General features: G+C 39.4%; 5 protein-coding genes and 1 pseudogene across 8 annotated transcripts; 2 read left to right on the top strand and 4 right to left on the bottom strand.

The window, feature by feature from the left end:
- Positions 1 to 3,287: 3,287 nt before the first annotated feature.
- LOC149118794 (uncharacterized) lies at positions 3,288 to 4,222 on the top strand. Its single transcript, XM_089280898.1, has one exon. The coding sequence runs from the start codon at positions 3,394 to 3,396 to the stop codon at positions 3,976 to 3,978; it is 585 nt and encodes a 194-aa protein (XP_089137024.1). The 5' UTR covers positions 3,288 to 3,393; the 3' UTR covers positions 3,979 to 4,222.
- A 297-nt stretch (positions 4,223 to 4,519) lies between these two features.
- Positions 4,520 to 10,811, bottom strand: LOC110054216 (major facilitator superfamily domain-containing protein 6-like). Its single transcript, XM_020760571.2, has 2 exons — positions 8,931 to 10,811; positions 4,520 to 7,075 (listed from the first exon to the last, which is right to left on the bottom strand). Exons 1-2 carry the CDS (start codon positions 10,501 to 10,503, stop codon positions 6,789 to 6,791), a joined length of 1,860 nt encoding a protein of 619 aa, XP_020616230.1. The 5' UTR covers positions 10,504 to 10,811; the 3' UTR covers positions 4,520 to 6,788.
- Positions 10,812 to 15,484: 4,673 nt separating this feature from the next.
- On the bottom strand, positions 15,485 to 25,348 carry LOC110054091 (RNA-binding protein with multiple splicing 2-like). Of its 3 annotated transcripts, none has more exons than XM_089280078.1 (13): positions 25,116 to 25,348; positions 24,940 to 25,017; positions 22,997 to 23,035; positions 22,043 to 22,054; positions 20,397 to 20,459; positions 19,880 to 20,018; positions 19,236 to 19,278; positions 18,728 to 18,815; positions 17,850 to 18,007; positions 17,383 to 17,452; positions 17,195 to 17,235; positions 16,775 to 16,844; positions 15,485 to 16,235 (listed from the first exon to the last, which is right to left on the bottom strand). In XM_089280078.1, exons 1-13 carry the CDS (start codon positions 25,143 to 25,145, stop codon positions 16,182 to 16,184), a joined length of 885 nt encoding a protein of 294 aa, XP_089136204.1. In that variant the 5' UTR covers positions 25,146 to 25,348; the 3' UTR covers positions 15,485 to 16,181. The 3 variants fall into 3 exon arrangements, with proteins under 3 accessions (XP_089136204.1, XP_020616085.1, XP_020616084.2); XM_020760426.2 differs by having other exon boundaries at positions 16,740 to 16,844; positions 19,236 to 19,299; positions 25,116 to 25,347; XM_020760425.2 differs by having other exon boundaries at positions 19,236 to 19,299; positions 25,116 to 25,347.
- A 205-nt stretch (positions 25,349 to 25,553) lies between these two features.
- LOC110054087 (meiosis-specific nuclear structural protein 1-like) lies at positions 25,554 to 36,411 on the top strand. The gene is made up of 14 exons (XM_020760420.2): positions 25,554 to 25,747; positions 25,895 to 26,116; positions 27,855 to 27,914; positions 28,915 to 28,982; positions 29,803 to 29,905; positions 30,382 to 30,611; positions 31,086 to 31,161; positions 32,516 to 32,656; positions 33,343 to 33,392; positions 33,795 to 33,852; positions 34,700 to 34,822; positions 35,233 to 35,367; positions 35,462 to 35,587; positions 36,051 to 36,411. The coding sequence occupies exons 1-14, from the start codon at positions 25,745 to 25,747 to the stop codon at positions 36,159 to 36,161; spliced, it is 1,506 nt and encodes a 501-aa protein (XP_020616079.2). The 5' UTR covers positions 25,554 to 25,744; the 3' UTR covers positions 36,162 to 36,411.
- A 518-nt stretch (positions 36,412 to 36,929) lies between these two features.
- Positions 36,930 to 59,965, bottom strand: LOC110054089 (uncharacterized; annotated as a pseudogene). Its single transcript, XR_016207574.1, has 11 exons — positions 59,632 to 59,965; positions 58,583 to 58,915; positions 57,667 to 57,999; positions 55,388 to 55,711; positions 54,747 to 54,858; positions 44,998 to 45,069; positions 43,850 to 43,912; positions 43,694 to 43,766; positions 38,976 to 40,430; positions 38,204 to 38,309; positions 36,930 to 37,702 (listed from the first exon to the last, which is right to left on the bottom strand). The product of XR_016207574.1 is annotated as an uncharacterized LOC110054089 (transcript).
- On the bottom strand, positions 48,511 to 51,707 carry LOC149118793 (ectonucleotide pyrophosphatase/phosphodiesterase family member 5-like). The gene has a single exon (XM_089279562.1). It carries the CDS (start codon positions 50,947 to 50,949, stop codon positions 49,540 to 49,542), a length of 1,410 nt encoding a protein of 469 aa, XP_089135688.1. The 5' UTR covers positions 50,950 to 51,707; the 3' UTR covers positions 48,511 to 49,539.
- Positions 59,966 to 61,181: the final 1,216 nt, after the last annotated feature.

The following is a 61,181-nucleotide window of genomic DNA, read 5'->3' as shown; positions in this document are numbered from 1 at the left end:
ATGCAACCTTATGAGCTTCGTCGGCGACAAAGGCCGAGAAATTTACCTCACTTTCCAATGGGAAACTGTGCAAGTTGGATCTGGAGAAAGTGCACAAAATGTAAATGAAAAAGACATACTCCAAAGAGTAGTCGGAAAGTTCAAAGCACACCTCGAAGCAAAGAAGAACCCAATTATGGCGGCAGTTAAATTTGATCGAAGACGCCAGTTACAAGGGGAAACGTTTGACTCCTTTGTCACCGATCTTAAGCGCCTGGCCGGTGGTCTGGACATGACAGAGTCGAATAAGTTGATCCGGAACGCCATCGCATGCAAAACTCTGGACGAACGAGTAAGGCAACGCTGCTTGGAGAAAAGTAAAAACCTAACCCTGGAAATGGTAATTGACATCGGTCGGATGTTCGAAGCGACCAAGGATGGAATGTAAGTGATGTCTGGTGAAGACCCGAAAGTGGAGGTCAATAAACTTGCATGGAAGAATGGCTCGTCTAAGAAGAATGGCTCGTCTAAGAAGAATGGCTCGTCTAAGAAGAATGGCTCGTCTAAGAAGAATGGCTCGTCCAAGAAGAAACATGACCAAGTTCAAAAATGTGATAGGTGTGGATACAATGCCCACAAGCCACAGGAAAAATGCCCAGCCAGAAATGAATCATGCAACAAGTGCAAAAAAATTGGACATTTTGCCTAAGTTTGCAGAAGCAAGAAAAGCAATGTAAACTTACTGCATGAAATGGTCCATCCTGGAGAAGACTTTTCTAGTGATGAGGAAGGTCTTGACAGTGATGTACAACTACTACATGTAGCAAGCCTAGAAATGAATGGCATGAGTGACAGGCAGAAAACATGTGAAAATGACGAATGGTGGGAGGTTGAAGAAGTGGGCAACAGTACCCTGCATTGTCAACTTGACACTGGTGCCTATGCAAGTGTAATTAACACTACTCAGCTCAAGCAAGTAGCACCCAGTGCCCAGATCAAACAAACCAAGAAGACCCTGGTGTCATACAGCCAACACCGAATCACACCCAAAGGTTATGTCACTCTTTCCATAAGATTCAAGGACAGGGAGTTAAATGTGAACTTCTATGTCATAGATAGTAAGCAGAAGCCAATATTGTCAGGCAAAGTTTGTCAAGCACTCAACTTGGTTCAGCGGGTACATAAGTTACAGGCACATGTAGATCCAAACCTAAAGGAACTACTTGACCAGTACCCAGACCTACAAAGTGCATCCGGAGCCATGCCTGAAACTTACTCTATCAAGATTGACCCCAAAGCAACACCAGTGGTTTATGGGCCTCGCAGACAGCCTGCAGCACTCCTTCCCAAGATCATTGCCAAGCTTAAGGAAATGGAAAAGGAAGGACACCTAGCCAAAGTTTCACAGCCCACTGACTGGGTTAACTCTATGGTAGTTTCAAGTCGAGGTGAGAAGATCAGGATCTGCCTTGACCCAGGTGATCTGAATAAAGCAGTGAAACGGGGGCATTACTCAATCCCCACTGTAGAAGAAATTGCAGCCAAGATACCTGAGGCAAAAGTGTTCACAGTCCTTGATGATAAAAGTGGGTATCTCCAGATGAAACTAGACTACGAGTCCAGTCTACTGACAACGATGAACACCCCAATTGACAGATACAGATGGTTAAAGCTACCATTTGGAATCAAATCAGCTCCAGAGCTGTACCAAAGGGCCATGGATGAAATGTTGGCGGATATTGATCACGCATACGCCATAATGGATGACATACTCATCGCTGGACGTGACATCGCCCACCATGATTCAGTCCTTGAGGCAGTTCTCAACCGCGCCAGAACCTACAGCCTTAAGCTGAACTTTGAGAAGGTCAGAGTACGAAAACAGCAAGTTCAATATGTGGGCCACATTATCTCAGCAGAAGGTCTCAAACCAGATCCAGAAAAAGTAAGAGCTATGAAGGATATGCCACCTCCTGAAACGAAAGAAGATGTCCGTCGGTTTCTGGGATCTATTCAGTATCTGGCCAAATTCCTCCCAATGCTAGCAGAAGTCGAAACACCACTGCGGGAACTAACCAGAAAGGATGTACTTTTCCACTGAGACAAGCCACAAGCAGCTGCGTTTCAGAAGCTTAGGGATATGTGCTGTGAAGCTCCAGTGTTAGCCTACTATGATGTCCGAAAAGATGTGACCATACAATGTGACGCCAGCAAGAGCGCAGTGAGTGCTGTCCTACTGCAAGAGGGAAGGCCGATAGCCTATGCATCCCGTAAACTTCGAGCATCAGAGCTCAATTGGGCGCCAATAGAGAAGGAAATGCTGGCAATCGTGTTCAGTACTCAGAAATTCAGGGAATACATTCTAGGAAAAACAACTTTGGTCCAGACTGACCACAAACCCCTAGAAATGATACTGCGCAAGTCCATGGCAACAGCACCATTAAGATTGCAGGCAATGATGCTGAAAGTGAGTGGCTATGATCTAAAAGTCGAATATCTTCCAGGCAAGAAGCAAGTCGTCGCAGACACCCTCAGCCGAGCAAGTCTAAATTAGGCACCACCGGAAGAAGAAGAGATACAGGTAAACATGTTGGAAAGAATCTCGATTTCCGAACCAAAGTGTGCAGAACTCCAACAAAACACAGCGAATGAGCTCCATGAGCTGTATGCTATGATTCAAGCCGGTTGGCCAGAAACAAAGCAACAAGTCCCACACAGCATCCGCCAATACTGGTACACACGTGATGAGCTTGCGGTACTAGATGGAGTAATCTACCGAGGAATGAGAATCGTAGTACCCCCGTCGATGAGGCCAGCCATGCTGGAGATAATACATGGAACACACCTGGGAATCGTAAAGTGTAAGCAAAGAGCCAGGGAAGCCCTTCACTGGCCCGGCATGAGTGCACAGATAGAAGAAAAAGTCAAGGACTGTACCACGTGCCATGACTATGCCCCAGCACAGCAGAAAGAGCCTTTGATACCAAGCCCTGTCCCAGACCTGCCTTGGGAAATGGCCGCTTCAGACATATTTGCCTTTGAAGGTGAACATTACCTGTTGCTAGTTGATTATTACTCTAAGTTTATTGAGGTGACCAAACTGAAGGATCTCACATCCCAGGAGACCATTGAAGTCCTAAAAGAACATTTCAGTCGACATGGCATCCTACCAAAACTAGTCACTGACTGTGGCAGCCAGTACACAAGCAAAGAATTTGAGACCTTTGCCAAAAGTTACAGCTTTGAACATGTTCTAGTAAGCCCAAAACACCCCAAGGCGAATGGAGAGGCGGAAGCAGTGAAGTTAAAACAGTGAAGTCTCTATGGAGAAAGAACAGAGACAAGAGAAAAGCACTCCTAGAGTACAGGGCGTCCCCACTTCCAGGAATTGACCTGTCCCCATCACAGCTCTCTATGGGACGCAGGCTACGAACAACACTACCAATGGCACGTGGTCTATTGGAGCCTGAAACACACAGCATCCAGAAGATAAAGGCAAGAATGAAACATGGCAAGGATAAGCAAAAGTACTACCATGACCGCCAGGGCACCAAAGAGCTACCACCACTCAGATCGGGTGATCACGTCAGAGTAAAACCGGAGCCAGGGTCAAAGGAATGGAGAGCGGCAACAGTAGTGCAGAAACATGTCTTGCCTAGATCATATGTAGTAGAGGTAGGCGGCCAAAGAATCAGACGTAATCTAGTGGCTCTAAGGAATGACCCAACAAAGTCTCATATGGGATATCGGAAACGTCATGGAAACATCAATCAGCAGACAGAACCTGAGCCAGACAAAACACATGCGGCACCCACATTCCCAGCAAGCCCACAAACGGAGCGCTCACCACAGGAATATCACTTAAATCCCTCAGCTGATGAGGAAATCCCAGCCGGTGATGTGCCACCTTCATCAGACATAGTGGAAGCTAAAGACCCGCCCTTGTGTACAATTCGAAGTGGAAGACTAGTCAAAAAACCAATCAGACTAGACCTGTAACAAGTTGTTCTGGAACAAAAGACAGTTCTTGGAACGTGAACAATGACAGACACTGTTTGATTAATGTTGAGTTGATTGTTCTTTTATTTTATTTTATTCTCCTCATTTGTTTCTTTGATTGTAATGTAAAGGAGGGGGATGTTATCTATGAGAATACCGCTGACCATTATGCATAGTTGTGCATGTGTTGAGTTATTGTTTAACCAATGACATTAAACAACGTGGTTGGAATGTAGACCCAAAATGGCGTCTGTGTCATGAATATGTAACAATATGTTACAAACTAACCTACGCTCTCCTTTCCTCTCTGCCACCCAAGTTTTGCCTTTATAATCTGCATCCCTGTTTCTTCGTGTATACCCAGTACCGGGGATTGGACGTACTTAGTTATGGTGGCAATGATTTGAACTTTGTCTCCCCCTCCTCAAATAGCTTGGTGGAGTCCAAGCTCCAAATCCCTTAAAATGCAGGAAAAAAACAGAGCTTCATTAATTGTTAACTTATTGTGAGGGGCAATGTGGTGTATGGCACAAATCAGACATTGTTCACCGAGAAAGAAGACTTTATTGTTCACTAGCATTAATCGAAGTGTATATCTATTTGTTTTAAAACAACGTACATAAAAATTCTGATAACTTGACAAATCTCCAACAGTACCGCTGTCGTCTTCAATAGATTTAATTTGGCTCGGTTAATTATCTGGGCACACCGGGCGCTGCAAGATTGCAGACAGCATTGCTCGCAACAGTTCAGAAAGAAAAAGTTCAAATGTTGTTGTTTATAGTGGTCAATGCGCTTAGCTAAACCAAGCTAGTTCACAGGCATGCCACTTAAACTGATAGAAGTGAAGTAGGGAAGTAGCCCAGAGGAATAAATCGTAGAGTTTTAGTATCTTTTAAGGTACTGAATTTCTAATGAATTAGAATACCCTAACTGATCGTCGTGTTTTGTCAAGGGATTGGCCATGCAATCGACTGGATGTCTTTTATGAAGATATTGGAGGTTGGGAGTAACTAGTAGTTCAGTTAAGCTATTGAGAACATGTTTAGATGGCGTCTACACATTTAAAAAACATTGCGCGCAAAAATCCGCAATGTTGCAACTGCTGAGAGACCTTCATTTGTAAACAGAATTAGGTAAGCTGATATACCGATTCAATAATTCCTCAAGTCGATAGCGAAGTTTTGGACCTGCTGACGGTGAAGTTACGTCCCAAATTACAAGGCAAAATCCTTCACTTGCGCGCTAAAAGTTAGTTTACTCACCATTCTACTGAAACACATCGTGTTAAAACAACGCACCTGTCCAGCAGGGTATGGCTGTATAAAGGCGACTTAAAAATAATCTCCTTTTCAACGTTATTACCTACAAACCCAGGATTTAATTTTCACCATTTACTAACTTCAGTGGCCCACTACATGTTGGTTCAATTTGGTCGATAGCATCTGTCGTTTTGCAGCTCACAGTGTTGTAATTTTTACATCGAAATTTATGCTAACTCCATTTTCCATTCTCGAACCTTAGTAGAATCAAATGCAGCCAACACGGCTATTTTTACTTTTTAAACATCTTCACATAAATAATTAACATTTAAATTGCCCAACTGATGCCCTGGCACCCTATTAAAAACAAACTATCTCATCTAGTGGTTTAGTCTCATCTAGTGGCAGTGGTTTATCAGTTTGCATCCGGAAAGGACTGCCGAGAGAGGCTGTTACAATTGCACAAGCCCCCTTCGCCAAAAAAAGAATAAAAAACGATTTCAAGCACCAAAGGCAATCTCTTGTTGATTACGAGCCACCCAAGGTTCACCACACTCTATAGTCATCTTATAGACAAGTTTCACTATGATTGGAACATCAATTCTACATTACATTCATTTAGCTTGAACAAACTCGCCCCTGATCAACAGTGGCATACAAAAATAAACGTGATTCAAAATAATGCTTGATTCTTTACAGTGCTTCATATATGCGAAGCGTGATACCCGCAAATACCGTAAACTGCGCTTACAACTCGTGCCTTTTATAAGCCCCTGCAGTTATAGGCCCAATCTACCTGTAAACAAAATATTACATCCGATCATGAGCTTCCCCGGATATCTCCCTCTAGTTTAAATTAAAGTGAAATGAATCGATTTGTTATGATGTTTTAAAGCCTAAACTGAAACCACTCCAATAAAATCGTATTTCGATCAACTCCTCTTTAGCTTATATATCAAAACGGTTTTCTTTATTCCACTTATAAGCCTCCCCGGATATACACCCCTCCATTTATAAGCCCATCCAAAAGCCCTTACGAAGTTATTAAAGCCTAGGGCTTACAAGCGGCAGTTTACGGTATTCACATTATTCACAAGTGTGAATAGTAGACAGGTCTTCTTTGGTTTAAAAAAAAGTGTAGCTAAATAATGGTTTGTGTCTAAGGTTTGGTGATCATAGTCTAAGGAGTGACCATAGTCATAGTCATATTATAGTCTAAGCAATGACCGACCAAGTGTATCTAAAAAGGAAGGTCAAACTACACTCAGCTAAATGTCTTACTTTATCGATCTGTACAATTTCAATTTTTTTTTAAACTTTAGTCGGGTTGGGAAACGAAAATTAATTATTATTACCCATTTATATTGAATAATTGTAAGTCACTTTGTGACAAAGATGGCTTTGAAACCAATACATTTCCCAAATCCGGAATAAATAAAATCTGCTTCGGGGCAACTGTACATATAATAAAAGCAATAAAAAATAAACTTTTCCCCGCTTGAGAATTATTGAGACCGTTAAGAAATAAAATTAGGTCTAAACATTACTTCATTTAGTACCCATTGTACTTTCTAATTCTTGGCCCGCGGCTCCGTCATGGTCATCCAAAGTTTCCTGAGGTTCTGACGGAATCTGAGAATAACGAGTGCTTTTTTCATGGACGTTGTTGACGGCGAAGAATAGAACAAGGATTGCGAAAGAGAAAGCCGCTTCAAGGCGAAATGTCAGACGCGCACCAATTTCATGAACCATCATTCCACCGATGACTCCACCCACTGCCATACCTAGACCCCAGTACACCCCGTGGATTATACCTTGAATTGTTGCTCCGGAACCTGGAAACGAATAGAGTAGAGAATTGTGTTTGGCATAAAAACATTTTAGTAAAGTTTAACGCCCAGTGAAATGAGGATTTCGAAGACTTTCCCGTCAGTTTAAAAAGGGGTGATTATCCCATGAAATAGAAGAGTTTGTATGAGAATCTAATGTCAAAAACGCCCTGTATGATTGCAATCATTTCTGAAAGATAACGTTCAGTCCGCACACTTGAGGCATCTGGGAAAATATCTACTGATCGAATGTTGTAGTTGCGCTCGGTGGCTGGAAGTTACGCATATATGCAATGGCAGGTCTGTACTTTGGACTGAGTCTCACTGAAAAGGTGCATAAACTCCGCAGGCCTTCTGTCATTGAATAAAATTTAATCATTTGGTCCTTCAAATTTTGATCGGTTAAGTATTCCAACGATAAAATTTGATGAAAATATTTGACGTTCGATTTACTAAGCATTTTCAAAATGGCAAAAAAACCCTGTGCGTTGTTTGGTTGTGATATTTAACGAACAAAACAAAACAACAGCGTTTAGTCGGCAAAAGATATATTACCAGTTTTGGTTATTCTTTTTAAGGGGGTAAAATTTTCAACTGCATAACTTAGTCATTGAGCTAAAAGAGGATTTATCTTAACCGCAAAAATTGTAAAATATCTTATTGTTACACTTAATTTAGGTGGACGAAACAAACCGCCGGATCCAGAGACGACAAACAAGCTTTTATTGACAAAAAATCTCAAAGGAAAACTTCCAGATGCTCCGGAAAGAAGGAAAGTTGATTAGCGTCTTATAAAGAAAATCAGGATTAAGCTTATAAAGAGGATATCAATAATTCAGTGAGTCAGTTTACTTTAAAATTAAAAATAAAGTCACTGCAATGGTGTCTTGGCAACGTGTTCACCACAAAAATACGCCAAGAACTAAAAAACCTAAGTTTTTACATCTGCCCGACATTAGAGAGTTTTATTTCGATGTATGAGTCTTTCACCCGCCATTCTTTTCTTGAAAATAAGTTCCATTAGTTTAGAACATTATTAACGGTATTTTTTACTTTGGCCGCGAGCATCATCATTGCACGATGAATTTGTGGCTTCAGCGACGCAATTATCGATTTTTTTTGTCGCTAGACGAAATTGATTAACCAGTAGAAGTGAATTTAAAGCAGCTTAAGTGTGAGGTGTGGTGTCAAAAATTGACTTGAGTGTCCTCAGGTTTTTTAATCAATTAGAACTGATTTGAATAAAAAAGAATCATTTTTTTGCATAGCCTATTGTGAGGGCTCTTTAGACAGGACAATATTTTTCAACTAATTTGCTTTCATCTTGAAGCTTTGAGTGAGTGATCGTTCAGTTTAGAGAGAGACTATGGACTATTATTATTGCTTAAAAAACACTTCTATATTTGTGCGCTTTTATCTAGTTCCAGAAATACATAAACTTAATGTTTTGTTAAGTAGAAGTGCCTTTTACGATATTTTAAGGTATCGATCCCCAAAACAAATGCTCTCCAACGTTGCCCGGTACCTTCCTCGCCTGGGGTCCTTCTGATCACGCAAGCACGAACAAACAATCGAGAAAAACTAGTCTATTTTATTCTGTTTGTTCCGAAAAGCACAATTTCAAATATTGGAGCGACACGACCATTGGAAAATTAGGATTAGCGATTACTCAGATTGCACTTAATTTTTACCTAGAATATATTTGAAAGAAGACGCATTGAAATGGTGGTTAGGATTGAAATTATTACGGAATAAACTGAAATTCGATCTGATTCACCAAAATCTGAGTCATGTGGAAAATAAATTTTATAGTTAAATAAACAATTCATTAATGAGCCAAAGAAACGTGAAGGAGTCTCACCTGGCTGGGGCCCAACGTATGCCACACTCGCCGTCCAAACTCCTCCATAGGTAAAGCCTTGTAGAGCTTCCAAGGGCAAAACCCACCAGGGCTCCTGAAGATACGAGTACAGCAAAAATCTCAACCCATAGCAGCCTAGACCTGTGTAAAGGACGGCATCGTGGCCAATCTTCTGCACAAAGTAGGTCGCCATGAAAAACATCACCACCTCGGAAAGGCAATTCACAGCAACAATGAGAGTGAAGAGAATGGGTGTCCCGCCAATGTCTTGAAGAAACCAAAACAGGAATGAAAGCTGAAGGCTGTGAGAGAAGCCTAGAAACAGCAGGGTGAAGATAAAAGCTCCGTTCTTCAGGTTACAAAATATCTTCAGTCCTTTCCAGAACTCGTTCTCCGCGTTCGCAGTTTCGTGTTTCGGTGGCGCTGAGGGGAACTTGAAGAAGAACGCCACGAAGAAGTCGAAGATCATGGAGGCGGCAAACACGTAGAAACACGGCACATAGTTGATGCTGTCTTCAAATGGGCACGAGTTGAAAGCTGTGACTACTGCCCCTGACAATAGTGAGCCGATTCCCCAGCCTATAGACCCAAAAAGTCTTTGCCGGCCATATTGGTGCTCTCGTCCACTCAAGATACCAAGAGTACCACTGTCCGTCAACATGGGAGCTGGCGCAGCGATAAATTCCCCCAGAAACACAATCACGAGCAAAGTCACGAAAATCGTTTGGTTGTCCTTCACGCGGAAATCATTCTTCATGTTTGGATTTTTGCGCTTTTTGTTTTTTGTCAATATTTTAGTTTTTGCTTCACTGGTTTCTCGTGGTTTATCTTCATGTCTTGGCTCGGTCCCTAGATCTTCGATGCTTCTATCTTGAGCGGCAACAACCCCGTCCGGGTTATAACTTTGCCCTGCGTCCTTCCTGAAATCTTCTTCGTACTTATAATTTGTATTTCCTTGTAATTTTCCTGCCGCGCTCGAGTTTCGAGAAACTGTGTTGTCGTCATTCTCAAAATGTAAAATATTTGCTTTTCCTTGTCCTTGTTCACTCCTGAGGGAAGATCCGTTTTGCAAATGCGTTTTAACGGCTGGAAAACCGCTTTGTCGCGAAGAGCGGTCGGAAGCGTACCCTGCAAGAAATTTTGCCCTGGCATAGCTGAAGTTCGTCCTGTTCATCTCTGGATAGCACGGCAGATGAAACGGTGAAACTACGCTCTGGGAGAAATGGGCCACAGTTGTTCCTAAAATAGAGACGAGGAGAATAAGCTTGGGTTTATTGCAGACATCCGTGACCATTCCCCAGAGAGGAGAGCATAACATCTTGACAAATGGACGAATCCCGAGCAGAATCCCAGACTGACGAGCGGTGAGCCAAAGCTGCTTGTAGAACACACCAAGATACGGTAAGAAAGCGCCGGTTGCCATGAAGAAGAAGAAGAAAGACAACTTCGGAACGACTAGGTCCTTGTCAACCGTGTCTAAAATCTTTTTAGCCGTAGTAATTGTTTCTTGCCCGAATTTCTGACATTGCTTCGACGAATCGTCCTCCTTAGAATCTGTCGATTCGTTCTCCATCTCCAGTCACTCTGCTCTCAACAGTAACCAGAAACGCCGACGCAACTTCGAAACTAACGCCGGCTTTCGTACCTGAAGATTACGTCCGAAAAAATCAACATAATTTGGTCCTTGATGCAGGGAAATCACAGTGAGGGCCCTTCGGCTATGAATACTGTCATGATCTCGAAACCTTCAGCAGGAGACGCCGATTCCAAGCGACTTAACCACGTCCTTAACACAAAGCAACAATCGCACTGACTAAAGTAATGAAAGCTTCGGCCAGAGTGGCGTGGTGTGAGAATAGTATAATTTGGAGCACTTTAAACCACCTTGGTCGCAATGTAAACAGCTGAGACAAACTGTTTATAAGCTGCGAAACGCAATTTACATTTACAAATTTAAGGTTAGTCTGAAAACAATGGAAAGTGGGAGTTGTCAATACGGGAGAGTGACAATGATCTTTTTCATAAAAGCTTCATCAAATAATCGCTCAAGGTTTTTCGCGGTTTTCATTGGCACTGCGTTTCAGGGCAAAACACGTTCAAAAGATACTGGATCAACAATTTATCTTTGGCGATGAATAAACATTGCCATTGTTTTGTTTTGCTTGAGCTGTAAGGCAAAATCGAATTAAATCAACAGAGTATTTTTTTAATTCTTTCATACTAACCGACGATGTGATCTTGACACAAAATTGAATCCAGCCGAAAAATGGCCATGTACATGCATTATGCAAATGTGACTTTTTTATCGCAAGAATTTATTTACACTGCCATTGCGAAACGTTATTATTATTTCTCAAACGTTATTGCGTGGCCTTCTTCATCTGATTTTATTAGGAACTAACTTCCTTTTCATTGTTTTAATAGTACTGGTCTTTGGTCGGCTTCGCTGAAGAGGAAAAAACCGAGGCAACAGAAGAAAAGGAATCGTGCGTAGTCATCTTATAAGCTTAAGACAGGCCCCCACGCCGTTGTTTTTGCAGCTGGAAAACAGAATTTAAATGATAAACGGTGCCGCACCTATTTTTAAATATTTAAAGCTTTTTTCACTTTAAAAAACCTCAATTTTAAGTGAGTTCCGATCCAGGAATAGCTATGATTAAAATATCTTTGATGGCATTTTAAAACTCATCTTAGCAATTTCTGACAATCTGGTATTGATAGTAGTGAATGCAGTAACCAAGCAACTTTTACCTATCTAAAAGCACGCGACAAGCGAATGGAAACATAATTTTTTTGCAATAATGCAAGCCGGCATCGACTTGTCTTGGTTATTTTTTTCAGTTGCTTGAAATGCTTTGTGTATGCATTCATCTACAATAAGTTTATTACAATAGCCTTTGATTCAGTAACGGTGACAGATAACTGTGTTTAAACGCCCACATAGAAGTTTGCCGATCTTTTCATCGGAAAACATAAATGCGCTGAATTTTTTGGGGCAGAAAAGAAATTAGATAAAATATGGCTGATATTTGATTAAAAGAATCCCTTAAAAATTCACAAAGAAAGCGGAAGAATAAATGCATTTTTAGACCTTCTTATTGTTTTCAGAAACCTCAAGTAACCTTATTTGGAATCTGTTACATTAAATACGATATTGGATCCATTTTCGGTCTTTGAAAGTGAAAGATTTCGCTCTGATTATATCCTTGAACCACTTCAGAAAGGAACATGACCTAGAAAAACCAAGCCTCTAGAGGAAAACGTTTTCTTTGCCGTGGTTACACTGAATTTCAGAAAAGAAATCCCGACTTTTGCATATGAATATCGACATTGTAACTGATAAAAGGAAATAACGCAAGCAATCATAAATAGTAAAAACACCCCTTTGGTAACAAAAACAGGACTTGGAATTGGTTTTTGGTAAACAAAGGCTCCCCGTTGTGTTTCGTGGCTAGAATCTTCTACATGTTTTACATCCTTTTACTAAATTTGTGATAACCAAGAATGGCGCCACAAACTCTATTTTAAAACAACACAAATAATTAAGTTCCTGTTTGATACAGAGAATATCATTATTTTTTCTAAATCTAAATTGAAATGCCTTGCAGACGAATTGATTTACGATCGTTAAATTTTAAAATAAGTCATATAATTGAGGTCGCTAATTGTGCCGATATATCTGAAAGCCGAAAAGCCGACTAATTATTCTGTTTATAGGTTTTCCACCCCTTATTTTTTTGTAATGTCAGCTCTGTTCTGCTTAATTGCGATTTCAAATGAAGTTCACAAAAATTTATCTGCTTCAATAACGTCTGTATAGAAAACGTTTGAGCTAGTTTCGAATTAACGAGAAAAAGAAAGAGAAAATCATTTGTATTTAGTAGGGAAACTTTGGCTTTTTCTGGCAAGTTCCACACCTTCTGAAGTCCAGAAGTCTACTGTTCAAACAAATACAGGTGAAAGCTTGTAAAATACAACAAAAGCGTTTTCTTTGCATTAGTTTATGCGCCAAGTTATTGTAGCAATTTCATAACAAATAAACTGACAAGCTTTCAAATGAAGGTGCTACGTACCATAAACGGAATCAAGGTGACCCAAACAGAATTGGAGCTACGCAAAATAAATCACACTGATATGCCCAAATGTGATGATGGGTCAACGTCGGCAATAAGTGTTCCATTAAAAAGATGTATCAAATTAAGGAAAAAAAAACCTTACAAGATACAAACGCAGTAAACTATATATGTATATGTGCGCTTTTTAGATAAATAAGAAGTTGCTTGAATCGGCGTATGTATTAATATTGAACAGTTCAGATGAGATGTTTTTGTCCATCAACTACTGACAGCACATGATCAAGACAAACGTACTGTAAGAATTTTTGTCTAGTTCAAAACGCCTAAAAAGCTGCGATTGTTTAACAAATTTTACAATTTTGTGCTGAAGGAAAAAGGGGAATTACCGATTGTTTTTATATTCTCCGATTAGAAATTAAATATAAATGGATCAATCAATTTTATTGGAATTGTGGACAAGCCAATTGCTAGTGGACATTATTTCATATCGTCCAAAAAAACTTCTTCCCAAGTAAGCTCTCCTAAAAGCGCTAATGTTATCGACAATTCATTGAAATACACTTAGCGTATTTTTAAAACTCTCAGTTCTTACTAAAAGCACCTATTATTCAAAGGACTTATTTTATTTAAGGGTAACGCACACCATTCACAAAATGGCGACGCTCTCAAAGCTATGTGGTTGACCGAGATATTTCTTTTTAAAAGATTAGAAACCACTAAATTGCAATTAAGCCTTTGCCATCTTCAAAACAATAACACCCTCTCAGGCGCTTTAAATGTTACCGGCCAATAGTTTTGACGTGCCGTATACGCGCCGACTTATTTATCTGATAGAAATTTTGAAATTGTGTTTTAAGGATTCCAACTATCAGTGAGGTAGGATTGGGTGCGTTCGATTGACCTAACTCCGGAATAAAAAGAAATTGTGTCGTGTCCAAGCATTCCGTTTTAGCGGGCGGAAAACTCGGAATAATAAGCCCAGTTTTCGTTCCGTCGTCGACGCTGAAATAGGTTTTAATAGGCATATCCATACCTCAGGAATCAGTAAGAGTTCGAAAGAAATTTTCCTTCTCCTTTCTTCTATCCCCTTGCATGAGCACTCGAGGAAGTTGTTTCCAAAATTTAACTCAAACAACGCCCAAGAATCCACGGTTTGGGTTATTTGCCAAGTGAATTGTTCATATTGACGTGCGGTCGGAATTGCTGTTCTAAGAAAATTCCAGAATATATTCTTATTTCAGAATGGTCAACGCGCCTGTACAATCGTACTTGGTTGTACTGTACTTGGTACAATCAACAGACGCATACAAAATTTTACGCTACCTCCTTCCTCGATGCGCACGTGATGAGTGATGAAAACTCTAAATGAGCTAACTACATCGAGTCAACGGGATTTGGACTTTTTCCTTTTCAGCTCGACGACCGATAATCTAAAAAAACACTTTAATTCAGAAAATAAAATTTGTATTCATTCTGGGTCACTTATCACACTTATTGCTGAGGACGTATCCATGTCTTTGACAGGAAAGGGTTCAGTAACCCTTTTCAAACGGGCTTTTAGTAGTCTTCTGGGACCGGGGAGGCTTTTAAGGCCCTCTTCTTGTAACTATTAGAGTATTACGCTATTACAAAGAAAATTGGATGATGTTTACGCGTCCAAACTATTTGCCGAGGTCCTTTACATGGTACGATGACGTCATATGACGGGAAATGTGGCCGTTATCTACAAGCAGGTGCCATCTTGGATTTTATGACTTTTGAACAACGTCAGACAACTACCGAAAATAGCTGACCGAGAGCCAAAACAGCTAAAGAATTGAAAGCTAAAATTGTCTAAAAGTTAATGCAAGAAAGTTAAAAAAATTATTTAAAGCCAGAAATTTCGAAATTTGAAAAGCATGCCTGTCAAAATACGGTTGCCATGGAAATGTCAAGATCTTGGAACAAAAATTGTTTCCAACTAAATGTGAGGAAATTTACAACAATTGGAGTTTATAGCTTTGATGTCTCAGCTAAACGTATAACCGATCAAGTTGGCGAGGACTTGAAAAGCCTTTCTCGAACTCAATAATAATTCATCAAGTTCAAACAAAGAAAATCACATCCGTGAAGGATGTTTGGATACCCGATCTTAATTAGCATAGATTTTGACGATTTTACTTCTCCGTTTACTCCTTATCTTTTGTTTTGATTGAGAAGATGTATCAAACATCAAACACTCGAGACAGTGTTTCATCGGCTTTCCAAATAGCTTGAATGTCGTCAAAAATACTCCGCTGCGCGTGGTACTTTCAACTCTCTTCTCGGTGTTTGGATATCCCGATGAAACACTGTCTCTCGTGTTTGATATATTAACTCCCGTCCGTGTCCAGATGTATAAAGAAGCTGTATGCTATCAGTTTGTTTATAGAGATTAGATTCAGTTTTTTGGTTGAGATTAAATTCAGTTAAAACTCTTTGATAGAGACAAAGACAATGTTGCAAACAAATTTACCAATATTTAATGGTTTCATTAAATACTTTAATGTAAAATATTAACAACAGTAATAATATTTACAACTTGGACTGAAACCTGTAAACATAGAAAACCAATCACTCCTCATTCAAATAACTTAAAAACAGTCACCTCCTCAACTGGAATTTGGAGACATTTTGCGTCTCTTATAAGAAAATAGCCGCTCAAGAAAAATAAAATTAAACATCAATAAAAAGGAAATATTTTTTTTCAAGGAAGAAAGGAATCCTTGTATTGTTCCTATAACTTAGGATTTCATCACCCACAGTTTTTCTGCAAAGAGGCGAGATGAAATTGATTACGATGAAAAGGAACAGCTTGACGTATGCTACTGACTCGTAACACACTTACGTACTTGATATTTCGAAAGTTTAACAAAACCTTGCTTGCCAGCGTAAAGACTTCTCATACCATAAAAAAATCTTAAATTACTCTCCCTTTTGCCTTATTAAAGGCAGGAAACTGTTATGAGTTCGGCAGTTTATTCCGCAGGAAATTTCTATTTCAAGAACCGTTAAGAACTATTTTTAAAAACAAAGATCTCCACAGTTCTCGACGTTTTTTCAACAGGATATGGATGCCCACGTCTGACCCAAATTTGCCTCATTTTTTTTTATTGAGCAGCTCTTATCCGAACCTTGCGTTCGTTCGTCCGTGCTTTCATTGTTGTATTTGCATCGGTATTGCACCAAAGCCATCAACAATAACCCGACCCTACCAGACAAAACAAACAAAAAATATCAGTCAACATTCAGGCAATGCGAACACGGTTGAATAACTTTATTCGCTTTCGTCGTGGAGGAGTTCTAAGAATCCCTCAAGCCTCAGTGTGCTTTTCTTCACAGTTGTAGTGCGTTGCATAGCGTGTACAAAAGTAAACTTTTCCTGAAATTACAATTTTAGTGCAATATAATTCAAATATATTTATAATCAGTTAAACGAACATTGTAATATAACGTCAACTAGGGTTGCGATGTGATAATGACGATGATCATGATAATGAGGAAGACCATGACAATATCGTTGATAACGAAGGCAACACAGTCAGTATAAATAATACTGCTATCAAACAATTCTTTTTTGCTTGTTACAAAACAGTCAAACCTACATTACAAACACCGAAGACGGTAAACAAAGTTTCTGGAGAAAACACATTTAGGACTAAATGTTACAATGCACAACAATGCCACAGATGTAACATACGGAGAGAAGATGTACCTAACAAAGATGGCGTGACTTAGTCACTCATGTACCTCGCCCATTTTTGATTTTGCGTATTCTATCCTTATGCCACCCTTTTCAGCTGAGGACTGCAGGTTCCGGCTACAAAATGCAAAGGAAATTCATGTCAAATGAATTATCTCTGAAATATTCTTTGTAGCTAAGTTATTCGGTACACTCATTAGTCAGTGAAGAATTGGCCGGAGTTTTGGTCTTGTCAAAGTGACTAATAATATGCAAAGTAACAAGACATGTATTAGAAAATATAATCACTTAAACAGAGGGGATTCATGTCAAAGAAATTTGATTATCTCACTGACTTATGCTTTGTGGCCATATTATCCTGTACACTAACTGGTCACTGAAGACCTGGTTTTAATTTACGTGTTTATTCGACTGAGATAATAACATGCAAAAGTAACACGCTAAGACTTTTTTTTAAAATTACTTACCCTCGAAGATTGTGCATTGCGTTAGTCGCCGTAAAAACATCCTGTAAAAAAGAAACAACACCAAGCAAGATCTATGATCTCGAGGCCAGCTTATAAACATTAATAAAATATTTGCCACGTTGATTAGCCAATTGGTGCTCGATAACTCATAACATATACTGAGCACCAATAGCAAAGCAATTAAGTACCAGATATTCCACGAAACAGACGGGACTGCTTCCTTTACTGTGCATTTTTAGCCGCCGAAAGCCTGGTAACCTGCAAAAAATATGAAATGGGAGATAAGTTAATATACTACCAATTAACCATCAAGCTTAAACAATATTTCTGAACCCCTCAATCAAAACATTCTTTCAATAAAGAGTGCCTCATTTTTTACCATTCGTTAAAAGGTGTCCCTAATTGAAGAGAAGGAGTCCAGGGCTTCCCTTTCACCCTTTGTACTTGACTACACGAACAGCGTTATACAACTCAAACAACAGAAAACTGACTCTGGAAATAAGAACCGACTGGTAATGAGAAATGACTGGGCTACATAAAACTCTTTTTCCGACAGAACGAAGGTCATTGTCGTCTCTTATCACCGTGTTGAAACTCGGGTCCCCAGGGTCACAAATACCTACGAAACACGGCCACAGACAATCACATGACTTACTCTGCAAATAGATCCCTGAGTTCTTGTTCAGAGCTTCCTTTCCCAAGGTTGGCTACGAAGAGCGTCGTGCATGGCGGGTTTCCCAGGTTCGCCATGTGGTGAAGCGCTGTCGGTGATGCTAAAGCCGGGATTATGGGATGATGATGTTGAGGGAAAGCCTGCAAAGGATAAATTATGCAGAGATAATTAGCAAATTTAATTTTGAGAGTCCGTGCACTGATTATAGAAAACAGAATTCTTGACTAGTTAGATCTTTCTTATTACGTAAAACGTTCAGGTGAACATTTTATAGAATTGTTTCCCACATCATTTCAACCTTCCTAATTTGATCACCATGTTGAACGTTTTTACAATTGTAACGCTTTTTAGAATGTAGGCTTTAGTTTGAGTGATTGAAAAAGCGTTACAAAAAACATCTCCCATTTTAGTGTTAATTCGAAAATCTCCGAATTTGTGTTCCACGTACTCTACAAACTAGTGGTTATCAGTTGTTCTAATGAACAATTTAATACTTATTATTTTTGTAGCTGAAAGAGTAAAAGCTAGACCTCGTCTACACTACGCAGGAGAAATTTAAAAACGCAACGATCACCCGTCATTTTGGATTTGCGTTTGAGCCGGAAAACTCAAGCAGGGAAATCACATGTTTATCCGAGGTGACGTCGTCGTTTTCGAGAAGCTCCATTTTCAAATTGTTTTCCGCCCACACTAAAAGGACCCAAAGCCGGCGTTTTCAAATTCCTCCGGTTTGAGAAGGGTTCTCGAAAAGCTCCGTTTTCGTAACGGATTAATATGGACGGTAGGCCTAACTGTAGAAATTAATAAAGCTGTGTTTTCAAATTTCTCCGGCGTATTGTGGACGAGGCCTAACGGCTTACTTGCAACTGTAGAATACTTGTAGGATGATGGTTAAACGCCGTGTGTTGAGCTGTTGCTGCTGCTGTCATGATGTCATTAAATATGGGACTGTTAGGAAAGACAAAAACACAAACATTTTATCAGAACACTAAAGCTATGAATGATTATATCTCATTACAACGAATCTGATCACTTAAGTTATTGTGCTCCACGCTAATACGAGCGCTAAAATAGAAAGCTTTACATAATCTGTTATTTCACATTTGTTTTGGTGGGCTGCACCTATGTGCTTCCTATCCTATTCTATCGCGTGCACTTACTATGTACTCGTAACACTGCACTCGTTTATCATCACCAGTGTTAACAGTTTTTAAGAGTTTCTTGAGACGTTTTCTGTCGTTCGGAATTGGATCTCCTTGTGACAGCTGCATTTCGTTCTTTTGAATGAATGATTTTATATTTTGTGGCACTCTAATCCTTCAGGCATTATTTAGAAATCATCTCATGTAAGGGGCAAATTTTACTTACGCAGGGTAGGCTAAGTTTGGTTCTGGGGTAGGCAGAAATCCAGCTGCAGCGAGGTCTGTATGTACTAAAGAAAACAAAGAAAACAATGGTTAAATAAGTTTCAGCTTCCTACTCAAGCCCGTTTTCAAGTTGCATTTCAGTCTATTTCTACCACTAACGAAAAATTCGATTGAACCACAGGCAAGCAAAAAAAGAAACATCTCTGTCACTAAATCGAGAAGAAAATCGTTTTCATAGCAATCTGAAAGAACAAAACTGCTTAAGTTATTTCAGGAGACTATCTATATCACATTTTCAATTTAGTTTGCCATTCCTAAGCCTTTCCTAATAATAGCGTTTGAGTACACTGTTAGAAGCAGACTCAGTTTTCACCGTTTCAGTTTCAAACTTTCACTCCGCTTACTCTTGTTATCTTAGCTCTTGGTGAAATCGGACGCACAGACCTACTGAAAGGACACACTCTAAAAATTATAGAAATTCATCTATTAATTAACAAGGGCATGGTTAAAATACGAACACATGAAACAGAAGTGAAAAGGGAAAACTGACTTCAATTTGAATACTCAATAACGTCAAGGAATAGTTAATAGGGAATAAATAAAACCTCCGAGCCTTACTTAATATATCACGTTCTAAGTACTTACTGAGCTGGGGCTCCCGGGGATAAAAGGTAGGAGCAGAGGTCAATACGGCTTGCTTATTCACCGGTTTGGATACTTTGGTATTGGAACGAGCGAACTCCAAACGAAGCGTCTGGGAGACATCAGGATCGAATCGCACACCCTGTAGAAAGGAGTTATCAAAGAAAATCTTTTTTACATAATGCTCTCCTTAAAGTGATATCGCGTATAAATTGCACGGCCGTACGTAATCACCACAAGAAAATAGTACAAAATTTCCTATTGAGCGTGTATACATGCACAGCTGTAAATCAACGTTCATTAATGAAGTGTTCACTAATCTTGGAAACAATAACATCAAAAGCAACTGCATATACGTAACCGTTACCACAATTAAGTTTCAAAATTGATCAGTATTAAGTTTTCGGAACAGAGAGGCTATCTCACAGAAATCGAGAATTTATCGAGGCTTGGATCTGCGCTGGGATCCTAGTTTTAATGTACGAATGCTGAAATCAATATACTCAAGTCATTTTCGCACCTGTAAAGCGGCTTTGGCTTCTTCAGCTTCCTCTCTGCTTTCAAATGTGACAAATGCTACAGGCTGAAATCAAAATAGTGGATTTGTTTGTCTGTTGAGGTACCACCATGGTTAAAAAAATAACCAATTCATCAATTTAACACAACTGGCCGAAGACCAGCGATATTAAGGTTCATTTAAGGCCATGTTTACCGCAGTTTGCCACGTACTGAACAAAATTTCAAAGTACGGAATGACCGCAAATTAACATTGATTTTGAATGTGATCATTATGATAAACATTATGACACTGATAATTCTAATGATGGATTTAAATAAACGGCATTATTGTGGTAATGAACAAAGGGATGGCGCTGATGTTCAGTTTCTCACATCGTCAATTCTTCGAACATAAAATTACGTTTTCAGACTCAAAAGCAAGTACACACAGGAGCCATACTCGATTATGGCTCCGGTATACTTCATAACTTTGCTATTCTTGCGCTATTTTACTTTTGGATCAACAAGGTTTAGCAGTTATCACCAGGCCAACTACTTTCATGTAAGGTTTTGATCATATCATATCGGAGGACATTTCAGTTCTTATCAGGTGATAATGGTGGTGATGATGATTATAATGATGATTATTTTGATTATTATACATTGTAGTCACCATCTGTCTTCTCATTGGCTAAAAGCCTACAATTAATTCTGGGAAACAGCGCAATCTACAGATTATTCACTAATCTGTTAGCAGATTGGTGAATAATCCGTAGGTTGCGTGCGCAATGCATGATTTCCAAGAGCAGCGTCAAGTTCACGTAAGAACATGGCTTTTCGAAAATAAACTGTGTTCGGTGCGATAATGCGTTTGTCGTTATTTTCTTTAAAACAATGTATAACAAATTAATTATGAGATTCGGTTTTTGTGATATCCGGAATAATCAAGGTCTCGGTTAGTGTTATCAGCCTCAGCGTTCGGCTTCGGCTGATAACACTTACCTCGACCTTGATTATTCCGGATATCACAAAAACCTCATCCAATCATTAACAGTTACTCACCAAAGTGGAGGTAAATAGTGGTGGATATCTACCGCGACGCGAAGCGGCGAGGTTAATGTCCATCACTTTCACCGACACTGAGTGAATAATTGTTTTAGTATATACCACACAAGCTGAATAATTAGCGGACCATAACGTTATTTTATGTGTGACAAGCGGTCGGAAATTTCAAAATCTCTCGCGCCGGCTGCTCGGAGGTGAATAATACTTGCTAATCACCTCCGAAAAGCACTATTCACTTGTGTGGTATATACTAATTGTTTATACTGATGATTATAACAATGATGACAGTGACAGCAGCGGTCGATTGGAAGTGTTGGTAATGTTGGCAGCGGTGATAATGATGATGATGATGACGATTACAGTGCTGGCGATGATGACGTCGATGATAACGATGATGATACCTCTATAAATGCAGCTGTAGATGACGACACTTGACGATAACCATGGCAATATAAGTTGACTGAATTATGTAAATTCCGCACGGAGTGGAAGGCAGAATTCCTTATACTATCAGAAGGTGGCTTTAGAGACTTGAAATCAAAATCAGGCACGATATAACTGTCGGTGAAAACTCTCTTGAAAAGCAATGACTACAACACTTACCGAAGGCTTGCCCTGTTTCAAGGAGATAAGAACAGGAAAACTGTGTCATAATTAGTGCAGTTGAAATCAATCGTTACAGGGAAATCTACTGTCACGGAAAATGTATTGGACAGTTAAGAAACGTATCTTGAATGGTACGAGAAACATAACAGGAAATTGAGTGGAAACAATTCTTCCAATCTTGTTCCACATGATCCATTCACAATTGACTGACTTAGTTTAGACGAGACAAAAAAAAATTGCAGGAAATCAATTCAGCTATGAAGAACGAATATTTCCATCAAAAAACGGTTCAGTTCTATGCAAAACGTCTTGTAATGCCATCTTCGTTTCGCACGGCGACCTCGCAAAATAACAAAAAGAGAGCAGTTCTTGGTTGAACTTTGTTCGTGTGAAATGTCCTTTAGTGTATTTTCCTGTTCACAGCTTGGCTCAAATTATTTTGTCAAAGCACTTCTGAAAACAGCAACATTCACACTGTGCTTTCTTCGCTTTTCTTTTGATCGATTAACGTTGTTAATTACCTCCCATACAAAGAGGCAAAAAGTGTTAAACTTTGAAATGTGTTGACCAAAATCATACCCCGGTTGAAAACATTTATAATCTTAACAAAATTGTACGGTTTAAATAGGTTCTAGCAAACAGCTAAAATGAGACATTGGCAATCAGGCCTAGAAAGCAGATATTTTTAATCTTTAAAGTGCATAGAAACAACTGTAGATTACTAAAAATATAAAATATGGATTTCGTCTGTGTTTAAAAATAGGCTGGAATATTTTTTCCGAGTCTCAAACAGTAATAAACTGTTAGTGCTATACTGCATTTATCTACTGAAGTCGGAGTTAATATAAGTTTATCACCATAATACTACAGATACATTATTCAACAGGATATAGCTGAACACAAAGTCAACTAATAATTACTTTTTCCTCCCTGCTAAGAAATTATTCTTACCTGTTTATCCGTAAGTTTTAGTAGTGATCCTTCGTAACCCTGGAACAATCAAAACGAAACAACTGTAGAATTTTTCAAATTGAGTTAGAATACATGGGATTTCAATGCGTAATACTCTCACGGGAGATCTTGCGCTGGCTTGCAACAGCTTGACTAAGAAAAGTTCATTCCGCTTGACAACGTGAAAATACTAAAACAACATTGAAGGTTTAATCTACAATAAATATCGCCCAAACATAACGAATCGCCATTTTCTTAAGTCTACCTTACTTTAACAAAAATCGGGACGAAAATGATATAGCCTCTTATATGAACCTCATGAAAACTGACTTCACCCGCTGAAAGGACTTATATTGGACTGCATCATCCAAGAGCTTAATATTGGTTAGATAAAGGTGTATGCAATGTTATGTTTTGTTGTTATGCAAAGAAGGCAAGTAAATCGATTGAGAAGGGAGTTGACCAGATATTTTCAAAATATGTCAGTCTGTTGTTGTTTGGCCGAGAACCGGAACGCACACCGCGCCGAGAAAAAGACACTTACAGAAACAAATAGATATCTTTTCGTGTATTCTTGATTAAAAATACTCCCAGGAAGGTTCTTGAATTCGAAAAAGAAAATAAACTGCAGCAAAAGCGACAAAATTATGGTAATGACGAATCCGCCCAAATGATTTGGTTATCGAGAAGGATATTCGACTGTATTCCACTGTTATCCCTGAGATTTTGAATTTGGCGAAAAGATAATATAAATAGTGGAGAATAAAACAGAATGATAGGTTTTGAAGTAGAAGATCGATGATCGAAAAAGAAATTGTTTTTGCCCGAGATCAGTTTAAACGTATTGTAATGTAAGCAGTGTGAGGTGAATTTGCTTCTATTTAGTTTGCAAATCATGCCCGTAAAATTAACTGTTGACAAATAGGAGCATTCCGGTTGAAGTGAATGTAGAGTATTTACGGTTTACTATTTAACGGTTTTCAAGTAACTACTCGGATTTTGAGCCAGGTGTAAACATTACTCCAAGGAACACCCATAATAGCGCTCACTAAGGCACTGAACTTAGATTGTGCTTTCAAAGCGACTACCTATCACAGATGTATCGCAAACCCGGCTTGTCTCAACTAATCACCTTCAATGCAAATATTCCCTAACCACATGTCGCGTTCAAAACTCTGTCTATTCATTTTGAACACCTAATTAGCTTCCCTTGTCCCTAATTGCTCCTGGACTCATAAGCGTAGAGAAGTGATAATTACGTACTCGTTTCATTTTACTGCGCAAAATTTGCAACCGTTTTCACTTTATAACCCCGGAAAGTCTTGGAATAAGACATCCTCCGCTTTACTTGACGGTTGTCCGTCAAATTTCAACCGTGTACATTCCTGTAAATAATAAAGAAGAGCTCATAAGCCGCTTCTTTGTTTTGTTGTTTGCATATACGATGAGTTAGCTTAACACAGTAAATCGCTTTCGTTTTTTTATAATGGCGGCACAAGGCGCATTGCAAATATTTGCAAAATGTGAGTGCCTGACTTTGAAGGAGAACCAAAGTTGAACAAACTTCTTTCAAACAATATACTTAACTCTTTTGTCAAAACCAGAGGCTCCAGATCTTACAAAAACAGTACACTGTTATTATTCAGATGAAAGCTACTCGAAGGGAAACGAACGCTTTTCAATATTCATTTGTTTTCGTCAAAATGTAGTTGAACTCCGCGACCTTGACCAAGTCGATTTCAAAACTTTGACAAACTCATTTAGATAGTTAATGGTAACATAAGTTTACTTAGAGGCGCGAAGACCTCGCTGATTCGTTTAGAGAGGTCTTATGGCTTGTCAAACCCTATTTAAGTTTAATGCCTTGCTTTTCGGCATTTTCAGCCGAGCGGCGTTGAGAATGTTCGCGACAAAACACTTGAAGCGAAGAAAGCGCAGCGTACCTTGAAGCCTCTGAAAAGGAGGTAGATTTCACGAGGTTTAACATCGATTGGTAAACCGCTCACAAACAGGGTCCGAACCTACAAGAGAAAGCATCAAAATGTTACAGACGCCTGGGTGTAGGGAACACTCTGCTACTTCTATCTGCGCTAACGCTAGCGGCATAAGTGCTCCAAACCTCGTCATCAGAAGTCGATTTTGCCTCCATGGCCCTAGTTGCACCTCACTAGTGCTGTGCGCAAGGCTCACTCGGCTCAGTGACAGTGTTAGTGCTTTAGGTGCAGAGGTGCTTGTAACGTGCAGTGTAACAACATGAAAAGCATTACAACCTTCTACAATATTAAAATGGCCTCTGCTATTCCCCGCAGCTGCATGGTACAACCAACAGGTAACTCTGCATGACGTAACAATTTTCTTTCCCCCGTGACATTCCATTGCTAGTTCCACGTGAAAGGAATCCCACCGAGACGCTTTAGTTGTCATGACAACAATTATATTTGTACAGGAAAACATTGTTTTTACTTTATTGGGTGTAAATTAGGTTTTAGTAACCCGTGCGCCAAAGGAAACTGGAGAAACTGGGTCGAGCAAACGGCGGCGAGGGAAACTAGGGAGAGCATGAAAACGAGGCTATAAGATGGTTGTTACAGCAACAGACACAATTTGCAAGCAAGTGGATCGAGGTCGAAGATATTCCAGAGTTATCAAGCATTTTCCATATCTGTATTGCACTTTTGCGGTTTGAAAAGCAGCCGTAGAGTTTTCTGTACAGTATTTCATTTATTTTTGCTATTTCGTGGTAGAATTATGGTAAGTATTGGTACCTTTGTCTTCTGTTATTCTGCAGCAAATTTATGTCGATATTTAGCTTTGATCGATGAAGTGATCGAAACGATGGTCTCTATTCTATGTGGCATTTATTCACTGCCCAGGTTGTTTTTGTATTATTTATACTAGGCCTCTGTGCGACGAATGAATCTCAGCCATGCCCAGCAGCAAAAGCTTCTTGCTGACAACAGGAGAAAAGAGATCGCGCGGGAGGATCAAGTAAAGCGAATCAACCAGGAAAGAATATTGGAAGCTAACATGGCCAGTGAAGAAAGAATAGAAAACAAACGGTTTCTGCGGCGGCTTCATCAGGAAGCGACTGAAAGAGAAATGGACGAGGGAATTAGAAAAGTAAAAGCTTCCTACTTTATTGATTTAAATACTCAAGTTTAGTTTTGCTTACATTTGTTCATTTAAGCTAAAATTAGTACATGGCGTTATAATGATGGTCGATGTGAGTGGATTGTTAGAGGACCTAAGATTTGAGCACGATTACGAGATCGAGTAGGAGAACGACTTTTCAATTCTAGTTTGCAGGCTTCACATTATCACAACACATACCCATTTCATTCCATAAGCAACCCTCTCTACCTAAAACCAACATGAAGAGCGAGGGTTCTGGAAACGTCGCTGGTTTGATATTCGAAAATCGTACTCGTACTCAATCTGGTACCCGTAGTCAAAAATCTAAAGGTCTCTATTGAGCAAGCGTGAGGTGAAGATCACTAGATATTGGCCAAGTTCTTTCTTGCCTGTCTATGGACCTTGGATGTCCATGAGCATGCAAAAATGAACGACTCCAATATCCAGCCATCTTGACTGAACAAGCTTGGTCAATAAGGATTTATTTTATGGCATAAAGGACAAACTCTTCTTGCAAGGTACAGCAGGCAGTCCTGAGTGGGCAAGATATCCCCAACTTGCCTGCTGGGGTCGCCAATCACTGCATAGGATTTGGTTCATCTTGCCACTCGCAGAGCTAGTCACAAAATAATTAACAAATTATTCCACAAGTGCACATTGGATGTGAGATGATAGATAGCCAACAAGGCGGATAGCACCAATTGACAATAATCACCTTGTACCCAGCAAACAGGAATAAAGTATTGAGTTTACAGTTGAAGATCTTCTGCTGATCTACAGTAGGACTTCAAACCTGTATATTGAGCTTGTTTGTTTTACAGTATACATATTTACCTCACATAGCTCTGTACATGTACATAAAATAAATGTACTTACCCAGGCCAAGGGGAAGGATATTGATAGGGAATTTGGAATGAGTTATTGGAGCTGGGAAAGGTTTATTCCAGGAAACTCTAGCATTCCACCAGGATACAGAACTAACGTTATTGCCTTGGCTTTGAGCCATTCATTTTCAAGCAGTGTGTTTGGGGTCAATGTACTGTTTCCTTGGGTAAGATTTGGCCCATATTTCCAGTACTTTTTCGTACCAGGTGTACTGGTAAATTTACCATTAGGCTGTGGAGGGGTTAGGGACTTTGAAGTGGACTATTTAGTAACCCATCCATGAATGAATAGAAAGGCTACACTGAGGATAAGTCCAGGCAGCAGGAGTCAGTTGGCCTGAGGCATTAGGATACTGTGTGACCATAAATTTTTGCAGTTTCTAATTTTTGGGATCTTTGTGGTTTTTTCCATGATCCCTCATAAGAGTTCCCACAAAAATTTTCTCCACAACCAACAAATGGGCTCAAATTTTTGTACAGCGACCACTCCCACTTTCTTTTTGCTGACCCGCCCACATTCCATTGGTGGTGTTGAAAGTTGACTATAAGCGAAGCTCAAACTAAATGTAGAGAACAGGAAAGAAAGGGATACATGTGTTAAAAAAAACTATAGCACATTTATCCTCTTCTTTCCCTGTTACCACCTTAAGTTTGAACTTTGCTTACAGTCAACTCACGGTAACACAAAGGAATGTGAGCGGGTCTTCAAAAGAAAGTGGGAGTGGTGCCATACAGTAATTTAAATCCATTCCACTGTTCAGTACTTTTCATAGTTCTTTTCTGCTGATGATGAAAGACTTTCATTTGCAAACTTTTAGTTGACAAAAAGCTTTTTTTCCTAGCAACAAGAGCAAAAGATGCTTCAACAAAGGCAGCAAGAACAGGAAGAAAGACTTGCTAAGGTTAGTCTACACATCAAATTTTGTACTGGTAGAGGTGACAAAAGAATTAAGAGTCTTGTAAACTCAGTCCATGGAATGACACAATGTATGTGTTCAAGCAAACTGACAAATTTCTCCAGTTTGGTAACCTGACTTCAGTGTAAAATGATGTGAAAAGTACTACCAAACTATAGTGTACTCAGTGGTCACTGTGGAGTGTAGAATACAGGAGGCCAACTTTCTTTGGTTGTGATACCAATTAGTCTATTTGTTCCTTTCTCATTCCTTTGTAAAGTAAAGGATAGTGGATTAATCGGTGGTACATACATGTACATGTAAGTTTAAAGTTAATTACAGCAGAATTTCTAATAGAATAGACCAATTTCGGTATATTAAAATTCAGCCTAAAACAATAGACCTCAGTACGAGGCTCTGAGGAATAAATACAAAGTTTGTGCCAGGGTTTGTTCCCCAGAGCCTCGTGCTGAGGTTTTTTGTGTTAGGCTGAATTTTGATATGTCGAAATTGGTCTATTATATACCACAGCATGCAGAGAAACTGTCCAGTAGCCTGGGGCTAGTGGATATTCCAGTTGGACAAGTGGATTCTGTCAATCACTTACCCAGTTGGAAAGTGAAGTTTCTTGGGGAAATGTTTGAGGAAACTCCAATTACAGATTGAAGTAGTGTAAGAGATGGACTTTTGGGAGGCAGTGAGAATGATTTTTGGGATAGTACATCGAAGTTAGAGCTTGCCCATTTAAGTTTGAAAATTCAGTTTCTTTTCATTTTGTCTCGGCACTAGGATGTACATCACATGAATATGTCTATGTCGTGTCAACAGCCTAGTCATACATTTGTGGATTCAGTATCTGATTGTATGATTGCATTGGGGCCAGTCAAATTAGTTTTCAGGTCATTTTGTGTTAAATCCCGGGTAACACTACATGCAAATAAATCCAAGTTTTTTCAGACGTAAGTTTCGTTGTAAACATTGTGCGTTTTGATTTGCTTTGCCTTAGGAGCTTGAACGGGTGAAACTAGAAAGTCTTCGGGAAGAAAAGCTCACACAGCAGATAAGAGAAAACAGGTAAAGATGACTTTTTTTAGCCCTTTTTTTATTCTTTTTCTCTAAAGCAAATTTCAGCTGAGTGGATGAAGTGCTGGGCTTGACGCACTGACGTATCACCAAATTCTCCCATTTACATTTTATTATGCTAGATCACTTATTTTAGCATTAGAACATGTAATAAGTATAGTTGTCTGTGAAGAAAATTGAATTAATTTTGTAAAAGTTCCGTGTAGGTTAATATGTTAATTAATATACTTTTCTTGATGTGTTACAAGATGACTATAGTGAAGTCTCCCGACTGATACAGAAGTTCTCTAAATTAACATAGTATTCTAGTCACTCATGTATGTGCACATTACACTGTTACTATGTTTTTGGTTACCTATAGTTGTTTCTATTGTAAGTTTTACATTGTATCTTTTGTAATCTTGTTGTAAATTATTATTACTATTTTTCTTTCTTTCCCTTTTAATATACACTCCTGCTGCCACCTCGTTTAGTTCTGGAACTACAATCCTGGCCAAAAGTCCTTAGGACACTTGACAAAATGACAACTGGTGACGCATTAAAAACAAAAAAAACAAAACAAAGAAAACAAAAAAACAAAGAAACAACAACAACAAAAAAACAATGTTGGAATAGTGGGTCTACTTTGGTTGAATCAACATCAACATTGTGTTGGGGGTGGTGGAGAGGGAGTTGGACAGAAAGACCATATGTTGGCAAAAGTGCGAAGTGTTCCAAGACATTTGACCAGGATTGTAGTTCAGGGCTCGCTTATTCATTATTTTCCAGAAAATATTCATTTACTGATATTTTTTTAAACATCTGATTAAAGTGTTGAATTGAGGGAGCTTGAAGCCAAGCTAAAAGCAGGTTTCATGAACCGGGAAAGGTCAGCTCAACTGGTAGAGAAGCTGGTCATGGAACAAGACAGAAAGGTGTTGTGTTTGTATGTGATAATGTACCATTTTAAAGGGACAATGGTGATATTTTCTGGCAGTGATACATTTTCATATAACCTGCATGTTAATTGATTCTTAAAAGTTTCTTCCCTTTAGTTTTCTTTATTTTGTTCACGTACAGAATTCAAGTCAGGATTTATTATGTAAATAATTTCAACAGGTGAAATAATATGAAGTTATTATAAATGATAAATTATTAATGCAATAATTTATTAATAATAATAACTCAATATTATTTGACCTATGTATTTGTAAATACTGTATTTTTAATAATTCAGGCCAACTTTTTTTTGCAAATTGTTGTACCAAATTTATATTAAAGTGACATGAAATGTGTATTCTTAGGTCCATGTGGAGGAAATTTTTCTTTCAGAAGCACAATTTAACTTGGCTCAATATACTCTATTTCAATCTCATTATTTTTTGTTGTTTTTTTACTTTTTAAAATCTAGAGAAAGGATGATGAAATTCATGGTAAAATGCAAGAAGAATATCAGCGGGCATTGGAAGTGGAGAGAGAGAAAGAGAAACAACGTTGGGAAGAAAGTGTGCGTTATCAGGAGCAGCTTGAAGGGCAACTGGCTGAGAAGGAACGCCGCAAACAAGAGGCTTACGAGGAGTTCCTTAAAGAAAAACTCATGATTGATGAAATTGTGAGGAAGATTTATGAAGAAGATCAAAGGTGTGTGGCATGATGTTTGTTGTGTAGTGTAGGTTTCAAAGAACTGGAATTGTTAGAGATATTTTCTATCATGGTGTGGACTAACAGCTGTGCATACCAGAGTGCATATTGCACATGGCTCACTAGGGTAAGTTATAGATTGCCATAAATAAGTATTTTACTAGGCCTGATGTGGTACATTCTGGAAGTTCTGAATTTTCATGCAGATACTGCAACTTAACATGCAGCATGCAGTATAAAGTGCACTTATTAGTCCTTATTGCTCAACCAAGCCATTCATACAACAAGTTAATATATGGGCTCAGTTTTGAAAAATTATTAAACAACTTACAGCAATTGTGTTCCTCCAGAAAATACATATATCCATACTGCTTGGTAAAAATTGGGCATTTTCTTGGAGCCACATGTCATGCTTGCTAACAAGACAAGGCGAGCACATCGAAATAAATAAAACTTGCGTATTTTATGTATCAGGGAGCTTGAAAACAGGCTGCAGAAACAAATGGCAACACAGAGGTACATTGAAGAGTTCAAAACAAAACGAGACGAGGTTGGTTTTCAAATTCAGTGAGGCATGATGTGTGTCATTGTCAGTGATTTATGTACAAATTATCATGAGCAGTACATGTTTAATCTGAGTAATTTCCTGGCTAAAATTAAATCACAGGGGTTTCATTAATGGCCTGGCACTGGGCAAATTGAATACTTGGTTTGACCATCTAGAGGAAAGGTTTTTGTTATTGAGAAGTTCACATCAAAAAACGTTTGCCTGCCTGTGAACCAGTTGCTCTCCTGCTGGAAAAGTTAATGAAACCCCTGAATCAATATGGGTGGAAAAGGAAAGTCAAAGCCTTATGTGTCTTATGGTACTGAGAGATATAGGTATAAAGGTATAGGTAGGTCCAAGGGGGAGGAAATCCCTTATATGGGCTATATAGGTATGTGCGGTCCCAAAGGGTGGGGTTTTTCAGCCATTTTGGTCATAAATAGGGTATGGTTTTAGTACTCTAGTCTTGAATTGGATATGTTGCTCAGAGGAAGCTATTTTTCATCATTATCAATATGACCATCAACAAAAGCCCTTCATAACTAATGTTTAGGGCAACTTTGCGAGTTGCAACGGTCATAAACAGGGTATCAAATTTTTGGCCAGGTCATAAATAGGGTAGCAAAACTCGCTGATTTTGATCATAAATAGGGTAAGGGTTTTGGGAAGTGGGCCGCACACCCCCACCCAACTTTTCTGGGAGTACCCCCTGGGAGGAAAGTGTACTAGAGCGGTTTTCCATTGAGTGTGTAAAGCAAAACCAAATTTAAAACTCTAGCCATAGACAATGGAAACAGACAATACAGTGAACTAATCAAAACTCTAAGTTATTACATATACATGTAGCTGACGGTTTTGGTTTGACTTCTGATCGGATCAAAAAGTGGCACAAGTTTTTTTAAGCCAATAGTGTAGCTTAGTTAATGCAAAACCAATTACTTTTTGACACTCAAATGAAAACTGCTCTAAACGTCAGTTGACAAACAGCAGAAGACTAATTCTCTAAAGTTGGGCTGCATGAAAGAGGCAGTGCACTCATAAAGTAAACATACATGACCATTAGTAATGGCATTGCCTAGGTCTCAGTCTCGGTAAAACACATGTGCATACTTAGGAGATAGGGTGGTTAGATGAAAAGAGAAACAGTGGAACATACTGATTCCTTGATTTGCTAAGTGTACCATTTGACAGTTATCTTTCTCCACGTTTTTGCTCTTTAATCCGTAAGTTTGAGTTCTCTTTTGAACCATACAACTATGGGTGAATAAAAAAGACTGGGTAGAAAAAGTATGATCAGAAAAAAACCATAAGGTTTAGCAGCTTTAATTCACGTGTTTTTGTCCTTGTTTGTCTTCAGTGGAAGGCACACGAGCGTCATCTTATGGAAGAAGAGAATGAACGTATTCTGGAATTCGCGAAAATACAACAACAACGTGAAGAGGACAGAATGGAGAAGAAGAAACAGCAAGAAGAAAGCATGGCGGCCGTTCAACAAAAGGTGAGATCCATCACAGCAAAGTTAACTCAAGAGTTTGAATGATCTTTATAAAGAGACAAGCCAGAAGCAAAGTTAACTCAAGAGTTTGAATGATCTTTATAAAGAGACAAGCCAGAAGCGCTTTACCTCATGATACAAATGTAGCTAACCTTGATTAGCAGTCACTGGGAAAGGAGCCAGTGCTCTGGAAGAGAGCGACAGAAGTCTAGCCTACAAGATAACCATATGTGTGTGTCATGAGCGGTGAACACTTCCTCTTCACCTTGCATTTGTTTTAAGCAACGAGCATGAAAATTATCTTAGCTTCAATTGTGGCTTCATAGGGTGTTTGGCGGAGTCACAGAGCTAAGATGTAGAGGAGACTGCTGCTGATAATTGAATGTCATTCGTCCTCAAAGTGAAGTTAAAACTAGTAGTCAGAGTTCGCCACTTACTGGTAGTTTTTCAGTTGATTATAAAGGGGAAGGTACCCTTTGGCGAAACCAGTTAAAAGAGTGTACTAAAACTTCTAGGTCCTACAGTCTGAGCTCATCTGTTTGAATATATAATTAATAGTTTTATTCAAACACGATGCCTGTCTGGGGCTGGCTGATTTTTCACGTAGTAGGCGAACATGTACATGAACATGAAGACGTACAAGGTTTACTGGGCAAACTGAATTTGAATCGTTCTTGTTGTCTTTCCAGCTCACAAAGCAGATACAGGAGGAGGCGGAAGCTAGAGATGAGATGGAAAGGTACGAATACAAACTTAATATCTGCGTCATCTTGGCAAGTTTATGAACACACAATCAAACAAATGTGAATCATGCATGCACAAATAGTAACAACAACAAGAACAAAAACAAAACAACGGTAACAAAAGTTAACTGACCGCAATTCAAGACATTACAAATACGTTATCATCTGTTTCGCTATACCGTTTCGTTTATCTTTTCTTTTTTTTTTTTAGCAAAAAAAATTAAGATTAAATACTACCATAACTAATATTTTGAAAACTACGGAAACAGGTGCAAACCACTTTTTTCATTTAGGAGATCTCAGAATTGCCGTTTTTGCATCATCTTCTTACATGTACATAAACTGACAGTGTTAACACAAGGGCATTTGCTAATCTCTTCCTGATTGTTGCTCTGTAGAATCCGAACTGAGCTTTATCTTGAAGAACAAGAAGAAATGGAAAGGCAGAAGGAAAAGGTGAAAAGAACGCCGTTTAAATCTCGCCTTGTTTTGTAGTAATCGCATCTAAATATGACAGTTTTCATGAGAAGATAATTCTTGTTTTCTTGGGTGTTCAATATACTGAGCTCTGTCATTGGTTCGAAAAACTCGAGCAACCTGTTCAGCCAATCAGGCGTAAGCCAAAGTCAGCCGTGAATATGGGTTTCCCTTACTGGCTGTGGGTTGCACAGATTTACCGAGAGTTCGGATTGGTTCACCGCTGTTTGGCCTGATGTAATTTCTTTGACTTTGTTTTTACAACGAAGGTTAGAGAGCCTATTTCTAAATATTGTGGTAGTTACTGACTGAACCATCAGAACAAGTAACTATTCGGTGAAAAAGCAAGGTTTATTGAATAAGACGAGATTTACGAAGGGAAAGCGGTGGGTTTTTTGTGGCATTAATCGAGTATATTTAAAGACTAACTTGCAAAAAAAGGGACCAGGGTGTTATTTTCTTAAGAAACTACTGGGCTTCGACGGGGGCAAGCTAAGCTGGGTAGCTGTCGTTTCGCCCTTCGTAAGAGCTTGGAGGAAGGGCTAATGCTCATAACATCAGCTTCAAAACTCGCTACGGCGTTTGAGTGACCTCCATCACCTACGAGTCATAAAGAGCTAATTGTAGCAAAAGAATGGTTTTCTTCCCCAGAAAATCTTAACTCTGAGACGCAATGGTTTCTACTTGTTGTCTAAAACAGTCAGTGGGTAAAAACAGGGACAAAGTCGGAACAACAGCAAGAGAAAAGGAAGACTTATACAAAGTACGAATGCTGAGTAGTCAAATGACTGAAGTAATGATTTTTTTTTGTTCTGTCTTCGTTTAGATGGCGATTGAAAACAGACTTCGTCAGCGGTTGGACTTGCAACAAACACGTCGACAGCAACTCCAGTTCAAGGAGGCGAAGCGACAGGCAGAGAGAGAAGAAGAGGAAGAGTTTAGAAGAAAGGTACTTGTTGAATCCATCTTAAACCCGTTTCGTTTATCAATGAACCTTTGCCGTTGTTGTTGACACGTGGACTTAGTGTTATGATCACAAGGAGGTGAAAAAAATGGTCAGAATTTATTTGAAAGACTTCTTTTCTTTTGACGTGAAAAATCACGGAATAATTTGCTGAGTATCAGAAAGATTAGAACACATGCCACATGTTTTAAATCATTCACCCGTTCGTTCAACGAGAGGAACGACTTCGTCCCTCCCGAAAGTCATTTCCCATTGTAAAGGGCCCAGGAATCAGTTTAAAAAAGTTGAGGCTCCACTTTATGAAGGCGGGCTACATAAGCATTCTCATCGATGCTATAACATTTTTGTTTATTTTGATGATCATTTGTTTACACCAGTCGTGGTTCTTCTTTCAGATGCTTGAGAAGTTTGCCGAAGATGATCGAATCGAACAAATGAACGCTCAGAAGAGGCGCATGAAACAACTGGAGCATAAGAGGGCCGTAGAAAAATTAATTGAAGACAGGAGAATACAGTTCCAGAGAGAAAGGGTAGGAAGACGTTCTTTGTCCTGACGCTTTGGTACTGTGGCAATTGCTACGCTGTCCTTTTGTGTTTCTGAATATTTTGTTTTTCTGTTTACAGGAAGCAGAGCTCGAGGCTCGTCGTGAACAAGAGAGAATGGAGGAGTACAGGAGACAGATTATTGAACAAGAAAGACAGAGAATGCTCAAAGAACACGCTTCAAAACTCCTGGGTTTCTTGCCCAAGGTGGGTGTTTCCTCTAGCACGTGCACACACGTGTTTATTTTTTTTTCTAAGGGAATCTGCCTAACACCTACAAGAAACCTAACAAGGTTTGTTTTAAATGAACGACGCAGATGACAACTCGATGCCTTTGCGTAAATAAAGACCTCTTCCCTCCACCTTCCCTACTTCCCTTCCTTAGCCCCCCTCCTCCCCTCTCGCTGTGTCCCTCGTTCCCTCTCAACCACCACCTTACATGTAAATGTGCGTAAGGGTGCCTTTTGCCAGTTAGAGAGGGGCAAAACACTAGAATGTTTTATTGCTGCTATTTTAACATTTTTGCGCTTAGTCTGACGCGCATGTGTCGTCCCTGCCAAGAGACTCATCAGAGACCTTTGGGTTGAGCCAACTCGTCGTACGTCGTGTTTACAGTCCCGATAGCATTTAGATTACAGTGGCAATATTCCTTAACCTTTTCTTTTTGTAGGGTGTGCTACGTGATGAAAGGGACCTGGAGTTGTTTGATGAACAATTTAAAGAGGCTTACAGAACAAGAAGATTGGATCACTTTGATGAAGATGACGACGAAAGCTATTAAAATAACTGAGTTTTCCAATGCCATTTTCAATTTAGATTTCAAGAGGTATTACATGTAAATACAAAAGCCTCAAAATTGTGTTTTTTTCGAGATATAGTGTTGGTACCAGTTGAAATGGAAACTTGATCTTTAGCTTGTCTTAAATGGTTCGTGAAATTAAGGTTTGTGGTTGAAATATGTAAACAAGATTCCACGTGTAAATAGCCGTGCTGTTTTTTTTTTTTTTAAATAAAGTTTCAACATTTGTCAATTTGTTTCTGCATGTATCTCAGTAACCTTGTTCCTTGGGCCCAGTGTGCTTGGCCGTGAGAGCTCTCTCAGTGTTTTGATGTTGTGGTTGTTTGAGCTTGATTCGAATTGTTTTAGTTAGTTTAATGCCTGTTTGTAGCACATAATATGTAAGCACTGTTGAGGTGTATCAGAAAGCTTTCTCGTTCGCTGCGCTCACTCGTTCGGGTAAAAAATCGTGTCCACGAATTTTCTATAGAATAAACCCATTTTTCGTTCTATGTCACTAATATCTATTCCTGTTTGGAAGGATCCGACCTACTTCCTAGTCATTCCTAGTTTATGTTATATTTGAAATATTTGTTTATTTATTTAAAAGTGTCCCCAATTAGCACATTAGTGTTAAATACATGGACACTTAAATGAAGTGATTATTATTATTATTATTATTATTATTATTCCAGGCAAGGCTCTATAATCATTCACTCTCGCGAAGAGATTACTGTACAACGTTTTAGACTGACTTGTCCTACCACTCAATTATTGAGTCAACTTATTTAATGCTTTTAAACTCACCCACAGCTGTACATGGAGACCGAAAACCAATTCCGTTAGTGCAAAGAAAGTCTAAACGACTACTAAACAAGCGATCGTAAACCGTTACAAAAGTACATGCATGAGATTGTGGAAAATCAAATTATATCTTATCACAAGATGAAAATTAAAGGAAAGAGGCTCTTTTTAATAGATCAGTGCAAAGTCTGCGAAAAGTCTCGTTTTCCTTAGTTGTCCTCAAGCGCAAGAATGTTGGAAAAATGGAGCGGACAAAATCGTGGACGGAAGGAGTAAATGTACATGTAATAAAATTCCTTCTCCGGTCGGTCTCCAGTCCTCTCTCACACAGGATCTGAGAAGAGACTGCTTCAGTCTATATCCATCAGCTATTCTTTAATCTAATGTCTACAAGCGGTAAGCGTTTGTTAGTTGTATGTGGTTATTCAGCATGATCTTTGGGTAATATATTTTCCGTTTCATTTATTTCACTTTCCGCCTGGCGTGACCACCTTTAGCGTCATCATCCTGTGCTGCGGGTTTGTCCGTTACTTCCTCTCTTTCAGCAGCAGCCGTTACCAATCCCGAAGCATTCAAATCCTCGCTGAAGGTTTCTTGTTGGAGTTGTGGTTGTTGAGAAGACGTAGCCACATCTCCCACCTCCTGCAGTGTTAGTACAAGCGACAGACAGCAGTCTGCACTGCAGTGAGGATTTCGACGCAGCGTCCAGAACTTTCGACCAAGGGTCACAAAGTATTGCACTGAAAAGCGGGAATGAGAAAACAGTAATGGTGTAAAACTAGAGGTGGAGTGCACGATTCAACTTAAGCAATCACAGTGCATGATCATAAGAAACGCATCTGGGCTTTAAAATGTAAGGTAATCCTGGGGGATAGGGAGACCAACCCGCGCTAAAAGGGGGTTACTGATTTTTGTGTAAATGACTGTACGATTTTCGACTTCAGTTGCCTTTAGTCGCTTAATGACCCGGGAACCCATATGTACTGACTCATTCCCAATCCGGTCTATATCTACATTCGTTGAAAATTATTCTCATCTTCTCACAGGTCTCCATGTAATTCAAATCTGTACAACTGTTGAAGGGACCGATTTGATTATACACATGTGTCCATTAGGATGATTTCTCTTGCTGAGCACGGCGATCCATTCCGCTTTTCTCATAACCTTTATGCTCAATTTTCTATCGACAGCTCAAGAAGAAATTACACCCTGGTCAGTATGTTTGGTTCATATATTTGTACCTGCTGTTACGGCGATAACTAGTGTGTTGGCTGCCACGAGCAGAACGCTGAGCATTACATAGTCTACTTCTTTATTAGCTGCTGAGGAGATAGCCTCGTTTGGAATCTGAAACGCAATAACAAAATGGCAATAATTTCACCAGCCTAGGACACGAATACAGCTAAGGGGAGTATAAAGGTAGGCAGACTAAACCAATAAATGAATAGAGGGGGTAAGTTTCTAAAGAAACTGTGGTCCCGCGTCGGTGGGGAGTATAACACGATAATTTGGTTTTGTCAACTGGGTTGATAATGTAAATTGGCCACCGTAAAGAGATTCAACAGCTAACGTTTCGAGCGTTAGCCCTTCGTCGGAGCGAAACAGGCGGATTCGCTCTGACGAAGGGCTAACGCTCGAAACGTCAGCTTTCTAATCTCTTTACGGTGGCCAATTTACATTATCAACCCAATTGATAAAACCAAATTAGGCTAAACCAATAGCCACCTTGTGGCCAACATGCGTCCGATGAGTGGTTCTATGTCTGCTCAGAAGTAAAGAATCTAGGGAATATGCAGTGCGAGTGACAAATAAATTCCACAGCGATCCAATTTTTGTGTTGTGAATTAGGCCCAGTTGACTTAGAAAAGTTTGCACGTATTAATTATCTTGCCCAGATGATTCTCCGGGGAAAGCTATATTATTAATACATCTGAAGGAGATTTTCTCGCCCAGTATTCTGCGAAAAAAATAATCATATATAAAAATAACTGGAATCCGTATGTTTGGCCATACCTTAAGCAACATGCCCACCGAGAAATTAACAGAGCTTGCCATGAGGGAGATCAGTTGAAGCCAATGCTCAAAGGAGTCCGTTATTGGTTTGTAGCAGGCAAACAACACTGTGTAAAGGCCAGAGATGATTGCCGCGGAACCAATGTAGGTACGACTCTGTGCGTCTGTCAGTAAAAGCGCTGAGGTGAGTAATACCTTGCGGGCCAATTCAACAATCTCCCAGAACCAACAGTTGTCCGAATAGTTTTCATAGAAGAATCGAAGTCCTCTGGCTAATGGATCTGGTTCTTTTTCACTGTTACCTTTTCTTGACTTGGAGAGACATTTCCATAGGATAAGGAAAGTGACGAGTGGAAATGCGGCTGGGTACACCGCGAGAACGTATGAAAATCCAACAAACCGATTATACTCGTCATCATGGCACTTGACGGAAAGAACCGCTTTCAAAAAGGCCTCGCATCCACTGCTTTTGTTCTCGCTGCAAATCTCTTGGCACGCCTGAGGCAGCATGGTGAAGATATGGGCACAAGTTGCTGGGTATGTAATGAAGAGCAGTAGGAATGCAGTTCGGTAGCAACGTTCCTTTGTTAGATCTATGGCACGACGCTGTTTGCGAACCGACATCTTACCACTTCGATAGAGAAGAAACCTTTTTCCCTGATAGTAAGCTACTGGAATTGCTACCGAGGCAAAGCTGAGGGCGACCAACATAAGCAAAGTGGTATAAGAGTCGATTTTCATTGCGCTGTTAAGGCAGTGGATGGGAACGATTTGAAAAAAGGTTAAGTTGTAACATCCCCGCGTAGTTGCCGACAGTTATCACCGATTCAGGCTACTTGACGTATGAGAATGCGTTCAATGTTCCAGACGTTACTTGATAGAAGCTGACAACTATTTTGAGCCTTGCTAACAGAATATCTGCCACAGATCTCTGAGCGTGTTCTTTCTTTCTGTCTCTTAAAGTAAGAAATGCCACAAGGGAAACAAGGGCAAATACGATGACCAATTGAACAGCAATCCAAAGCAGAGATGGGCATCTTTGGCATTTGGTGAACAATTTAAAATACCCTTGAGCGCACACGCCACAGAGAGGACCTTCATAGCCCTGGGAACAAGTAGAATCCAGGCTTCCCAAGTACGATTCTGCAACTGGCCCGCGTACGAAGCAGGTAACAAAGTCGAGCATTTTGTTAAACTCGAGTTGAAGGAATCATCAGTTATCTGTAGATTGTCTTTGAATGCAGTGTACATTTGTTTGGTATGATCATCTGACCACCTCCAATAAAATCCACTGCTTAGAGTCACTGTGCCGTTTACACAGTCGTAACCTCGAGGACAAACCACGCATGCACCATAGCGATCAAGACGAAGAAGAATGGCGCACGTAACTTTCTCGAAAACTCGTGCACATTTGTCTGTCGAAACTTGCAACAGAACAAAATAGAAGAACAGATTTTAAAAACTATGTATTTCACTCACAGGAACGCTAGATCCTTCAAATTGCTCGATGCCGTGTTTGTTATCTTTTTCAGTAAGTTTCCAGTCAGCAGCGTCCTGGTTCATTTTAATTTATAAGACAAATTACTGAACAAGGTAATCAATCAATCAATCAATCAATCAATCAATCAATCAATCAATCAATCAATCAATCGATCGATCGATCAATCAATCAATTAATCAAGTAAGCAAGTAAGCAAGCAAGCAAGCAAGCAAGCAATCGAGCTGAAGCATGCAAGCGAGCGAGCAATTAATCAATCAATGAATTGATAATTGATACCGAGTATTTAAAGTTAGGTAATTGTAGTGTCCTTATTATTGAGTATTTCTGCTAAGAAAAAGCAAATTAAGACAATGAAGCTCACAAAAATTTTAAGTTATCCAGCCGCAAAAACGCATCCTCATTTATTTCATAGATAAAATTCTCTTCGAGATCTCTGCAAAGAAAAATACCGTGGCGAATCTAATCTTGATCTAGATTTAGCTAAAAACTAGGTCTAAGATCCAAAATATATAGCAACATCGGCGTCGACAAAACCGGATCGGACCGGACCGGACCGGACCGGATCACGGATCGGATCACGGACCGGATCACGGACCGGATCACGGACCGGATCACGGATCGGATCACGGATCGGATCACGGATCGGATCACGGATCGGATCACGGATCGGATCACGGATCGGATCACGGATCGGATCAAGGAAAGAAATTCAAAATTTTGTTGAGCAAATTGTACTAGAGTGACTACTGTGAGCAGAACGTTTTATTTAATTCAGGTGTGATATTCCTTTATTCTTTTATAATATCAAGCCAACTGGAAGTTGGTCACAGATGGATTTTTTTCAGGCTGTTGGGTTTTGATTGCGATGATCAATCATGTCTTCATATCTTTCTCTGCAGTTCAGATAAATGATATTTCGTGTAATCACTTGCATCAAAGGTAGACTGTCATAAAACGAGTCAGTGTGGTAATAATAGGACGAACGTATGAATAGAAACACAAAAACTAAAAACACTAAAAAATTAAACACCTGATTATTTCAAACAATTTCCGTTTTTGAGACAAGTCTGGACTTTTACAAGATGTGAGTTTGGAATACGATATTTCGCACTGGAATAGAACGAAACAAACCATTTGTATTTCAAGGAAATATAGCTGTTTTACAAAAAATTCTAGGAATAACATCGATAGTGTGAACAATAACGCAACCCGAGAACAAACAACATTTTAGGAGTTACGTCACGATTTTTAGAGTTATTTTTAGGGTTGTAAAGAGTTGCCTTTAAATAGAATAAAACCTTAAAATGATCGTGTTCTAGGATAGAAAACACTTGAGAGGCAAGAACAAATCAAAACGGAATGAGGATCGTTAAGGATGGCAAAGATTAACGGGGATTGCAAATGACGAACTTGAAAAACGAGGCTAGTTTTTTCAAGATGTGCAAATCGTGACGTAGCTCCTTCAAAGCAAGTCATGTCCTTAAGCTCCAAGTTGCGACCATTTTAGTCGCCATGGCGACTAAATTAGAACGCAAGTTGCCAGCTCGGCGACTAAAATTAACGTGACCTATGCGTCAGGAGCTTGAGCGGACTATCATTCGGAGCGAAAAGAAAAACGTTCTGAGCATTAAGAATTCACTTTGCAAAGCTAGTTGTTGTGGGATTTTAACCAATAGAAATGGAGACTGAAAAAAATGAAATGTTCCACGGTAAACAAAGATCAAGGAATTGCATTCAGTTGAGCTTGGGACGCGACGAAATTCGTTCCACTCGACTGAACTTTGGCACGTAACAATTTTACCTGGAAGCGTGAGACAACGCACGCAATCCGGTCATTTGCCATCGAAAAGACGAGGAATTGCAAAAGCTTGGAAAGCTCGACGGTGACAGGATGCACAATATATTTCAGAAACATCCAGATGTATTTGAGAAACGTATTTTGTTTCAGTGGACACGAAAATACTTGACTTTACGGCAAACTTGATAACACAAGCACGGGGGATTCTATAAATAAAAAAAAACGATGATGAAAAGCGGCTCGCAGTTGTAAATAAATGAACGAACCTGGGTTTATTTTTAAATTGTCAAAGATTTCATCAATAAAAAATATCCGTCTTAGTGATTGCCTTAAAACTTGTGAAAGTATTTTCGCGTTGAGTATTCGCGTTCCGCGGTTCGCATATTAAATTCAAAACGACAAACAATTTGAGCGTGAACTTTTCTGTCCATTTCTCAATACAGTCTTTAATTTTCAGATGAAGTTTTATATCGTTTGCTTATTCAAGCAGAAAACGAGGTTGGACATTTAAAAAAGATCATAAGCGATAAGGTAAAAATAGTGTTCACTTAATGGTCTCAGCAAGAATTTGATGCCGCCTTGATAAACATTGGAAAACTTTCCGCCATTCAGCGGCGAATGGGGCTATCTTATTGTGATAAACTCACATCACTGTTGCAATAATATAGTACTTTTTCATTTGATCATCAATCATTCCAATAAAAGCATATTTGAATCAACATTAGGTAGTTCTTTCACTGAACGGGACTTCAATTTACTTGGTGGTTCAAGGAAAATGTTATTAATAATACAGTTAGATAATAATAAGATTATTATTTATTAATAATTAATTATTAATTTATGCATATATTTTGGCGACTAAAATTTTTCACTGGCGACCAAACCTGAACAGTCAGTGGCCACATGGCCAATAAGGAACTTGGAGGGTTGCTGTAACGCCAACTGTAACGCTCACATCTGACACGAAAATGTAGGGAGGTTCACGCAAGCTTCGAGCCAACTAACGTTCAAATATAACTACATCTGCCTGTTCATTACAATTTAAATTCGTCGTAAATTAGGCGCTTATGTGGCTTTTTAAATGACCTCTTGTCATTCTCTGTAATTAACATGTCATTGCGTCAAATTCGGGATTCTTATTTTCATTTAACATATTTTAGTTTTCCACTTTTATTTTTTATTTATTATTATCTTATAAACGGTTTGATTTTTGTTTTTGATTTTTTTTTTTCTTTAAAACTTTGTTTTTTTTTTTCGTGATCCGATCCGTGATCCGATCCGTGATCCGATCCGTGATCCGATCCGTGATCCGGTCAGTGATCCGGTCCGTGATCCGGTCCGTGATCCGATCCGTGATCCGATCCGGTCCGATCCAGATTTTGTCGACGCCGTAGCAACATAAACAAATTTGGCTACTTACAGATCTGTTAAGGAAGTCAATCTCGCGAACATCCTCTTATGAATGGCCGTTAACTTAATCTTCTTTAGATTTCTTTAGTGAAATAGAAACATAAAACAAAAGTTGTTTTCTGGGAATATTTAGTGGCGCTTAGCAGTGGAAAATTGTTCACTTACAAAGACTTAATGCTTTCCCCAGACATCTCTTCAATTTCTTCGATAGCACTTTTGTTTAAAAACCTGGATTGGAATAAATGACATATGACACTTTATCTTATGGTAACACTAAGTGTTCTCTGTGGTTGTCTCTGAAAGAATAGCAAAAAGTATAAAGTATAAGATATGGTTTTGCATATAAATTTACAGAGGCGACGTAATATATAATATACGGAAGACAGTATTTCATCACACTTCGAAAATAGAGTGTAAAATACTATATGTGGTGAAGTTTTAGACGAGCTCCGAGGCCGGCTTCAAAACGATACGAAACAATGTTACTTGTGTATGATATATTTTTTCAATCCAAACTAGTTTAAGGAAGCTCCGTCACGGTGTTTTGTCTTTGGTTTTGGCCACGTACACTGAAATCCCCTTCAAATGGAAGGGAACCTGAAAATAATAGTTTACTAAGATAGAAAAACATTAAAGAGATAATAATTAACCATAAAGGAACAAGGATGGTCAAGGATGGCGAAGATTGACAGGGATTGCAAACGACAAATTTGAAAAATTTCGGCTAAACTTTTCAAAATAAGCAAATCGTGACTGAGCTCCTTTAAAGTTAAGGAAATAAAAAAAGAGTAATTAAAAAACTTTTGCTAATTAGGAGCGCATCTTCTCAAATTCATTAATAATTCATCAACTTAAAACAAAGAAAATCACAACCGTGATGGAGGTTTGGATACCCGGTCTTAATTAGCATAGATTTTGACAATTTTGCTTCTCCGTTTACTGCTAAGTTTTTGTTTTGATTGAGAAGATATATCAAACACTTGAGACAATGTTTCATCGGCTGTCCAAACAGCTCGAACCTCTAACATTATATATTTATTTCCTATGTGTTTACTCTTTCTTCTCTTATACTGGATTTCTTTTATCCTAAAATAAATGTGTTTAATTAAAGGGCATATAATTAGTTTACGATATTTTGCCCTCTCCACTTCTTTTTCACTGCACTTGTTTTGTTAACAATATTGTATTCATGTCTTCAAGTGGAGAAATACAAATAAAAAGTTCTCCTACTGTATTAATAATTTTTGTCACGGGAAAATTGTTTCAAAATGTTTCATTTTGTAATATAAATAATGTCAGAACTTGATATTTACAGTTTGTTAAGGAAAAGGAGACGCGAGAACGTCCCCCTTGAGATGTTCTTTATGTTATTGCCATCTAGATACCTAACAATTGTAAAAATAATTACTGTAAATCATTAAGATGAAACCAGGCTTAGTGCTCCTACAAGATATATAGCAAAGCATTGCGTAATTTCCTTATCCCTTACCGGCGAGAGGAGCACATTTAGGGTTAAGGTTTAAAGCACAACTTGATTTTGACGGCCTTAAAAATAGACATATGTTTCTCTAAATATAATAACGTACACCACAAAGAGTGATCCGCTTTAAAATCAAAAATTTTGCAATTTGTCAAAAGAAGTCTCCTATCTCGTTTATAGCACAGCTCTCAGAAGAAAATTTCTGGGTTGTTACATGTTTACAGAAGCTGTTTGTAGATTTTTATAGTAGTGTAGGAGGCTTATAGGGGGTCAAAATTGGCATATCATAGGTGAAAGTAGGGCCTAATGAGGTAAAAATAAGAGGGTTTGTATGGGCTGCAATATTCAAGATGGTGGAAGTACCCGAATTTGTCCAGGTCCCTCTCGGTCAAGGGGATGAACCAATCAGCGCCTGGGATTCGATGACGTCATGTCATGAGGAGCTGCGTTGTGGCTGTCATGGCGTACTAGTTGACATCACGAGGAAGGGGGAGGGGAGGACATGATGAGGAGCGGGTTTTGGGTCTTCGATGACGTCATGAGGAGATGCACCATTGAAGATTCAAGTCTATTTTTTAAATGTTTTTTTGATAATCACAGAAAAAAAATCTTTTGACAGGGTGGGAAATCGTGACAAACATGAAACAATTCACTGACTCATCAACAAGACTCTTTTAGTTTACAAAGTGAAGACGCTTAAGTTACTCCCTGGTTAGAATTGTTCAAAATCTAAGTAGTCATGTTCCTGAGCTGCTTGCGCCTGACTTAGATCTTCATCTAAAACTGTGATTTGAGGCCATTGCGGTAATGAGCGTCGTAGTATGTCCAATGATTCTCGGTTAGTGATGAGTGAGTGGCATAATAATGTACTAGACAATTGAAACAAACATTACATGTTTGAAAATGTATATTAGGAAATTTACTCCACACCCTGGCTGAAGATTCTCTCTGCTGAATCAAAACATGACAGAAGCTGCAAACAATCCTTGACAGTGTAGTATATCCCAGTCTTAATTTAATCGTCTTTAGCATGTACACGATCAGCCATCCACTGTATCATTTTTGGATTGGGCCCTTGGGTTCTTTCTTATAGCCGTACGGATAGGACTGGAACGTGTCGGGCTAGACCACACGCTTGTCAAGGACGAGCCGTACCATTTGAGGCGCGGCACTACTTTGACACGTTTGAGGGCAGGGTCTCGAACGAAGTCGTAGGGGTTGACGACATCGATGTTAAGTTGGTCATCGTCGAGAGGATCGGTGATTTCGTCGAGCACATTTTGTCTCATGACTTCGTAATTGAGTTGAGCAGAGCCATGGACGTTAAAAATGAAACCTCTCACTTTACAGCACACTTTACCATTCTTGATCTTGTACCGATAATTTTTGGAATTACCCGAGGTGAATTCTGTGATGTGATCCCCATCGTAAACCTCGTTGGTCATGTCGCCCAGGAAATCGCCGAGTGGAATGTCGGGTTGACCTGGACGCCAACGATAGATGACCGAGTCCGTGTCGAAGTAGAGGGCTTGCTCTTTCAACTTTTCCAGGGACTAGTACAATTTGAGACGGGCATGGCAAGTGGTGAAAGCCGCGACGAAGATGTTGGTTTTTCCGTTGTCTAGCTGATTCTCCGAGATGTCGGAGTAGACGATTTCCATCCGGTGTTCGACGCGTACGGTGTGGATATGTTCCAGAGGGTTGGAGGCCACGGGTGTTTCGATGGCCAAGGTAGTGGGTTTGTTGAAGTTCTGGCCAAATTTACCCCAAAACGAGTTCAGCATGGTGGGGTCCAACGAGATGCCCTCGTGGTCATGGCTTTCTCGAACGTATCGAGCTTTTTCTTCTTCGGTACGGGCGCAACTGGGGTAGCTGGGGGATTCTTGCTTATCTTAAGCCACTGGTTCACATAGTTGCTAAAAAGAAACCGCTTACTCTGGTTGGGTGGGAAGTGCCAGACTTCGTGGATGCGGACGATAGTGTACCCGAGTTCAACTGCCTTGACGAGTTCCGGCGTGCACTACGTCCCACGAAGCATGCGTTCCTTGGTGGAGGGTGACATCGACGAGATCTTTCCAACAAGGGTTTGGACATTTCGGATTCCACGCAGCTTCGGCATAGGGGCAGCACTAATTTGTTGTGGCAAAAGTACGTTAAGACGGGATGATAGAGCTGGAAGGTTGGAAGGATATAGACTTTAGCTATCCCGAAGTAATGTGGAATGTCTTGATCGTTGGGATGAATGATGATGGTGGGATGACCAACACGGTACTCGCCATTCTTGTTGAGCCAGGGGTATAACGAGGTGACATCCACGTAATTGATCTACACTCCGACCGATTCGTTGGCCTCATAGTGGAGGATGGAAGCACTGGTGCGTCCTCCGAATAAAGCGTCGCGGGGTTTCAGGGGACCGACGACCTCGAGAGTGGTCAAGAACTGTTCGAGCTTTTCATTGGTTTTGACTTCACGGTCCCAATCACATTCCCACTTGACGACGACCTCGTAACCCTGTTGGCACAATTGGCGTTCTTTAGCGCACGAGTCCTTTTACGCTTCCCCAAACTTGCGGTCTGGATGAAATTTGCTAAACAGTTGACGATCCGGGAAACAACGAGGGCGCCCGTGCCACACACAACCGTGCAATTCGTAAACGGTGGGTTTGGACTTGTTGCGGTCATTGTAAACATCGATGCTGAACGTTTGGGTTGGGGTGGACACGCGCTTTTCTCTGCCATTACCCGCGTGGAAAATGCGGTTAGCCGTGGGCTCTGGAGTCGAGGAAGAACTGTGAGTGTTGAGGCATAAAAGGTGTTCTTTCCAAGCCAGCCATTGGAAAGCCTTGATGGACTGATTGGTGCAGACGCCGTGCCAGCCGCGTGAAGGTTCGACGGCGATGGTGTTTTTTGGCAAGAGTTTCCTGCGCCAGCACCAGTAGCAGGCCAAGGCGATGGTGACACATTTTCCCGTGGGATCAAACGCGGCATGCTGCCGGAATTCGTCTTAGGACTTTTAGCATCAACAGTTTGACATCTGAGGTGCAATAATCTTCCATCTCTTTTTTTAGATTGAAGACATAGTCATTGTTGACTTGCTCGGCATACCATCGTTCGAACTCCTGTTTTTTCTTGTGACAGAAAATCACAAACGCGCGAGATAATTTGCACTGCAGCGAAAATTAGAAATTAACGATAAATTGGTCGGTTCTCAGCCAGTCATAGTGAAGCAATTTTCTCATTCACATATAAAATCAAACGTTTTAAGCTTGTAATCTAATTATTAAATAGAAAACTATTAAAGAGCGATGGAAAATAATAATGATAGAAAAAGAAAAACAGTCAGCAGATTTCTAAAAGAACAGCGGTTTACTCAACGCTAAGTTGTAATCTAAAAAGCTTTACAAATGAAACGGCTAAATACAGCTCAATATCGTTATTTAAATATTCCGTAAATAGGTCTATCAGATTATGATACTAGTAAAATGCTTAAAACAGGTAATCAGGCTAATGATTAGGAGGTTTAATTTAAGGAAGAAACGGCTGAATGCCGCTAAACATCTTTATTTTTAGAAATGTAATTATCCTAGATAGATTTGACTGTAGTATTTAAAAACGCGCAGGCTTACTCTGAAAAATTAATTAAGCAAGACCAATCTGTTGAGGTTAAGCCCCTTTTCGATCTCTAGAGAGAAACAGACACCTGGTCGATCAGAATAAAAAAAAAACGGCAAAATAAAGAAAACAAAATGAAATTATACCGTATCCAAGTTCGCAATTAGCCAACCAGAAGCCGTGTCTACTGTGTTGATATCCTGCGATATCAAGTCATATACATAAACCTGATGTGGCCGAATCTAAGTATACATAAATAATCAACCGTACCCTTTTGGGAACGCTTAGGCTCGTTCGTTTTCGGCATTCTCCCGAATACATCTCTCCAAAATACGAACCATTGCTAGACCAAACTCGCCTGATATGCCAGCGAACGTACAAAAGGGTACATTTAGGTATAAAAATCGACCAGTGAATGTAAAACCATTGCTAACATGGATGTACATGGCGAGTTTCATTGATTTCAAAATAATAATAAGGTACGTAGAACTTCTTCCGCATAACTGAAATTAAAACAATTCAGAACAATTATAAATGTTAAAGATTAACCCAAAATTAGCTTTCATTTTCTAACTGAAATAAGATGAATGGTGTACATCAAATACATTTTTGAATATAAATCCAGTCTTCATTCCTTTTAATCATTTTCAAATTTCAGTTCAAGTCCTCTAAAAACTAAGAACGTTCAACATCAGCAAGGAAACCAAACGGAGTTTTTTTAGTGTTGTTTTCTTAACACAAAAATAGTTCATAGCATCGAAAGTTCAATTTCTGAAAAGTCCAAACCCAATAAGGAGGATTGTTAAAACGAATTTCAAGCATGCGCTGTTTTGCTTCTTCCCAGCACCCCGAGGTGGTGGAATATCTTCTTTAAGGACAGCTTTGATATTTTCAATAGAGCCGTTGTTCGGACGAGGATCTATTCCAAGAAGCTCACACATCAAAGGGTAAAGATCCACTATGTTGAATGGCCTCACAACTGCACCTTCTTGAAAAGCTGGTCCACGAGCATAAAAAACCGAGTAGCTCTTTGATTGATCTGGAGGCCAGCCGTGTTCTCCTCGTCCTGGCGGTGGATCACTTCTGGAGCTTGTTATGACCCAGCCAACTTCAGGATCAATGAAGATCGGCGGAATTCGTCGGTTGTTTTTCCAGTGGTACTCATCTGGAATGTCTTCTTTCCTGAACACTCGGCGGACGTGTGGTATTTGATTTCTTGTAAGGTTTTGGTAGATTTCCTCCATCATTCCAGGACGAGGCCACATGTGCACTAAAGGACCTTTCTCAGTCAACGTATAAGTCGAAGGGTCAATGAAATCTTCCAAGTATATCTGGCGACTTGCTGACGTATTATCCATTCCATGATCACTTACTATTATCAAGTTGACCTTGCGCAGAAAATCAGTTTCATTTAATCGCTTCAGTAAGAACCCCACAGCATTCACATCAACATTTTCCACCATACTCTTGTATTCTTTCGAGAACGGCCCATGGGAGTGACCCGTATTGTCTATCGCTCCAAAGTAGAGAGAAATAAAATGCGGCGGTTTGTCAGAACGAAGCCACTCCACCGCCTTATTGACTCGAACTGAAAAATTCTGTCTCAAGTTAAACACGCAGTGAACGTAAGGTGGAAAACCTTCGAAAGTTCTATTTCTATACCTTGGAAGCTCTTTGGGGTTTATTGCACTACAGTTGACAAGACAGAGTTCTTTTTCATAGAAGGTTGGTTTCACGGAGTAGCTGGTAGTTGCAGGCCAAAAATATGAGCCACTGCGTCCGCCTTGCTTTTGTAATGTCAGCCATATTGGTTCCGCTTCGTTGTAAAACTTGGGATCAAAGTTTGAACAGTCGTAACCGAATATAAATTTTTCTTCGTAAACTGGATCCCAGAATCTGTTCGCCACAATCCCGTGACTCTCCGCGTAGAGACCAGTCAGAAAAGTATGATGATTTGGCCACGTGCTGGAAGGTACAATGTTCTTTATGTATTCGGCTTTAACTCCCGTTTGTGCGACGAAGTCCAAATTAGCTGTAACAGCAAACTGACTCTTCAACACTCGCCAATCCATTCCATCCAGGGACACAATCATCAGTGGAGCTTGGCCATCTTGAATTTCAGCTGCTCCACATGTGAAATGGAGTACCAACTTGAAGAACAATACCAAAAACATTTCTCGATGACGATCTAACCTGTCCACTTGAAATGTGTGACTGATCAGTGTGGAACCTCGAGAGACGCGCCGAGTATATTGACATATAACGTTACTCAGGCATAAAACTGATGAAACTATCTGAGCGTAGCAAACGTCATAGGCATTCTTCTATTATTTTCAGCTCGCCTTTTTTTTCGCTATCCCGATCTCAATCTTTGCCAATCCTTGCTATCTCGTTGGTTTATTACTCCTCTGGTAACTTGTTAACAAGAACTGACTTTTCGCAGCTTTTTATTCTGGACATATCGTGTGCTGTAATATTTAAATATCTTTAAGCGTTGAGGGCGGCCGGATGCACGTAAGATTTTAAAGTTACAAACACTTGAGGCAATATCGTACTGATTCATGTTCCCTTTTAATGTCGAGAAAGTGAGATAGTGTTAATTTCAATGTCAAGCTATAATAAATGAGTAACCCAACTGCCAGTAATAACTAAATCTGTCAATTTTGAGGCATGCAAGCATTTTACAGTATCTCAGTTGGATATTTGCATATTTGCACAGTAATATATGAGCTTGTTGGATGTTATGGAGTACAAATTACCAAGGAACGAGCATTTCTTTCTACGTGATACTAAGAGCCAAATATTGCCTTCTATGTAATCAATGAGATTGATTTTGCTGGGTAGAGTTGGATATCAATGTCTCGGTTAATGCTCAGAATTATAATACGCGTGGCAGTACACGGCTTCTCTCCGGACCGGTTCACATCAGCCAATCTTTCATAGCGCGCGTAAACGTTACTTACGTAGCCTATTGTCAGTTTTCTATAGGATTGCAACACAAACGGAATGCGTGGTATGACAAAATGATGTAATCTGTAAAATATGCAATAAGTCAGTACCACCCACGGACTCCTCCCCGGAGGTGAAACACCTCTAATAAGCTTATAATTCTATTTGTTGCCATAGTTTAGTATGCTAGTCTAAGCTATTCATCGTCTTAAAACTGACAAAGGTTAATTATCGTCGTTAGTTAGTGAAGCTGATTTTTTTAGTTTGAACCCATCTTCCGAGCTCTGACGAACAGCTAACGCTCGAAACGTCATCTTCAATAACTTGTAATTGTAACATGGAGGTTTACCTACCTTTATCAACATCGAGTTAATAAATTGTTGAGAGTTTCACTTGCATCCAGCCCACTAATTAGTTTCGTTAGACGCTTATGTGATACCGTTGTTAGCGGCAGTTAGTGGGCGTGTTTACCAAAGTCGAATTGTGTCTGTGCAGATGACGTCATTAAGTACTGAGGGCCATGTTGAAGGACTGACGTAATCAAAATGGCTACTTACCCCATACACTACTTCGTATAATGATTAAGCAGAAAGGATCACCGAATGTGCGGAATGTACTGCGTAAGAAGGGAAGCGGTCGTCATTGTTTTCACTTTACGTTATCAGCATACGACTTTGCGTAGGGACTACAAAATTTCTGGGTGGTATTGTTTATTTTGTGTCCCCAAATTAGTACGGGTTTTTTTCAGGCTACAAGGCATTAACACTTTCATAAAGTTTCTATCTAAAGTTTCTATCTAATGAGCGAGTGCATTCTTAGTTTTTAAATCCCGGTGGCAGAAAAGAGTATTCCATTTATCGTTCTCAAATTCTTTGGTACAGAATTGTTTATCATACTATGACCTTTCAGTATTCAGAACTGATATATTTGAAGCTCGATCGGAAATTGGATCGCTTATACGAATGAGGCAAGGACTGTCCAAAAGATTCACACCTCATGCTAAAACACTAATTACGCAAAGAATGTATTCTACTGATAATTTTGACACAGTACCTTGTGCTGACACGATCTCTTACATGGAATGCAAGTTTTAATTTTAACCGTTGTTGACAACCTCTCCCACATGGCTTCCAACCCTACAACCAAATGATTAGTAAATTCATATTCAGCTACACAGGCTCAGTAACTTTGCCACGAAATAACAATGGCTGCATTGTACGATTCCGCGGTGAGCGGGCTAATTTTCTGAATTCGCTCGACGCTTTGGAGACGTTTCTCAGAGGAAAAAGGAACGGCCTCATAAATATTAAACTGATTTCTGATGCAAAACGTAAGTAATAAAAAAAGCACCAGAGTAAAAAGTATCTTTTATTCAATCATTTTGAAACCTCAAAATTCTGAAAGTAAGGAAGGTCGTTTCGGAGTTAGCGGTCTTTAAGGCTCGCTACTTTCGAGGATATAAAGTTGTTGCGACTGAGCTCTTTTTTACACAATAAAACACAGAAATCCGTTAAAAGAAGTTCTTAAAACACAAGGTGAAATTCGTTGTTTTTGCTACATGGGTGGGCTTTTCATGTCTAGACCGTATTGTCAGTGGTCGGCAGGAAAGCTAGTCAGATACCGCAAATTGTTTCTACTTCATGACGCACTGCTATGTTAATCCGCTTTATCAATATCTCGGTGCGCAGGTCAAGTTTTCAATTAGCTTTTGCTTAAGCTAACTGTTATCAGTTGAAGCCTACTCTGATGATTACATGTATCTCTAACTCTTATGTGTTGAAGTCTTTATCCCGCAGTTCAAATGAGATTTTTGATATTTACTTTCCCAGGAGTTTATTAAAATGTTGTTTATTGAAACTATTGTTAAACTCCAGATTATCCCGGGCATCGTTACACAGGCCCTGTAAGTACAAAAAATGCTGGCCAGTGGTTTCCAATCTAAGCACACTCATTGGTTAATTTCCATTACAACACAGCGCGCGCTAGTCCTACCCAATTCCTATTGACCCATCATGGACGAAATCTCTTTTACCATAATTGCTACTAATCTCGCAATCGGATTGGCTATGTTGTGCCAATTTCGGCTCCCTGTAAGCCTCTTACACTACTGTTTGTATACATTCATGATGACTATGATTAGTAAAAAGTGATGTAGGAGACATCAGAATTCTATTGAACACGTCACCGTTACGATTTTGTTGTTAGACGTCTCAATTATGATGAAAATACTGTAAAACAGTTTCAGGTGATAAAATCAAATACCTGAAGTCATATAACGTCATAATGACACCAAAGTATCTGTGAAAAGTGGAATTTCTCCAGAGCGCTGTCTCAATTTAGTGCATAGCATAAACATTTCTTTAAGTTTACTCATTTCATTAAACAACAAAGATTGATTAACAGAAACAGTTTCTTCCTCTGTGTATAAAATGTTCCGAATTCGAATCTCTATCTTCAATCTCCTTAATTAATGAACATTTGGACTTAGTTTGATAAATCCTTGCTAAAGTAAGGGAAAATAAAAATCCAATCAGAATACTGTATTAGAATAAAATTAATTCTAATAACGGAGTCGTTGGAAAAACAATTAAGAATTAATATCAGCGATAATGAACGGATCATCGAAACGTCATTTCACGATAACTGCAGAAATTCTCGCGCGGTCATTGGCTAATTTTCATTGATGATAATGATAATGATGATGATGACGATGATGATAAAAAAGTGCAAACTTGTAAAAAGTACTTGTCAAAAACGGTCGCCATGGAAACATGAAAGAAGATGAATATCAGAAACCAACATAAGAATGTTTCAATTAAATATGACGAGATTACATCAAATGTTGTCTCAGTGGTAACCCTTCTTTAAAGTTTTTTGGGGCTTCAAATATGGTTGTAATTCTCTAATTTCCAGCTTGCATAATGCCACATGCATTTTGGTTAGTACCATTAAACCTAGTGATATATTTAACACTTGTAAAGCGTAAAAATAGACAAAGGACAAAGGACAAAATGCTTCTTACAGAAATCTTGCGTACTCCGGAATAAAAATCTCCAGGGTAGAAAGACAAATGCTTGAACAGTTGACAGTATAAAAGAGATCTTTTGTGTAACAGTTGCATCCTTTTGGGCAGACTAAACAAGAGAATCTTGTATGCATTAAGATAATGAGGATTATACCTCATATTGCATCGTGGCCAATTACTAATAATGTAGTCATTTTATCATAGAACAACTGCTGATTGGCCCGGTTCAAAAAAAAAGTGTGTTTTCTTTCAATCCTAAGAATTCCAAGAATTCTGGCAACATGATTACCGTTCTATGCCTGTTTTTTCTTAACATGAAAGGATAAGAAGTTGATTACCTCGTTCTCGGCACACACCCTATTATTTTCTAACTTTTGTGCTGGTCTCTTCTCCTTTTTATTTTCTCTAGCGTCTATTTTTCTTGCTTGTTTGTTTTGTTTTGTCGGTATATAGTGGATCTTTAGCAGTATCTGTACTTATCATGACGGAGTAATTATAAATTAAATGTTCTGTAGGTGTGCTGCGTAGTGTAACTTTTAAAAGCAAGTAGAATTTTAAAATTTCTCGTAGGTCTTTTATGAAATAATACAACAGTCGAATATTCTATTTTTTTAGCAAAATAAATGTTATTAACTTACCGGGAGCTATTCCGCACATAGCATCACTATCAGAATAACGATTGCAGCCCTTTACATTTCGAAATACGCCATGCTGGCATTCCAAAACGGAGCTTTCATTTCCGAAGCAGTTTAAGGTATCTAGCCATATCACTCCCTTTCCTCGACCGAACACTGCTGAACCCAAAGCCGCGGTAGCAGGAGGAAGCCCCATCATATCACAAATGACATGCGTATTACGAATGTTCCAAGTATCATCACATATTGTGCCCCAGACTCCATTCAACGAGAATTCCACTCGGTCCATTTGATCCGAAGAGTTGACTCCCATTAATCGAATGTTTACTAACAAAATACGACACGTTACTGAAGGATATATACGCCACAAACAAACCATTTATATGAAACGTTTGTGATTAAATATTCCCAACAAGATTTCATCCCTCCCCTTCCTTTCAACGTTGACCAAAGCCTAAAGAAAAGGAATATAGAGTAAAACCTCGATAAGGAAAGAAGTGCTAAGGGACTGGGAAAAGGTATTCGTTAGTTCGATTGCTCGTTGTAACCACAACCCTTTTAAGGTTACAGTATACCTTCGGGTCGGCAATTTTCTTCAAATTTGGATTTTTGGGTCAAAATAGTGGTCGAAGAATAATCTCTAATTTCTGAAAAAAAAATTTTGAAAAAGGCTAAATATTGGCGGAGAAATGGCGGTTTTACGTTTTCACCGGAAGTAAAAGTTTACCTCTTGATTGACAGCCCTATAGCGCGTATGCAATCAACCGAGACGATTTTCGCGGGAATTACCTATATGGATGTCACGAATTGACTACTCAGTTGATCAGCATTGTTGTTCTGACTACCCAGCATCTTTGGTATTAGGCGTGTCTCTATTAAGTTATAAGTAAACATAGACCACGTTTAAACCATGGACCAGTTCGAAAAAGCGAAAACAGCGAAGAACGAATGAAAATACATCAATGAGTGAAGAAGCGAAAGTTCGCCACGCGGATGAAGCTATAGTTATCGTATAAGGCGGTCAAATATTCGTGGTAAGAGAAAAGAAAGGTTCTGTAAAAATTTCGGAACTTGACAGCAATAACAGGGATGCTGACAGAGACTCTTCTGATGAGTCCGATATCGACGAATCGTCGGACTCATTGAGACCATTTGAAATATTATCCATGCACAGTTGCCCACACATAGTTGCTCTCCGCGCTTTCTTTTGTTTGTTTCCTTCGCTCAGCCACTCTAGCGTTCGTATCCTTTTTAGTCTTCTCTATGTTGCCAGACCAGCTTCAAGAAAAACCGAGCTACAGAAAAATTATCTCTCTGCCTTCGGTTCCTTGAGCGCATTGCGAAACACAAGAGTTTTTTAGAGATTCGCGCGTAAATTTCACCAGGAGGTTAACGGTAGTAAACTTTCCCTGCACTGATTGGGTTAGTTATCTAAGAACCCAGTTGAAGGCGTTTGTGGGCGGAGTTTGTTTGCGAAGCAGAAAATTTTTCTTAGCGCTGTTTTCTCGAATAAATTTTTTCACTTGAAGCAGACACTTTAAAGAGTTATAACTCAAAGGGAATTTGTTCAATTGCTCTTAAATTTGGACAGTGGCTAGTTTAACATATAAACTACAAAACGGTGTCTGGGAATTGTTAATTTCGAAATACTTTTTCTTCGAGAGCGATTTTTGTACGATCACTCCACATTTTTTTAATCCTGTTTCGAAAATGTTCTGTAACTTTTTACTGCAATTGAATATGCCAAAACGCAGACACGTTTTTTAAGCGCTTTGGGCCCTGAAACCGAGGAAAAAATTAAATTGGCGAAAAACGAAATTCGCTTTGACTTGTAGCTTTCGAAAGGTGATTCGGGCGCTCGCATTTAGTGGTCGTGAAAAATTCGACAATTCATTTTCTTTCAAAATTCTTGATATAGTTTGATAGCCAGCCCCATAAGCTTTAATTTGATATATGGGTTTAGGTATCTACAGCTTAAACTGCACGCGCTACATCGCTTGCGCGCGAGACACCCCTGAAGGTATACTGTAACCTTAAAACGACTTTCAGAGAAAGCGACCAAAATCTCTGTGATATATACCGGAGTTTATGGTTAATAAGTATTCGACTTAAAATTAAACACCGTTATGTTGCATCTCACAGCATTTAAATAACTTCTAGAAGTCCCTTTCTATGGAACATAATAAGATTTAACTCATGGTATTGTTTGGCATTACTCAGTGGGTTTAACATTGCACTGGTAGAAGGCTTAATTTACTAAGAGCGGTATTGAAATGACTCACTGTAAGGTGGACCACCTATAACACCAGCGTCTGACTTTCCATCACAAAGGAATCTGTCTGTATTACCCCACCCTCTGTGTGGACATTCTGTTGTACTGTACTCGTTACCAATGCATTCTAAATTTCCAAGCCAGGGTTTGTCCCCGGAGTTGCCAAACACGGTTTCTCCTTGCGCCACCGATGCAGGGGGTAATCCAAACATTTGACAAACCACTGCAATGTCTCGTAAGTCCCACTCAAGGGAACATACTCCTCCCCAGACGCCGCCGATACCCAGTTCAACACGGCCGTCTTTGTCCGAGCCTGACGGACTGTCGACTAACCGCAACTGAACTACGGATGTAAAAAAAATACAGCAATGTTTAATGAAGATTTAATCGATGGTCACTCTTAGTAACAATTACTGCTCTATCCTCTTGACAATTCCTTGTATTTTGAGATACCAAGTACTTGCTGAAACGAGAAATGAAGGTGGCGCTTGTTATCGTTATTTTGCTCATGGTAGACCGCTAAATAACATTTGTAAAGGCCTGTTTCATTTGTTGGTTGTCCTGTGTGATAGGACCAGTCCGTCCGAGCGTTGAGGACACGTGATTTGACCGAGGTTCATTCCAGTTTAGGTCAAACCTTGACGATGCACGTTTCCGTTGATTGTGTTGCTATTTCGGTTGTGTATAGAAGAATGAACGTTAACCGGACTGTCATTTTGTAAATGAACTTTCGGAGAAACAAGAGGATTGAATATTACGATCACTCGTGAATTAAGGTTACGGTAGCATGGATTTTCGTATTGTAAACAGGACAGTGTCGGGCGCTTCCCTGGTCGATGTAGACAGATAAACGATGGTCTTTGGGGCTGTTGCAACATTTGAATCCAATTTTAGCTTAATAATCTTTTCTTCTGAATATAGCTTACCATTCGGCTCTCCACATATTACACCCGCGTCATTTGCGTGTTCGTTGTAACTGTACAATCTTCCAGTCTCCCAGCCACCATCATTGCCACAGTCAGTTGTTGAAGTTTCATTTCCCAAGCAGTAGACATGCGATAGCCATACTATTCCAGTTCCCTGGCCGAAAATAGCCCCACCCGGAGTACCTGAGGCAGGTAGAAGGCCGAGCATTCGACGGACGACGTCACCATCTTTTCTGTCCCATTCTGGATCAGCCACTGTCCCCCAGAGGTCGTTGACGTTCAGTTCAACCCTTCCCTGATTATGAGCTCCTCCATCAGACAGACGCGCTGTAACTTAATTCAGATTTTTTGTTCACGATATCAGCAAAAGAACTGTAAAATTGCCCACCAAGAAGCGGTAACAGGAGATGAAAGTCAAGGTTGCAAGACCAGCAACAACAACAGCAACACCAACAGCGACCACGACGACAATAGCAGCAGCAAACAGAACTGTATTCTTATTTTCAACACTGTATATGACCGTTTAAGAATTGTGTTCTTCTCGCAGGGTCTACCATAGCATACTGTCTTAAACTATAATTATCATGTTTCATATCCCTCATCGTAAATTTAGCGGTTTTTCTGTAATCGTAACTGGCGATGGATGGGGGTCATCTGAAACATGTGTTTTAAAACTATTTACATTTACTTGAAAATTTAGAGACAGTAAGAGGCAGAGAGAGACAGTGTCTCGTTGGGATTTCCAAACATCGAGAAGACAGTTGAAAATAAGACGCGCAGCGGTGTATTTTGGGCGAAATTGAGGTGTTTGGATAGCCGATGAAACACTGTCTCGAGGATTTGATATATAGTCTCAATCGAAACAAAAACTAAGGAGTAAACGGAGAGGTAAAATTGTCAAAATTTTTGCTAATTAAGACTGGGTATCCAAAACCTCCTTCACGGGTGTGATTTTCTTTCTTTTAACTTGACGAATTATTAATGAGTGTGAGAAATATTACATCAACATGTGCGTCATAAAAACAATTAAACAGGAAAACAATACTTACCATTAGGGGTTCCACAAACAACTCCTGCTTCTTCGTTGTCGTCACAAAAATATAGCAACCCTTCATACGAGGATGTTGTATCCATGGGACACTCCGCTAACTGATGGTCAGTGCCGTGGTAGGAAAATTCATGCAGCCGCATTGAAACACTTCCAACCCCGAAGGCGGATTTTTCAGGAGCTCCAGTGGCAGGAGGAAAGCCCAGCATTCTGCACACAACTGTAGCCGCCGCACTACTCCATCCAAAGCCACACAAGCTTTGCCATTGGCATGATAATACTATGTAAATGTAGAACCCATCATCTGAAACTTTGAAGTACAAATAAACAAACATAAAACCTTTTTTCACGTTATTTTTATAACAATAATAGTTTATTGGCTAAGTAAGCCTGGGTATCTTGTTTCAAAGTGCTTTTTATCTTTTTTCTTCCTTTTTTCTCTTTTGTCCCAATAGGGCGATGGAAAGTTGCAAAAACCCTATTTTAAATAGGAAGTAATATATGGACAGAATGAGTGAAAAAAGAAAAGGAAGGAAAAAAGTGGCTAAGGTTTTTTTTTATTATTGCTATTTAGCTTTGATTTGCCAGGTTTCGAAATACCTGTTCCTGTTGTGTGATCCTCGCTCGGCCCAGTTCATCAGGTAGGTGTTGAGCCACTGCCTCGAGTTCAATCGAAGGAATCTATATCTCCTTGCTTCCAATCACAAAATCCAGCTTCAAAGTTACAAGAGACTTGCTCTGATGAAATTACAAAGGTTGTGCACTAAAACTTAGAATCATAACTCAGTGAGTTGTCTTTTAAAAAAATTGTTTCCTAGGTTTCTACTAAAAACTTAAACATATTTTGATGTTCTTACCTTTATGAAGACGCTTTATACTTCTTTACTTGATTTGTTCGTTTATTTTTAATAATTTTGAAAAAAATTGATCATTGAAAGGAGGCGAGAGAATGAATTTCTGCTGTCAGAACTGAAGCAGGGTGAGGATCTACTCACTCTGCTCTGAGTTCTTCGCTCTGTTATTTTATCATGCTGTGATACTAGGCATGGTAAAATCGCTCGATAAATCATAAAAATAAATGATTTGGTATATTTATACATACGTGAACAAGTGTAGTCCGCCAATAAAATAAACACGAACAACGTAAATCTGACCACTGTTCCCTCTTTACTTCCTGAAAGACAGAAGGTTCACAAGATGGAGAAAAACGTTGTACCAATAATTTAGTAACATCTTTTTCAAATTTGCGCAAGCATCACTGTCCTTTCTTTTTAAAAATTCTCTCTCATCACAAAAACTTCTGGAAGCAAAGTGTGGGACGTCCACTGTAGCTTAAAGGTAAAGAGTTTTGTGATAGCCCGGATCATCCATTTTTTTTTTCGAGCAGCACGTGTCATTGTCTTTCGCGGACATGTATTTCTACACACTGTAACATATATACTCCATTCATTCTTTTCCCTAAATGTAGAAATGCACATTTATAGATATAATGTAGCCTTTACAAACATGATTTCGTCAAAAGCAGAGGATTACTTACTTTTTGCTAGCTTC

This window comes from Orbicella faveolata, unplaced genomic scaffold (genome assembly GCF_042242905.1).
Source record: "Orbicella faveolata isolate gen_17 unplaced genomic scaffold, um_ofav_v1 contig_1, whole genome shotgun sequence".
In the NCBI taxonomy this organism is placed as follows: Eukaryota; Metazoa; Cnidaria; class Anthozoa; order Scleractinia; family Merulinidae; genus Orbicella; species Orbicella faveolata.
The sequence above is the reverse complement of the archived record's forward strand: the minus strand, read 5'-3'. Positions and strand labels throughout refer to the sequence as shown.

What these genes read in the sequence shown, in the direction of transcription:
- LOC149118793 (XM_089279562.1), bottom strand. Translation starts at nt 50,949, where the DNA reads ATGTTTTTGGTATTGTTCTTCAAGTTGGTACTCCATTTCACATGTGGA.
- LOC110054087 (XM_020760420.2), top strand. An exon ending in AGGAAGAAAGACTTGCTAAG is followed by an intron (nt 27,915 to 28,914) that starts GTTAGTCTACAC and finishes GCTTTGCCTTAG; the next exon opens with GAGCTTGAACGGGTGAAACT. An exon ending in TCAAAACAAAACGAGACGAG is followed by an intron (nt 31,162 to 32,515) that starts GTTGGTTTTCAA and finishes GTTTGTCTTCAG; the next exon opens with TGGAAGGCACACGAGCGTCA.
- LOC110054091 (XM_020760425.2), bottom strand. Translation starts at nt 25,145, where the DNA reads ATGGAGGCAAAATCGACTTCTGATGACGAG. An exon ending in CCAAACTTAGCCTACCCTGC is followed by an intron (nt 18,816 to 19,235) that starts GTAAGTAAAATT and finishes CTTTCCTAACAG; the next exon opens with TCCCATATTTAATGACATCA. An exon ending in TCTGTTTCGTGGAATATCTG is followed by an intron (nt 17,236 to 17,382) that starts GTACTTAATTGC and finishes TCTTTTTTACAG; the next exon opens with GATGTTTTTACGGCGACTAA.
- LOC149118794 (XM_089280898.1), top strand. Translation starts at nt 3,394, where the DNA reads ATGGGACGCAGGCTACGAACAACACTACCAATGGCACGTGGTCTATTG.
- LOC110054216 (XM_020760571.2), bottom strand. Translation starts at nt 10,503, where the DNA reads ATGGAGAACGAATCGACAGATTCTAAGGAGGACGATTCGTCGAAGCAA. An exon ending in ATACGTTGGGCCCCAGCCAG is followed by an intron (nt 7,076 to 8,930) that starts GTGAGACTCCTT and finishes ATTCGTTTCCAG; the next exon opens with GTTCCGGAGCAACAATTCAA.